This window comes from Pinus tabuliformis, chromosome Q (genome assembly GCF_031772625.1).
Source record: "Pinus tabuliformis cultivar Carrire ecotype Pingquan chromosome Q, CPIR1, whole genome shotgun sequence".
Classification (NCBI taxonomy): Eukaryota; Viridiplantae; Streptophyta; class Pinopsida; order Pinales; family Pinaceae; genus Pinus; species Pinus tabuliformis.
In genome coordinates, this window is record NC_142296.1 from 720,424,559 (window position 1) to 720,496,647 (window position 72,089).

The 72,089-nt window shown below is 36.4% G+C and overlaps 3 protein-coding genes across 3 annotated transcripts; 2 read left to right on the forward strand and 1 right to left on the reverse strand.

Moving 5' to 3' along the window:
- The first annotated feature begins 8,935 nt into the window (after nucleotides 1-8,935).
- On the forward strand, nucleotides 8,936-10,162 carry LOC149221564 (uncharacterized). The gene has a single exon (XM_089387414.1). The coding sequence runs from the start codon at nucleotides 8,936-8,938 to the stop codon at nucleotides 10,160-10,162; it is 1,227 nt and encodes a 408-aa protein (XP_089243540.1).
- A 787-nt stretch (nucleotides 10,163-10,949) lies between these two features.
- Nucleotides 10,950-12,291, forward strand: LOC149221565 (galactan beta-1,4-galactosyltransferase GALS1-like). Its single transcript, XM_089382996.1, has 2 exons — nucleotides 10,950-11,366; nucleotides 11,458-12,291. Exons 1-2 carry the CDS (start codon nucleotides 10,957-10,959, stop codon nucleotides 11,813-11,815), a joined length of 768 nt encoding a protein of 255 aa, XP_089239122.1. The 5' UTR covers nucleotides 10,950-10,956; the 3' UTR covers nucleotides 11,816-12,291.
- A 12,740-nt stretch (nucleotides 12,292-25,031) lies between these two features.
- On the reverse strand, nucleotides 25,032-25,525 carry LOC149221566 (uncharacterized). The gene is made up of 2 exons (XM_089382995.1): nucleotides 25,328-25,525; nucleotides 25,032-25,217 (listed from the first exon to the last, which is right to left on the reverse strand). The coding sequence occupies exons 1-2, from the start codon at nucleotides 25,439-25,441 to the stop codon at nucleotides 25,095-25,097; spliced, it is 237 nt and encodes a 78-aa protein (XP_089239121.1). The 5' UTR covers nucleotides 25,442-25,525; the 3' UTR covers nucleotides 25,032-25,094.
- Between the last annotated feature and the right edge of the window lie 46,564 nt (nucleotides 25,526-72,089).

The window sequence follows — 72,089 nt, forward strand, 5'->3', positions numbered from 1 at the left end:
AAAGAGGTAAATTTCTTTAATTGTATATTGTGGATGCCAATTTGGTTTTTGCAATGTTCCAAGCAGTTTAAAATGGCCATTCATAAGAGGGTTTCTTTCAATGCCAAGAGATTAGGATTCTTATAGCATACCATTTTTGAAAATTGGTAGAGGTTGGTAAACTTGAGTCTCAATTTATTTTAGCCATTATTTTACTTTTTTGTTGGAGGTTTCAAACAAAAGATTACTGTTTGAAATAGGTTATCTATTTTACAATTGATGAATGTGATAAAGGTTGGCTTGAACCTTGAACCTTTAAACTGTATTTCCTTTATCTTGGTTTTTGGTTGCAACCCATACATTCAAGAAAGAAGCATATGTAGAAGAGTCCAGAAGAATCCGTGTTGTTGGTTAGAAACATCTAAAAACCTAAGCGCTTCTTTTCAATCAACCCAACATATAGAGCGTTTTGGGGTGCTGTGAAGAATGAGGTTAGCAGTAATTGCGATAGGTTTTAGTGACACCATTTGTAATAATTTTTGTGGGCTGAAGTTGAAGCCTGGGGAGCTAATGGACACCATTCCTTTTTGTCACTACTGTGTTGTTGATACGCAATCTTTTAATATATACCAACACACGGAAACAACTGGTCCCCTCTTGTCCATCTGTCATAACCATGCCCTGTTAGATTATATGTTAGACGATTGGAATATGTTTAGCCTTTGGATCCTGCAAAGGTAGTTTGGAAAGGAGTTGTTAAACCCTAACCATCACTCCTGAACGATTTCGACTTCGCGTCTTCGATCGCAGGCAACCGAGGCTCACAGGGGATCTTCCATTTCTCCCGAATAATTTCAACTTCGCGTCATCAGGAACAGTTTCGATTTCGCCTCGTTGATTGCAAGCAGCAGGGGGCGAGGTAAACCCTTTCCACAACAAAGAGCTCAACAATGCTACCAAAGGATTCAACACGGATAGAGTTGTAGGTCATTGTGCATTTGGGACAATTTATAAAGGGATTCTGCTTAATGATGGAGCTTTGGTGGTAGTGAAGAGATCTACCTGCAACAATAAAGGGAAATATGAATTTCTTGCAGAGCTCTCAGTTATAAGATGCCTTAGTCATCGAAACCTATTCCATCTGCAAGGATGGTGTCATGAGAAAGGAGAGATTCTTTTGGTCTATGATTACATGTCGAATAGTAGTTTGGATAAGATCATTTTTCAAGAAGATGGAGGACCGGTGTTGTCACTGGAAAATAGATGCAAGATAGTGATGGGGTTGCATCTGCATTGACATATTTACATGGCATATGGGAGAAATAGGTGGTTCATAGAGATGTTAAGTTTAGTAATATAATGTTAGATGGAACTTTCAATGCTAGGATATTTTGGGCTTGCTCGGCTTATAGAGAACAATAAGAGCCCTGATGCAACTTTAACAGTAGGAACAATGGGGTACCTTGCTCCTAAGTATTTATTCTCGGGAAAGGACTTAGACAAAACATACGTCTTCAGCTTTAGGGCAGTTGTTTTGGAAGTTTCTTGTGGAAGAAGAGCTATTGAGGCAGACACGCGACCTGGACAGAGTAATTTGGTTGATTGGGTTTGGGGTTTGCATAGAGATGGGAAGCTTCTTGAGGCCTCAGACTTAAGATTGAAAGGAAATTTTGATGAGAACGAAATGAGAAGAATGTTGTTTGTTGGAATTCTATGTTCACATCCGGTTCCTGGAGCTAGACCGACAATGATGCATGTATTGTAGATTTTGATTGGAGAAGCTCCAGTTCCTCATGTTCCTCGACGCAAGCCTAGCATGCCATTTCATTCTAACCTTCTTCTGAGTCTTCAGGAGTTTGTCTTTGATTGTGATCAGAGCTAGGTTTCCAATTCCTCTACGAGCATCAAGGACTATTCTTGAATGTGATTGATAATCTTTCAGAGTTTAGTTAGTTCATTTTCCATTCCCCTAATTTGTCATCTCTTCTTGCTTTCTTTGGAATACAAAAGTGCATGTATTACAAGAAACTGGGTCATCAATTGCATTAAGAAGCTAGTTTCTCAAAGCTTGATGATATTACTGCATGGATATTCTCCATTCAATACAGTCTCACTTGTTGACTTATTAAGGGTAGCTAATTCCATCTTCATTTGATGATTCCAAAGAGAGATGTAAAGTCTCCATAATCATTGACTCTCAGATATGTGTGCTATGCAAATTTTTTTAACAGATCCGTTTCCCATTTTGACAAATAAAATTTGATTTTATGTATGAAAAAAATGGTTGAATTTCTGAAAAAAGGTTTGTAATGACATTCAGTTGCATTTCTAACAGGACAACATAACAAAAATAAAAACAAAACTTATCTGCATGCATGCATATTTTGAGTATGTACCACACCAACAACAATGGACGCCTTTAACTTCTTAGGAATTAGCTACGCAATTTCATGCACAAATTATTGAACTTAGAATTTTATTGGAGGATTTGAATGCCACCTACAAGCAAAGCACATTAGATTTTAATACGTCTGATCCTGAAAATATTATTCACATGTGCTTCGGAAGATGATGTCAAAAACTACAGAGACTTTGCCTACTGGATTGTGCTTCTTCCCATTACAACTTGAGTGAAACTGAAAATTATTCATAGCTAAGACCATATTTGCATTTTTTTCGCAGCAAATTATTACTTGAAAAATTTCCATGATGCGCAAAATTTCTGAGGTCTGTGAAAGGATTGTTCCAGCTTGGAGGAAAAGGATTCGACTGGAACAAAATATTCTTCCTATAAGTAAAATTTGTTCAGGATTAACTGCCCTTCCAATTTCACATGTAAATAATGGTATACATTCCATTTTGTGGGTATAAATCCTGTACACAATGGAAATTATGCTGGTGAGGAAATGTTGTCCCATTTGTTTTTCGATCACTAGTCTTTAGAGGAATTTTAAAGATTGCAGGAACAATAATCACAAAAATATTTCCCAGGTTCATGTATGTGATCAGAAATTTACAATATTATTGGCAAGTTGGTTCCATCTGTTACTAAGAATGTAATGCAAGGCTAGGAGATTTTGGGCTTGCTCGGCTTATAGAGCACAATAAGAGCCACAATAAAATCCGTGATCCAACTTTAACAATAGGAACAATGGGGTACCTTGCTTGTGAGTATTTATTCACGGGAAAGGCCTCAGACAAAACGAATGTCTTTAGCTTTGGGGCAGTTTTTTTGGAAGTTTCTTATAGAAGAAGAGTTATTGAGGTGGATACGCGACCTGGACAGAGCAATTTGGTTGATTGGGTTTGGGGTTTGCATAGAGATGGGAAGCTTCTTGAGGCTCAGACTTAAGATTGAGAGGAAACTTTGATGAGAACGAAATGAGAAGAATGTTATTAGACTGACAATGATGTAGGTGTTGCAAATTTTGAGTGGAGAAGCTCCAGTTCCTCATGTTCCTTGGGGCAAGCCTAACAAGTCATATCATTCTAACCTTCTTCTGAGTCTTCAAGAGGTTGTCTATGATTGTGATTAGAGCCAGGTTTCCATTTTGTCCATGAGCATCAAGGAATATACTTGAATGTGATTGATAATCTTTTAGAGTTCAATCAATTCATTTTGATGAGAACGAAATGAGAAGAATGCCGTTGGTTGGACTTCTCTATTCACATCTCGATCCTAGAGCTAGATCGACAATGATGTAGGTACTACATATTTTGAGTGGAGAATCTCCATTTCCTCATGTTCCTCAGCACAAGCCTAGCATGTCATTTCATTCTAACCATATTCTAAGTTTACAAGTTCTGTCTATTTCTTGAATGACTTGAGCTCTACGCTATGGCAGGTTGAAGTAAGGTTGCATTGTTTATTAGTATGATTCATTTTTCTACATTGTTCTGTTGCTTTGTGGATTATACATGCCCATAACAGGGAATGCATAATGCAACTTCCTCATGAAAAAATATAAAAAAATTTAGCTGATAATCTTTTGAAAGAGGTAAATTTCTTTAATTGTATATTGTGGATGCCAATTTGGTTTTTGCAATGTTCCAGGCAGTTCAAAATGGCCATTCATAAGAGGGTTTCTTTCAATGCCAAGAGATTAGGATTCTTATAGCATACCATTTTTGAAAATTGGTAGAGGTTGGTAAGCTTGAGTCTCAATTTATTTCAGCCATTATTTTACTTTTTTGTTGGAGGTTTCACACAAAAGATTACTATTTGAAATAGGTTATCTATTTTATCGTTGTATTTCTATGAGTATTAGCCCGGTTTATATGTGGATCATATGGTTATGATTTCGTTGGTATTTCTATTGCTATTATGCTAGTTATATATGTTTTTATGATGGTCATGATTTTGTTGGTATTTCTATTGCTATTATGCTAGTTATATATGTTTTTTATGACAATAGCTATGTATGGATCTCATCATGTTTTTGCTTGTAAATGAATGAACAATGTATCGATAACCTAATAGATGAATTGGAAGTCCATGTGTTGAGGCATCAATGTCCCTTAGTGATTCTCAACTAAGTATGAGACCCCTATGCTCAGATCTGTTATTTACACCTACAGATTACATATTCGTGATATGTTTGACAAAATGCTTGTCATGGCTGGTAGGGGTCTAGTCAAGGTATTATTCAAGTAATTTCTTTTGCACTATCATTTCCTTGTCATCTTATTGTTTTGAATATGTCATTCCATTCTGGGTAGTGACTTGAGCTATGGGCTTGAAAAAGTGGCTCAAATCCTGGGGACGTTGGCACATCACTCTATGAAAAGTCTCTAGATGCTAGCTTGCAGGCCTGTAAGAGCGTCTAGAGGTCCCTAGACACTGACATGCCCATAGCATGAGAGCGTCTAGAGTTCAAGTGGTTCAAAAGCTCAGTGGGACCTAGGGGTTGGTTGGCAGAAAGGCTGGATTGGCTCTTGAGGGTCCTAGTGTTGATGTTGAATGTTTTTATGGTGTGTTCCTTTCAGTTCATCTTCTTTAATGTGACTTAGGGGATCGAATCACATCACAGTGGCCTCTCATCGCATGTTTACCCTGGCTTGCAGGTTGCTTGGGTAGATGTGGGAGGAGGGTGCTACATTAAATGGTGACTAGAGTTTTAGAAAACATATTCTCAGACTGGAATTATAGGACATTGAATGAAAATCTTCTTTGAAAGAAGGTAAGGAAATTTTTTTGAGATTATTCAATTTCTTGTTCTAAACCTAAATTTTGTGAACATATTTTTCATAAGTTACATGAAAAATGTAATGCCATCTCCAAATTTTTCATTTCTTCTTTTGTTTTAAAGTTAAATTTATAATTTTGGTTTCTCCCTTTTTTAGCTTGGGTGTGGGGAAAATATCAAAAGCAGTAGCTTGGGTATTAGGTAATTTTATTAGATATACATTCATAGCCTTAAGGGGCATTAAGAAAAGGGATCTCATTTCTCCTTTCTTATTCATTTTATTGGCTGAAGTTATAGGAAGATAAATCAACTTTTCTCTTAGAAATAGACAAATCAAAGGCCTCAAACTTCATAACTAAGCTACAATGTCTTATCATTAATAGTTTGTCGATAACATTCTTTTAATAAGACATCTCTCAAAAAAATCTCTTTCCATTAAAAAGTATCCTGATGACTACCGAGAGAAATTTGGAATGGAAATCAATCTTGTTAAATCTCAAATACTTTCATTCAATATTCGTTAGGCCATTCAAGCCAACATCACAAAACTTCTTGGTTTTCAAAAGAGCTCCCTTCGGTCCAAATACTAGGAGCCCACCCTCATGGAAAATGTTCTTTGTCTTTCATGTTGGGAAGATCTCCTCATTTGATTTGAGAAAAAATTAGCTTGTTGGAATTTCAACACTGGATTTGTCTTTGATTTTTTCTCCCTACCATCCTCATTTCTAAAAATAGAACCATTCAAAACCTTCTCTTAGAGGATTCACAAAACTTAATTTTCATGGGGCATCTAGAAAAACCCTAGTCGTTCCAATTTTATTAGAGCATTCAAGTACTATGCATTGGAAAAATTCTTAGAGTCTATGCATGCCATTTAGGTATTAATAACAATAATGATGTAAAGTGCTTCAGTCCAAAATTTATCTTATAGACAACCATTAAATATCACTTCGGTAATATTATTATCGAAAGAGATTCATGATTAACAATAAGGATCATCAAAATATTTTAATATGGCTTCTCTGAGGCCTTCAAAACTTTCACCCTGTTGGTGGCTAGAAGAAGGCTTGGAGAGAATTCAGAACCTTTTAAAAGGTATTCATGCTTCAAGAATTGAACATGTGAGATGGAATGGAAGCAAGCTTGCTAACAAATTGGTGAATTAAGGAAACAAGCATGTCAATTCTCCCCTATATACACAATGGGATAAAAGCATCAGTGAACCACTCAAATTACAATGTCTGTACATGCTAATGGAGAATCACCCTACCCACGTTGGGTGGCAATCATGACTGAGCAGAGAAATTTTATGAGACATGACAGAAGGAGGCATAGGATAATTAGATGGTAAACCACCTAGAAAATGTCACTAATTATGGTTTTCGTGCACTAGAAACTTCACCAAAGCATAATACCCACTACAATGCAACTCAATATGGTGCTTGGCTCCTCTAAGAAACAACACGTTACAAATAAATTACATGTTGAGGATATGTTCATGACAAGATTTGGAATGGAAGAACTGAGACAAAGAGTTGTGTGGATGAATTTGGTTAGACACCCTCCCAGATTCTAGGAAATTGATGTTAATTGCGTTTTATCTAACTGCTTATGGAGGATTGGTTGTTTCTTGGCTACCTGGAGTGTTGTTTAGTTGTCTCTACAGTTATCTATGAGAGTGTATGGTATATTCCATAAAAAATTGTTCCCCTTTAAGTGTAATGTTTACATCATAATAAAGCTTATTAGTAGGGGACGAACTCCCAAACCTTATCTAAGATTTAAACTTCATTCCCCAGGTGGGCACTTCATGGGTAGGGTTTGTGAGAGGCTGAAGAGAAAATTTAGAGTTAGGTGTCAAATACTTGAAATATTGGAAATAGACCAACAAGGCATATGTAGATTATGAAGATCTATAATTAGTTGAAAACAATCATGGGAAAATCTTAGTAAAAAAATCTAAAACTCGACAAAAAATTCACCTATGATAAGTATACTAGGAAGCTAATAGATAGAGGTTTTGATCCTTGCCAAGAAGATAGCTGACCTTGAGTTCACCACCTCTAAGAAGAGGGTGTTATACCTAAAACCCTTTAGGACAACACTCCTTTGATATAGAATAATTCTTTTCACTTTTTGTCTAAAGGTGATAGTAGTAGTCTAGTTGACTTCATAGATATTGCTTGTATCATTATATCTTGTAAACTATTTAAGTATTTTGAGTTTTATTAGCTCTTTACATTTGTTACTTAGTATAAATAGGATAAATAGACAAATAGTAGTGGTATTGTTTCCATATTTATAGAACAATAAAAAAAATATGAGATACGCTTTATTTTGCTAAGTAATATGATCTTGACCTGATTTACATACCTAGAAAAACTATGGTAAACATTTGATCAATTTTCATAAATTTTGAACTAATTTTATATATTTAAAAAGTTATTTGATTTCCTCATCTTTTATATTAAGATATTTATTTAAATTTAAATACATTTTATTTTAAATAATATTTTTAATTAAATTTAAGATATTTATTTAAATTTAAATACATTTTATTTTAAATAATATTTTTAATTAAATTTATTTTAAGTGATTAAGAAAAACACTTGTTATCCTTTCCGGTTAATCAAATCTAAAATTAATCAACTCTAAGAAATAATATGATGAACTCGTATTCAACCACTAATATTTATAACGCCTATAAGTATTTTAAATTTTTAAACAAATTTAAATAAAATTAATAAGAGGAAAAATATTAAATTATAAATAAAATGTTTAAAGTGATGGATAAAATAATATAAGAGGAGATTTAAGTTACCCTCACTAATAAATCTGTTTTATAATAAACATATATTTTCTATAACAATTCAATGGAAACAAGCTAAAAACCAAAGGAATTTGTATAAAGAATTATATTTCTATAGTTAACAGCAAATATAGATTTTCTATAACCATGAATGACCAGATATCCCATATCAATTCATATAAAATTTGAAAAGATTTTCCTCGGCCTTATGTTGCCGTATTGTCAACAGATTTAATGCAAGCCGCCACCGGCGCTAATCCTCTATCTTCCTTTTGCATAGGGAAGAAGGAAAACGGCTGCGTTACCGGCAAAAAGAAAAAGGCAGTGAAATAATGTTTGTGGCGTTTCTCATATTTATTTAGGTTTAAACTAAGGCACCGCCGCTTCACTCGTAAATGTGAGAGGTGGAGAAAATGGAATCTGTGCTTCGTTGCGCGCGCTCAGCCCCAATTATCCAGCCTAGCCTGGCAGGGGCTTTATATGCCTATCATTGGATAATTCATTGCTTAATGCAATCAATATATATAGAGCTATGGAGATATAGTTTCATTACATTAATGACCCATGTTGCCATTTTGCCATTTGCTGGGGTTATATGCCATTTGTCAGATTTAACCAAATGCATTCCATTAATAGAGCTAGAGTTCCATATATATTGAATCCAGATATTGGCATATACAGCGAGTAAACATTCATTGCAGCGCAGAAGGCTAGATAATTCTTGCGCCCATTTCATATGTAATCATGATAGATTTTGGGGGGAGTTCGAAGCAGATTGACAATCTGATCCATTGATTTGATTCATAGACAAATGCCCTTCTCATAAGCCTCACTTGACCCGCTGCATATATTATCTGTAACACCTGATGTGATCTTGTTGTCATCCTCTATCTATATTATATTTCTGCATTCGGTGGATGCTTGCAGAATATCCAAAGGGGTACACATCAGCTCAAGCCTCATGGAGTTCAGGCGGTCATCGATAACAACCAAGGCCTCGGCCTCGGCCTCATCCACGTTTTACAGAGAATTCCGAATGCCTAGCATCGCACCTGGACCTTTTATGGGGCAGAAGGGAAGGATCATCGAGAGATTACAAAACACTCCAGGGATCTCTTCCATCAAATTGTCTTCGGGAAGAGCTGAGATACGCGGCGAATCAGTAAAAGCTGTACAAGGCGTTGTGAAGGCTATTGAACGCCTTTTATGCAATGAATCGGTAAGAGACATAAGGATGCCCATTGTTTCCACAAGTAAGGAATACCATCCTCACTTTTTCATCATCTGTTTTTGTAAGTCTCTTGCAGATCCACTCTTGGCTGTGAGCAAAATTTTTCTTGAGAAGTTTACGGGTGAAATCTGTTCGAGTCATAGAGTAGGCGATAGATCGTACTTCTGTGTCAAGACCGGAGCGATATGCGATAAGGTGTCGGGATTGGGGTCATCGATCGCTAAATTGTTGAACATGGATAGTCTGTCTGCTCAGTTTTGCAGAAAGAGGGGTATTTCGGAATCTATCTTCTTTTCTTACTGGGACTTTTCGGCCTATAAAACCACCCTGCTTTCCTGCCTCAAGTTTCTGCGATTAGAGAACAAGTACAAGACGATTAAATTGGTGATACGATTTGGAAAGCTGCTTTTCGACATTGAGCCTAATTTATCTAAATCATTAGAGAATGGAGATTTCATTTCCCTGTCCCGCCTGCTGCAGCTCTACATTCAAAGGAAGCTGAATTCTTTCTTCTCTATGGCATGTTCTGATACAGCCGTAAGAGATGTAAAGCTTCACTTAGAACGGCTACAGTACGTGAAAATCTCCAGTGGAAAGAAAATTAGTATTAGTGTGGCAGATCTGGTAGAAGGGCAGCTGCAGCGATATAATGTCTCCGTGCATTGTGAGACTAGTATGGAAGGTCACAACGTCTCATCCTCTGACAAATCCGAATCGCCGACAGGTGCTGTGATTACAAGAGTTCGAAGGCTGCCGGCGAGACATGGTTTTATAACCTTCTCCAGAGAAGGGCACACAACTAGTGATTTCAGGCTGGAAGTAGTTACTCAAGAAATGGATCATTTGAATAATATTGATATTCCCCCAGAGATAGTCGAATGGCAAGTGCTATTTCATGGACCATGGACTATAGCATTATTAATGCTCCCTTACATCACTGTCATTCCGTGGGCATAGACGGTAGTACAATCACGCTGACACCCCGGATTATTTCTGGACAAGCGCTTTCCGGTAAATCATACCACGCATGACCATACCATGCTATGCTATGCATCTGGACGGGGCATCTGAGATGTGACGCGCTGATACCATGCTATGCTATGCATCTGGACGGGGCATCTGAATGTTAACCGAACCATTCAAATTCAAATTCGAAATTTGAACTGGTGAATCCGCCCCGCCAAATTCGAAGTTTGAACTGGTGAACCCGCCCGGCCCAAATTCAAAATTTGAACATCGATAATTGCTATATCTCGCATTTCAAGTCGTCTGGCATCATGGTTCAGGGCGGGCACGAGACATATATCCGGAATTCCTTCCTGGGGCAGCGCATTACCGCCGGTGGAAGCCCGGACGAGAAGAAATTCAGCGGCGTGGGCATAAGCCTCATGGGCAACCACAACGCTGTAACGGACGTTGTCATCTTTTCGGCTGCTGTGGGGATTACAGTGACAGGTCAAGCCAATATCCTCACAGGAGTTCACTGTTATAACAAGGCCACAGGCTTCGGAGGAGTTGGAATCAAACTAATGCTCGGTGGATTGACTCAGATCTGAGGAACATCGGTTCTTATTTGGATTATACCGCCCATTCTTCATGCACTCCATGGCAACAAATTTGGGAAAGCTGAGAGAATCGTTGCTCTCACAGAACAAAAAGGTACCTACAATGCCTCTGTTTACAGTCAGGCTCCCCCATATGATTACCTCTACTGTGGTTCCTCGCTGTACGGTGACCTGAATCCTCAGAGAATGAGAGAGTGGATGACTTATCATGCCAAATTCTTTGGCCCTAGATCGCACTTTGTTTTTCACGATGCTGGTGGAGTCCATTCCCAAGTTAGAAAGGTGTTGGAGCCATGGATTCGAGCAGGTCGTGTGACGTTGCAGGATGTAACAGAGCAGGAACAATATGACGGGTATTACCATAATCAGTTCCTCATTGTGAACGTTTGTTTGCACAGGTACAAATTCATGGCGAATTGGACTTTTTTCTTCGATGTAGATGAGTATCTCTATATTCCTCGGCGGAAAACACTGCAATATGTGTTGAATGAGCTCTCTGGCTATACCCAATTCACCATTGAGCAATATTCCATGTCTAACAAGCTCTGCTTGCAGAATAAACTGCACAGCATCTCGGCTAACAGTACTTATTCCAGGTAATAGTCATTATGGTTTCTATTAATCCGAAGAAAAAATTCGAATATGTTTTTGGGGTTTGAAATTCAATGTGATAATTCTGTTGCGCAGGGAATGGGGATTTGAAAAGTTATTATTCAGGGATGTGAAGAGAGGCATAAGGAGAGATCGCAAGTATGCAGTGCAGGCAAGAAATGTGTACGCAACTGGCGTTCACATGTCTGAGAATGTGATGGGGAAAACACAGCACAAGACAGAGGGTTTGATGAGATTCTATCATTATCATGACACCATCACCAGTAGAGGAGAGCCGTGCAGGGAATTTGTGAAATCATCGATGAGAAAGAACGTGAGTTGGGTGGGAGGCATTCCGTATGTATATGATGGCACCATGAAAGCTGTTGCTCAATCCATTAAAAAATTCGAGAGAGACATGATGGGATCCCAGCTCGCATCCATTCAGCAGTGAGCGATTATGTTGGGAAAATTCTGCAAATTGATAAAAGCAAGTACCATTTATGAAAGACCAAATCATTGCAAGAGCTTTGATTTGATCAGGCCGAAATCCAGAGCTCATCAGACTTAGTGTTTAGTGATCGTACCATTCTTTCTAACTCTTGAGCCTGCATCTATCTCTTGTAAATTTCCATGCTTGTTTACCGCGGGGGCGGAATTCTGCCTTGCCCTGCCCGGCCCCGGCATGGTCGATGCATGTAGGTTTATGGTACTGTATTCTTTTGTAAAGTATGAAATTTCAATTTGAGTGGACTTTGCTGCTCCCCGCCATCATTTGTTCACAGATCACTCTCACCTCACCTCACTTTGTACTGTCTTTCACACCACGAGATCCTCGCTTTCAATACCATGCGTTTGGTGGATGACTGGAATCGGTTCATTTCCTTTTCTGTTCTACTATCAATAATAGTATTGCCAGAAATTTGACATTATATGTTACAAAAGTGGATTTCATTTCATTTTCTGTTCTACTATTAGTAGTATTTCCAGAATTGTTTTATAAATTGTTATGACATTATAGGTTACAAAAGCGGAATTTAAAGTTAAACGGAAAAACTAATTTCCTTCGTACTTATTTGTATAATATTCTTTAACATATATGAAAACTCTCTCTTTTATATATATATATATTATTTTATAAAAATTAAAAAATATATAATTATCCACTAGTCACCGTAACACATTTTTTCACCTAATCGTCTACAACTCTGAAATTCAATTGCGTCATACAGCACGGGCATGTCTATGCATAAAATAGATTAATCATTCAGCCATGGTTAAAAACTGTTATCTTACAATCCTACCTCCATCCATTGCTTTAAAACGTCAACCCTTTGGATTTCAGTAAATAAAATTCACCTTTGGGACACCACCGAGGATATTAAACTTAGATTTGAGATACTATTGTACTGAATTTTACATTTACAATTTTATTGGTCAATGGTTTAAACGTTACAGTTTTATTTAAGTCTAATCTGTGTTATCATCATTTAACACATTTTAATTTATGATTCGAGAGGGTTTTAAAAATGTTTTGTTTGGTAAGGAAATAATTTAACAATTTAAAATCTAGAGGTATTTTATAAGAATAAAAAGTTATCTTTTTAAATAATGTTGATGAGTCACTCAGCATTTGTCAATAACAATGATTTTTAAATAATGTTGTTGAGTCATTTTACATTTGCTAATAACAATAAGTGCATAACAACCAATAACGGTTGTCTCAGTATTGGTTTGACAACTGAATTATGATAGGTTTGCCTACTTTTCAAAAAAAAAAAAAATATAAGCATACACCAGTACATTTGAGGATAACAACCTGTGATCGTTGTCCCACTGCTGCTTTCACAACTGAGTTATTATAAGTTTTCCTACTATTAAAAAGATAATTAAAAAAAATCAATTTATGAATAAGTGTACTTGGAAGAAGGTTTTAAAATATTTAATGCATTTGAGGATAACAACCTGTGATGTGATCGTTGTCCCACTGCTTCTTTCACAACTGAGTTATTATAGGTTTTCCTACTATTAAAAAGATAATTAAAAAAAATCAATTTATGAATGAGTGTACTTGGAAGAAGGTTTTAAAATATTTAATGAGAACCGCTCATTAATAACCATTTTAGATCCATCTTAACTCCGAAACTACCAAGAATCTAGAGGGATCGAATTTCTTTGCACCTTAAGTAAATCTATGGGGTTCAAAGGTTTACTACCTCTCCTCCTTTCTGTAACTGGAACCTTGGATCTCTCATTTTCCACAGATTTCACATTATTTCCATCACCAATTGAGCTGCTCCCAAAACAAATAGATATATAACTTAGAAAAAAAAATATTAAATATATAATTTTTATATGCTTATTAATTAAATTTAAATCTAAAATTATGAAATATAATAATTATGAATTTGAATCATTATTTTAATTTATATGACCAAATAAAATTTAATAAATAACCATATATAATTAACATTTCAAAAAAATTAAACTAAAGCTATTTAAAAAAAAACTTATATTAATATGTAATTCTTTTAATGGGAAAAAATCAATAATCACATGAAATTAAATAATTATAAATTTAAGCTTTCTTATTAAAATTTAACACAGTTATAAATTAATTATTTATAATACTACATTCATATTTATTTTCAATTTCAAAAAAATATTTTAATAATTAAATCTCCATTTATAGATTCATGAAGTAGGGTCACAATTATTTTTTTTATTTGGACAACTTCTTAAATTTGATACCAAGATTATTTTGTAGTGTTTTTTATATTTGATAAATTATAGTCTACTATTAAAGATGATTACTAATCGTGTTAAGAGGTGTTTTCGAGTTTTATATGACAGATATTTGCAACAAAATTTTATTTAGACAATTTCTTAAATTTGATAATAAAATTATCTTGTAGTACTTTTTGTATTTGGTAAATTTTATTATTATATTATTAGAGTTGATTACTAATGGCTTTGAGAGGTTTTAAATTTGATAATAAAATTGTCTTGCAGTGCTTTTTATATTTGATAAATTATATTATATTATTAATATTTGATAAATTATATTATATTATTAAAATTGATTATTATTTATGTTGAGAAGTGTTTTCAAGTTTTATATGAAATACATATTTGTAATGTTATGTGATTTAAATATTAAGATCAGGTAAAATAAAAATTAAAAAGTAATTTTTGGGTTTAGGTTTTGAGAAGTCATGATTTTTCTTATAGTATTTGTTATGATGAAACAAAAGTTTGAAGAAATTTATTATGAAATGCAAGCATATTACTTTAGATCCATCTTAACTTTTAAATTGATATGTCAATACTTAATAAATTTAAATTTAAAATCAATTAAACTGGTTTTAAAGCTATAATAAAAACAACGATATTACCCATCGATAAATGTGGGTGATATCAAAGATTCCATCAAAAATTGTTTTTTTTGGTACATTGTCATAAAAAGGCATTAATAAATGATTAAATTGTACATCGGTAGAGTCAATAAATTAACTTGGTTCAGTGAAGCTGATTTAGCCCCTTACGGTATTTTTCATCCTGGGCACGCACTTCCCTTTCATCCAATGCATTGCGGGGGAGGAACATACATACGAGGTCTGCTAGTCTGCTCTTTCGAAAAGTTAGTCTGCTCCTCCGTCGATTTATATGATCCAATCCAGCTTATTTTTATCCCCTTCCCCCAGTATTGGTTTGGTCTAACCTGGGGAGATGGGGCTAATGAATCACTATAAATAAAGTACCTAATACGCCTATCCCAACACGCCTATTGCAATAAGTTGTGGTTAGCTCAACAATTTCCCTCTCACTCATTACTGAAAGTTGACGGAATGTGATTAAACGAATCTTTGGTTTAAGCACCTTTCCCCGTTCATTATTGAGAAGGGCTGGTTAATTAACTGATTTAAAGTGAACTGCTTCTTTCTAAAAGTTCCTCTCCTCATGGTGAGACCCCAATGGGTCTTGAACTGATGGACAAATAAAGCTAGGAGGTGTATTTGACTAGCAATTGTCTCAAAATGTGCAAACATAGGTCGATAGGTTTTTTAAATTGGAAAAATGATATGAGGAACGCATTTGCATAATATGTATTGGAAAATTTAAATTTTATATAGATATTGTAAAAGATAATATTTTAGTTTTATGGATCCTGGAGTTCGAAAGCATACCAGTGAAGTTCTTAGACTATCTTGTTCTTGAAGGGCAACACGGACACCAGATTCGACCTCTAGAAACTCAGATCAATGTCATAGCTCAAACCTGAGAGAATAACAAGGATACTTTTAAATTCAAGTGAGTTAGAAACTACCTCCTCAATTTTGGGAAGAAAAGAGTTATAAATTAAATGTAGTCTTCAACAAATGTGAAACTTATAATACTTAAAAAACAAATAAAAAATAAAGAAACTTATGCAAATAGTTACATGCATCCATTGCAAAGTACATCCATCACACAAAAAAAAATCCATCATACACCACTAAATAACAAAAAACCAAATTTATAAAAAATATTAATAATATTCAAATTATAAAGTGAATTGACTTTAGAAAATTGCTAGATTCAACTCTCTTGCTCGTGAATTTGGCGTGTTCATATAATGATAACGGAACAATAAATGTAAGTCAAAATGTGACAAAATTATAAAATAAAATAAATTTTATTTTACCAAAATCACAACGGTCAAATTCAATATTCAAGCTTCCATACATGAGAATTGTAGATTTTTCCTTGGCCAACACACAAATTATGAAGGGCAGATTGTCTACAACTAAATTTCCTATATCGGCTTGTAGCTGGAAAGTTCCAAGAAAACTAAAAATCTTCTGAACCACAAGACTAAATTCATTGCATGCTCAAGTATATCATGCTCCATGAATAATAACTAGGCATACCATATACAAATCTACAACTCTTTTCTAGTGTCCTGAATAAGTATGAAAGGATTTACAGTTACCTGTGCTAGTTCTAACATTGTAAATTCCCCAGGATTCCCAAGATTGAAAGGACCAACATGCCTCCATAAGTCACATAAGGCATTCAACCTTCGGGGTTTCCAAGGAAGTGTTTGTAGTTAATTTTTATTTGAGAAGTGAAAGAAAACAGTACCATATTACTTCCAACAACACGGAGCGATAAACAATGGACCAATATTTCTGCTGCAATTGTCAACTTACCAGATCATAAACGAACTAGAATCTCTGTGTATGTTTCCCATCTCCATAGAATGTCAAAGGCTCCTTGCACAAAGGCTATACATAATAATAAGGAATTTATCAAAATTATCTTAGACAAGAAAAAGGAATAAATCCCAAATTAACTCACTATAGAAAGAAAAGATTAAGCACAAAGGAACTAGAAAATAATTAAGGCACATAATCAAAAGGTTATACAAAGGTCCTAAGTGAATAGAAAAGCATAATTCAAAAAGATAAATGATTATAATCATTTGGGGAAATCATCAAAGCAGTGGAAAAAAATTTGTCTTAAGCAAAAGCACCATTAAGTGCAATAATACAATATTACAAACATAAGAAATCCAAATACTTCCCAAAGTTCCATAATACCTGCCAAAGTTCCTTAAATACATGCTTCTTCTTACTGAACCATATAAGATGTTTTCTAATTACCCTGTGAATGACTTATTACTTCATATAATTTTCGGGTAAATATAATTTTCAAAGATTTCTATTAGAATAATTAGGTTTCTATTCGGTATTTTGTGGTACCTATCAAACTACTAAAGGATTGCTAACCTTTATTGGACTATGTCTTGCAATAAAAAATCTCTAGGCCTTTTGAAAAACACACCAAATAGTACGACACTTTTGAATAGGAACCAAGCTAAAAAGAAAAATCAAAGTACCAGTAAACAGATAATGTAGCTCTAGATTTTTCTTCAAGGAGAATCATCGTATGGTCTACAACTACACAACCTATGTAACACCAACATTCAATGCATAATACAACTACAAAGTTATGAGATCATAGCCTTGAGAGTCTGGGAAGAAAATCAATAACTTACCTGAGCAACAAAATTACTTACAATCTGACCAACATCAAGGCACATTCGCAGACTGTATGTATTGAAAATTTGAGAAATATGAACTTGAAAGCACGATATCAAATAAGTATCTTGGCAAGTGTGATGTGAAATAAGGTTTAATATATTTAAATAAGTATCTTGGCAAGTGTGATGTGAAATAAGGTTTAATATATTTAGATTTAATACAGATAGTAAGACAAACTCAGATTCACAATACACCTCAACATTTGCTCCCCTGTGATAATCCATTGTTAGAGTTTCGGTTGTTTTCTACCCTCATCATAGCAACTGCGGACTCTTGAATATCACCATGAAAACGATAATTCTTTTAGTTTTCAATACAAGGAAAACATCGAACAATAATTGAAAATAAAACATGGTGACTGCCTTCATCCAAGGTAAGTCCGATAAGAAACTAATCGATGGGATTAACATTGCTCCAATATGCTTCAGTTTGAGGATGTTCAAGGGGATCTCCATAAAACTCACTTGTACTTGTAAGCAAAAAGCATGCCCCAACATGCTTGGAAAGTCCGAGCATGTTCAAGGTTCCCAGAACATTAGTTTTGTAAAGCTTGAGTTAAGGATTCAGAGCAAAACATAACAATTTTATAAAAAAAAAATACTGAATAGAAACCTCCATTGTGAAAAATAGCAAGATCTACATAAATTTACTTAAAAAACATACATTCATTTCATATTTCGATGAGTAAAGGATATGATAGTATTCACATGATTATGTTTCCCTTAGTAAATGGTTTCCATCTGAGTGGGGAACCCAGGATGTAGGCCCTTATGGTTATATAAGGTTTTGAGAAAACATACCCAGTCACCTTTGAATAGTAGGCAAGGCATAGAGCTAAGTTGGTAATGTTGGTATTTTGATCTCTTGCCTTTTTCTAATAGTAATATATGTTTCTACCACAACAAATAATAACCATCTTGTTTATAACCCACCAAGAAGATAAGGTAACAACCCGGTCTAAAAGGTGGTCTTACATGAGCATAAGTGTTGGATAACCTGACCTGAGCTCTGCTCCCCAACTCTAGAGGTCTGGAGCACCCGTTAGGTGGAGGTAAGGAATAGGGTGTTATAAGGAGAAAAAGAGATTCGCATCTGGGTCAGCAGAATATTTATTCCCCTCAAACTGAAATATTTGCAGAGCTCTTTGAGGGGAGGGAATAAATAAAGGGTGAGGTATGTTAAGTGGATCGACCAACAAACAATTATTTTTGAAATTATGAAATTGCGTAATTACGTAGATAAAGAGAATGACATCGGGAAGAACTCTCAACATCTCTTAGTTAGTGAAAACACCGCCCAAATCACTCATTATTTGAGTTGGTCACCAATGCAAGTAGAAAATGAAGATGTAGAGCTTGAAACCCGAGACTCGCACCTTTTATGGTTTTATTACTTCTATTTTGAATGGAAGAAATGGAGCCCTGTACTTTGATTGTTAGGATATTCCGACACATAGGAAATAGTTAAGTATAACTTGGTATAGTGTAGAGTTAGGTAAAGCGTGTTTCTTTACTATGTACTTTTGTAACTTACAATTTGATGGTCACGATATGTTCTAGACATGAAGTGATCCGACGGTTCATTCTCTCCTCGGTATTAATGACACTTGACCCGTGGCTTGACACCCGATTGGTCCATGATCTCTGTTTAAAGAGCATGGAGGGTCATTTGTGTTGGGTTGTGTTATATTCTTTCCACGAATAGCCCACATAGTTAACCGGGGGGTTAGAGGGGGGGTAGAGCCCCCCCATCGTTGTGCCTATTGCGTAGTGGGGGGGTCACGGGGGGTTTGAGGGGTGAAGGTAACCCCCCTCTATGGGGTCCAGGGCAACGCCTCGGAAAAGTTTGGTTTTGGACCCTATATTAGGTTGGGCGGAACTACCTATGTTTTTGTGCATGATTTTCGCACATGGTTTTGGATGCGATGGTTTTCGGTCCATGGTTTTGGACGCGATGGTTTTCGGTCCATGGTATTGGATGCTTCGACATGTATAAATATGTATTTAACATTGAAAGGAACATAATGAAAAATCAAGCTGGTATTCTCGGTTTTGGGATCCAGGGGAAAATCTCTGTGTATATGTGTTTTATGTGTTATGCTCTCGCATTGTTTATTTTCTGTGTTTTAGAATTCGTATGCAGAATTCGTATGCAGGTAATTTCTATACGGGGTTAAAACCTACATTTGGTATTAGAGTTGTTTTGGCTTCAAGGGGACGCCTTTGTTGCTGAGGGATTTCGCTCGGGCTTGTGGTAGACCCTGTTCAGTGGGAGATCTGTGGGATTGATTCTAGTGGTGAAAGAAGATGGCGAGCAGTGGAAAGATAGAGATCGAGAAATTTAATGGTCAAAGTTTTGAGTTATGGAAACTCAAGATGGAGGATTTGTTGGTGGATAAAGATTAGTGGATCGCGGTAGATCCAGATACTAAACCAACGAGGGTGTCCGATGAATAATGGAAGAAGTTGGATCGGAAGGAAAAGAGCACAATACGATTGTGTGTCTCAGATTTAGTATTGCTGAATGTATCAGGGGAAGCTATGACGAAGGCTTTGTGGGACAAGTTAGGGACTTTGTACCAATCTAAGTCTCTGGTGAATAAACTGTTCCTACGGAAAAAGCTGTATAACCTGAGGATGAAAGATGGATACTCGGTGACAGAGCACCTGAACGCATTTAATACTGTGGTAAGTTAGTTATTATCTGTTGATATTAAAATTTCAGATGAAGATAAGTGCATTAGTTTGTTGTGTTCTCTACCAGATTCGTGGGATAGTCTGGTTATTGCAATAGGTAGCAATGCAACTGCCTTGCAGTTTGATGAAATAGTCTCCGTATATGCGCACATCTTCCGTATATGCACAGTTTCTGTATATGCGCACATCTTTCGTATATGCCCAGTTTCCGTATATGCACACATCTTCCGTATATGCCCAGTTCCGTATATGCCCAGTTTCCGTATATGCGCACATCTTCCGTATATGCCCAGTTTTCGTATATGCGCACATCTTCCGTATATGCCCAGTTTCCGTATATGTGCACATCTTCCGTATATGCCCAGTTTCCATATATGCACACATCTTTCGTATATGCGCACATCTTCCGTATATGCCCAGTTTCCCAGTTTCCGTATATGCACACATCTTCCGTATATGCCCAGTTTTCGTATATGCGCACATCTTCCGTATATGCCCAGTTTCCGTATACGCCCAGTTTCCGTATATGCACACAAAGAGGTCTTATTCCTAACACAAAGAGGGAGCATGACCACAAGGGGAGTATACTCAAGTCAATATTTGAGTATGAGATTATGCATTGAGAATTGGTATCATTAACTAGTATAAGTTATGCTTTGCATGATAGAGGCTAATGGTGTTTGTTGCATATGAATCAATTGACTATTATGATATCATTCTAATTGGTAATTAGTATCATACATCGGATTTATGGTGAAAGGAACATGGTGCATATACGGAAGATGTGCGCATATACGGAACCTGGGCATATACGAAAGATGTGTGCATATACGGAAGATGTGCGCATATACGGAAACTGGGCATATACGGAAGATGTGCGCATATACGGAAACTGGGCATATACGGAAGATGTGGGCATATACGGAAACTGGGCATATACGGAAACTGGGCATATACGGAAGATGTGGGCATATACAGAAGATGTGTGCATATACGGAAACTGGGCATATACGGAAGATGTGTGTGCATATACGGAAACTGGGCATATACGGAAGATGTGTGCATATACGGAAACTGGTCATATACGGAAACTGGGCATATACGGAAGATGTGCGCATATACGGAAACTGGGCATATACGGAAGATGTGTGCATATACGGAAACTGGGCATATACGGAAGATGTGCGCATATACGGAAACTGGGCATATACGGAAGATGTGTGCATATACGGAAACTGGGCATATACGGAAGGTGTGTGCATATAAGGAAACTGGGCATATACGGAAGATGTGCGCATATACGGAAACTGGGCAAACTGGGCATATACGGAAGATGTGCGCATATACAGAAACTGGGCATATACGGAAGATGTGTGCATATACGGAAATTGGGCATATACGGAAGGTGTGTGCATATAAGGAAACTGGGCATATACGGAAGATGTGCGCATATATGGAAACTGGGCATATACGGAAGATGTGTGCATATACGGAAACTGGGCATATACAGAAGATGTGCGCATATACGGAAACTGGGCATATACGGAAGATGGCATATACAGAAGATGTGTGCATATACGGAAACTGGGCATATACGGAAGATGTGCGCATATACGGAAACTGGGCATATACGGAAGATGTGCGCATATACGGAAGATGTGTGCATATACGGAAGATGTGCGCATATAGGAAAATTGGGCATATACGGAAGATGTGCGCATATACGGAAACTGGGCATATACGGAAGATGTGCGCATATACGGAAACTGGGCATATACAGAAAATGTGTGCATATACGGAAACTGGGCATATACAGAAGATGTGCGCATATACAGAAACTGGGCATATACGGAAGATGTGTGCATATACGGAAACTGGGCATATACGGAAGATGTGTGCATATACGGAAACTGGGCATATACGGAAGATGTGCGCATATACGGAAGATGTGGGCATATACGGAAACTGGGCATATACGGAAGATGTGCGCATATACGGAAACTGGGCATATACGGAAACTGGGCGTATACGGAAGATGTGTGCATATACGGAAACTGGGCGTATATGGAAGATGTGCGCATATACGGAAACTGGGCATATACGGAAGATGTGTGCATATACAGAAACTGGGCATATACGGAAGATGTGAGCATATACGGAGACTGGGCATATACGGAAGATGTGCACATATACGGAAACTGGGCATATACGGAAGATGTGCGCATATACGGAAACTGGGCATATACGGAAGATGTGGGCATATACGGAAGATGTGCGCATATATGGAAACTGGGCATATACAGAAGATGTGTGCATATACGGAAACTGGGCATATACGGAAGATGTGTGCATATACGGAAACTGGGCATATACGGAAGATGTGGGCATATACGGAAACTGGGCATATACGGAAGATGTGTGCATATACGGAAACTGGGAATATACGGAAGATGTGCACATATACGGAAGATGTGTGCATATACGGAAACTGGGCGTATACGGAAGATGTGTGCATATACGGAAACTGAGCGTATACGGAAACTGGGCATATACGGAAGATGTGCGCATATACGGAAACTGGGCATATACGGAAGATGTGTGCATATACGGAAACTGGGCATATACGGAAGATGTGAGCATATACGGAGACTGGGCATATACAGAAGATGTGCGCATACACGGAAACTGGGCATATACGGAAGATGTGCGCATATACGGAAACTGGGCATATACGGAAACTGGGCATATACGGAAGATGTGCGCATATACGGAAACTGGGCATATACGGAAGATGTGTGCATATACGGAAACTGGGCATATACGGAAGATGTGCGCATATACGGAAACTGGGCATATACGGAAGATGTGCGCATATACGGAAGATGTGCGCATATACGGAAACTGGGCATATACGGAAGATGTGCGCATGCTTGGAAGAGACTTGAATTTGCTTGGAGGTGTCTCTTTTGGCATAAGTATACCTATAGTAACATGCCCTTAAGGTCTTCAACATAATTCTTTTTACTCTTTGACTCACCTATAGCAGTGTAACATGTGCTAGACCTATTTCAATGAGCAATAAATTCATTGACATATATTATAGAAATAATATTTATTTTATTGAATAAATACAAATATCAAAATCATAATTATGAAGACCAAACCTAGTTACATTTCCTTCAACACTCCCTCGTAACTAGGGAGGTATTCATATAACATTACAAGGTGTTTGGCTATTTTCCAATCTTGAAGAATTCACATAAGAGAAACTAGATTGGCAATCCATCTGTTATAGAATCATAGTAACCAACATTTTTTTCCACAACAAGGCCTCGATTGACATCTCTATCTCTCAATAGATCATAGCACAATGTTGGTGATACCAATGACTTATAGACACCTTAGTCATTGTCTCTCAACGTACATACCCACCTGGGTGTTCACTAAGTATGACCTTCTAGGAATATTCTTTTAATAATTTAAAGTCATAATATCTACATACCAAGACATTACAAGACCTCACCTCAATTGTATTTTAATTATTAATAACTTTTTTTTCTTTTTTCTTTTTTCTTTTATTTATGTAATTTGATAAGGAATGATAAGACCAAACAAGTTTTTTCCATTATAAATAAGTTGGAAAATCACAATAAATTTAGATTATTTAATATAGATTATTGTTTAATATAGATGATTTAAAAATTTAATTTACATTGGTAACTGGAAGACAAATATAATTTAATAAATTATGAAAACAAATTTAATGAATTCATTTAAATAATTATATTATTTTTTCATAGTTATTAAAAAAGATTCATGAAGGAATTGTCCATGAGAAGGAATCGAGAATTTTTTAATTTTTATTTTAACTTTATTGTTACTGTTTTTCTAGTCATACAAAAAAACAAAATCATATTTTTTATTTTTAGTTTAATTTTATTGTTACGGTTTTTCTGGTTATAGAAAAATAGAATCATGGAGGTGTTGAGAATGAGATTTTAATTTTAATTTTATTGTTAATTTGGTTTAGCTATAAGAATTTAGAGTAAATTGTAGAATGTAGTTAATTGGTAGAGGATTTGTTTAGAGTAAATTGTTAATTTTAATTTTATTGTTAATTTGGTTTAGCTATAAGAATTTAGAGTAAATTGTAGAATGTAGTTAATTGGTAGAGGATTTGTTTAGAGTAAATTGTAGAATGTAGTTAATTGGTAGAGGATTTGTTTGGTGGTATAATTTTTATTAAAAATTTAATTATGGAACAGTTAATTGTAAATTTTTATTAAAAATTATAATTATTAAAATGTATAAATGAATTCAATTTTTTTAAAAATTTCAATAACTCCTTAAAACACTTCCATTCTCCAACTCCAAATTATTCTAGATATTATAAAGTTGGGAAAATATCCTATCAAAACACTTCAATTATCCAAATTATATACAGAATTCTGCATATTATACCGCTGGGAAAATATCATCCCATCAAATGTGGGACACAATTGAGAAAAAAAAAATGATAAAAAAACCAAAAACATTGAACATTTCAATTCTGCAAATTATATACCGAATTCTGCATATTATACCGCTGGGGAAAAATTGTGAAAAAAATGCACAAAAAATAAAAAGCATTTTAAAATACAAACTGCCAGCATTGCGACTCCATGATACAGATTCTGTGCTGTAAAGGTTTTTAATGGCCCTCTGAATTTGTGTCATTAGAATCCACGATTTTGGGCGATTTTAGCAGAATTCGAATGCCCAAATTTTGGCAAGCTAAAACTGTGGGATAATCATTAAAAAATAATCGGAAGAATTAAATTAAAAAAATTGTTCAGGAAATACAAAGAAGGGAAATTCGTCCAAAAATATAATTTAAATGAATATATTTTACATAATTTATCACATCAGTGAAATTCAATTTGCTGGCTGGTTAAGTTCATCCTCACAGCAATCAGAACCTAACCAACGTCTCATAGCAGTGGAGACCGTCAAATTCAGGGGCAAACTTTACTGTCGTTCGTTCCTCCTTTGCTTTTCTATTTAATTCACCGCCCTGCCGACTGTAACTCTGATCCTGTGAACCCAAAAACCACCATAATTAGAAACCCTAACCCCAAGAAACAGTAACCCCTCCCCTCTTTGCAGAACCCAAAATGATGAAGAAGCAATTTTTCATATACTTACATGATGGCCATCCGTATCTGATGTTGATGGAAGGCGATGAGATTCGAACCTGCCGAAAGCCCCAATTGCGGCAACCGCAGCTGCTATTGTGAACATAGGCGTATTCACTGCCATTTTTTTGACTTCTTTATCTGCTGATTTGCCACAAATTTGTATGAATCGCCGAAACAGAGATTGATACTCCCTTCAGTTGACACCGAATTCTGAGTACAGTGTGAAAATTGCAGAGATTTAGACAAAAATTCCCGATTTAAAAAGCATTCAGACGATATTGACTGATAAAGCAGGGAGGAAGTGGAGGGCAGTAAATAGGAGAGAAAGGCGCGAGTCAGTATTTAGGCGGGTTTCCAAATTCAAAATGAGTGATGTATGGATGGTATGCGGGCGATGGTATGACATGGGACGGCGGGTTTCCAAATTCAAAATGAGTGATGTATGGATGGTATGCGGGTGGATGAATGCGAATGCGAATACATACGGAATCGGAATTCGTTCGCCGGAGAAATGATGCACACCGCTGACCGCCAAAGCCGATGTCAGAACCCGCTTCCCAACACTGTACTTAAGGTCTCTTAAGAGTGCATTTATAATGCTATAGTCCATGAAATAGCACTTGCCGAATTATGACAAGTTTCACACATATATATATATATATATATATATATATATATATATATATATATATATATATATATATATATATATATATATAAAAACTGATTTGCCACCTTACGTGGGAAAACTTCAGTGTCCTTTATTGTTCACTAAATTATTTAATGTAGCAGACTCAATAAATCAATTAGTATCAAGATTCACCTATATTGGAAACTTGCTAATTGGCTGCATTATGTAATTTGCAATGAAGGCTGCCTGTAGAGGACAACTACTCAATGCTCTATTTGCTAAATAAATTGAATGCTTTTGTGGCATGTCGCATAACAGATTAAGCCTTGCTCGGAACCCTTTTTTCATTAAAGCACAGTTGTAATCGTTAAATCCTAATTCGTAACTGACAGTGAGTCGTGACACCTGAATACCTAACTGCACCTATTATTGAACACAACCTGATTTCTTCAAATTCTTGGTTTTTTGCATTTTGTACTTTTGTAAGCTCCATGAGAACTTCCAAGGATTCGTCCTCAAAACCAAACTCGAGTGATAATCTAGTTAATACTATGTTGGTAAAATAATGTATGTAATCTAGTGACTACATTATCTCATTGACAAAAATCTCTATTAGCCTTCCTCAAGTTGTTCTACATTTGAAGAGTGTAGGATAGGGAAGCATTGACCGTGTGTTGTATTGGGTAAACATATACTCAAATAGACTTGAAGAGAATATGATAATGGGCATAATCTAATTTAATGTCACAGCCTAGCTAGGCCAACCTCAAATTGATGTTTGATCTACTAGACTCATTGAGATGGATTTATGTGTAAGACCTCTTTATGTGTGAGACATGAGAGCCTTCTCTAGAGCTATTAGACTATTTAGTTTTAGGAGGCGTACACATCTTTCCTTATTTAGTTGTACCAAATTTACAAAAACTTGAAATAAGTTGTGGTGAAACACAAATTTACTTGCTTGTTTTTCTAAATTTGATGTTTTCTTTATTGGGTTCTATAAACCTATATTAGCAATTGATTTCTTTACCAGGGTATATAAATTTATAATTTTTATTCACAAGAGAATTGGTTTATGGTGGATTTCAAAAGTTGGATTTTGCCTATTTGCAAATTTTCACCTTTTTCATTGTATTGACTTTACATGCTTGCACCTATAGTTGTGCTTGAATAGCATACTTTTGCATTGGATTTTGGAATTTAGGTTTATGTTTGGTAGTTATAGAGGTATAGGAAGATTCTAGGTTTGCGAAATTTGCAATTTCATTTATTACATTAAAAGTGCATATTAGTTATGCCACATTCCCAAAATTATGCATTTTGGGTCTTTTGAATTTTACCGAAATACATTGTTTTTTTTAGAATCGAAGTTTTATGTATTCTATTATGGTGATTTCGAATGATATTATATGGATTTCTTTATTGGGCCACAGTGAATTTATGTATCACTCTTAAGTTAACTTAATTGAGTTGTATTTAATTTAATTTGTGGACTTTGGGTGAAAAATCACAAATAATATAATCAAAGTAAGAGGTTTAATCATGTTGACACATGGAGCGTTTGTGCTGCATTATTTAATTCCTCAACTAGGAAAGCTAATTTTGAAGCCTGCACTTTTCAATTTTGGAGATTCCAATTTTAAAATAATAATATATATTTATAAATAATATATCAAATATTAATATTTATTTAAAATTATTTACCTATATGTTAAATATATAGTTTATGTTGTTAATGTTTTTGTTAAATTAAAAATTTCATAAATAACTATTCAACTTAATATTGTTTTGGCTAATAAATATAGTTTGGATTTTACTACTAACAAATTTGTTTATTATTTAGTCATTATCATTTAAATGTATTGATTCTATACCGGTGAAATAATGATAAGAAAATAATGTTTTCATAAGATGATGAGTAGGTGGGTTTCCCGATTTTCTTCATCCAGGTATTATTAACCTCTTATATGATTTATTTAAAATTTTATTTGATTTTTTATTTTAATTTCAATTATTTGATCCTATAATATTGTAATTACTATACATTTCTCTATATTTTATATATAAAGCTCAATATTCACCTTAATGAGTTGTAAAACTTAATAGTCACTATAATGAGTTCTAAAGGACACCTTTAAATTTCCATATTTTGAAGTCTCTTATAATTTATAATTTAATAGTGTGAATTTGGTCTTTGACATGGATGGTATTACCAAATTGTTACAATCCGGGTTAAAGCTTGGATTATTAAAAGCCTTGATTTTTATAAGATCTTTTCATTTTGTTTAACTTATTTTTTATTTTTATTTATTTTTTAAATGAAACTTATATTTTAACCATGAGATTTTAAAAAACATGAGATTGATACCTTTGTTTGAAGATGATTTTTTTTGGTAATTTATTAAGTTCGTGCCAGATTAATGTTTAAATATGTTTTTAATTGATGAATTGAAATTCATGTATATCTAATTAATTTGTTTTTATTATATAGGTATTATATATCAAAAATATCTTAAAAAAAAGGAATCAACTTTCTATTGAAAGGATTTTTGGATGGTCTACTACATCTCAAGTTCCGTGGCCTACACAAATTATCCAAAATTTAGTCCATTTACATGATGATAATGAATGTACTATTTGAACATTTACATAGTTCACGCACATTATGTTTTTTTGTTTGAAACTCATTTCACAAATAGTGTTATTTTAATGAGATTGACATTAAAGTGACTTAAATGAAAAACATGATATGTGTATTTCAATTTCTATTTTGTTAAATTTTATTGTTTAATTTAGTTGCAACAATATCTCCATTTACTATTTTCATGAGAGTAATTATGAATATAATTTGTAGAAGTTAGATAAACCCAGTAAAAATTAATATTAAAAGTCATATGAAGGACAGTTTAAAAATAAAAACGTCATAGTTTTTTTTTTTTATGGGAAGGGGACAGGTCAAATTTAATCTCTCACTCCACATGAAGTGTTTATCCCTTGTATTTGCGTTATTTCCATTTTAAAGGAAAAAGAGCACAACATTTTCGCTTTTTAATTGTGTTTTTTTGGAATGTATTATACTCATAATAACGATAATGATATGTGATTGTATTTTTTTTCTATATTTTATCAATTTCACATATTTAAAAAAACTTTAATTAATAAATTTAATATTTAAATTTAAAAATCAATATATTTATGGCAACATATATAAATGTGTCTCTATAAACTAAATTTTAAACAAATTAATAAAATTACATCATTTTTCATATTTTGTCAATTTCGTATATTTAAAAAAACTTTAATTAATAAATTTAATATTTAAATTTAAAAATCAATATATTTATAGTAACATATACAAATGTATTTCTATAAACTAAATTTTAAACAAATTAATAAATTTACATCATTTTTTCTTAACCTGAGAAGAGAGTGCTAAAATCATGTCATTTATTAAATAAAATATGAATATAATTATTTTGGAGTGAAATGTTGAAATAAAGTTAATATGTATTACTAGAATTTTTTCGAAACAACCCCAAAGGGAAAAATAAAATTAGAATCCTCTGATGCTTTATACATATTTAAACGAAAAAAAAAAAAAATAGGTTAAATATTTGACTTTTGAGAAAGTAGTTCTGCAACAAACTCTGTGCTGTTAAAGAATTTGCTAAATATACTAACAAACGAGAGAAGTATTATTATTTCTTGCTGGACACGTTATTGTTACAAAAGAATTCCCTAAATATACAATAACAGGAAGTATTAAACCAATACTTCAAACTCTACATTGTTTCTGGCTTTATTATTACAAAAGAATTCCCTAAATATACAATAACAGGAAGTATTAAACCAATACTTCAAACTCTACATTGTTTCTGGCTTTATTATTACAAAAGAATTCCCTAAATATACAATAACATGAAGTATTAAACCAATACTTCAAACTATGACATTGTTTCTTGCCAAGCACATAATTATTAGACAAGGATTCGTTAGATATGCAAGAAAAAAACTGTGACAAATCAAATCCGTTCATACAAAATTAATTCATTTCGATATGCATTTATATTGTTGCAGAGCATGTGTGGCGTATCAGAGCTATATTATGTATTAAAAAACAAAAGTAATTGATTGAATTAAAAAAGGAGATCATTCTTTACCAGATGCGCAACACACCTATGCAAATTGGAGACAGAAAATTAACCGGATTTAATATAGTGTAGGTAACCCCTGCATCGAATATTGAATAGTTCCAGCTGGTCTGTACTTGAATATTGATGCTAGCGAAATTGTTCAATATTTGACTGCATCAGGTCTCTAAGCTTCCGCCTGCACTTGATAATGGTCTCTAACTTTAGCTTCCATTGTCTGCATGCGCTCAATCTCAACTGTGCAGTCCTCCAAATTTAGCTTCGGCAAGACACATTCCACTAGAGCCGAAACATCTTCCAGATGGTCTTCCGTTTTCATTTCTGGCGGCAGGGGAAGAATGATATCTCCAAATATGGAGAGTATTTTGGCGCCGGAGGTTTCATGGCGGAATTGGCTTTGAATGCAGAGGCCATGTCTGTCCCAGAGAGCACGGAATGAAGCATTCGCCACTGACAGAAGAAAATAGAGATGCCCCAAATAAGAGCGACCGCTTTGGTGCTGCCTGCGTTGTGAAAGGCGGGGATGAGTTCTGTACTGACATGGCTGAGCGCATCCTGAATATCATAGCAGATTATTTACGGAGAGCGCCAAATAGATTTCAAATTTCAAATTTGCTGGAGTGCATTCCATGGATGGCTATGTGATGGTCATCCCGCAGAGGCAAGTGCTATGACATGGGACGGCGAATGCGAATACATACGGAATCGGAATTCGTTCGCCGGAGAAATGATGCACACCGCTGACCGCCAAAGCCGATGTCAGAACCCGCTTCCCAACACTGTACTTAAGGTCTCTTAAGAGTGCATTTATAATACTATAGCAAGCCTGGAGGGATCGAACCCTTGACCAGTTACTTGTTTTCCCGCCGCCAGGAAGATTTCTGATTATGAGTATCCGTTATAAAAACACTGAAACGTACTGTACGGAGGATTTCAAATTTCGTATTTCCGAGGTGACAGGAGGAAACGAGATTAATATGATGGCGAGTAAAAAATGGGAATGCAAGTTGAGCAGCAGATGGTTCGAGTCGAGCTACGCAGTGCCCGGTACGCACACAGCCGATAGTAGCTGCGAGGATATAGATTCCGCCGTCGAGACTGATGTGGGCAGTAGCAGGGAGGATGTGATATCCGCCACTGGGACTGATGCGGACAGTAAGTGGGAGAATGTGGAATCCGCCGTTGAGACAGGCATGCTTGCCCTCATCAATGAAGCCGTTAAGTTTAGTGAAGTCATACGACCATCCACATGACTGCAACTATTTTGACTAGGGTTTTTTTCACGGATTCTTCAAACTCTTTTTGGTTTCTTTGATCTTTCTGATTTTGTGTTTTGTTACGTCATTGTTTCAACTACGAAGTTGGACGATTCTGCCCGGTAGTTGGATGACCTTTGGATGATAATGCAACATCATTTAAAAAACTGGGCAGAATCCGTTCGTGTTGTTTGTCAGCGTTCTGTAATCCTTTTTACTGTTCATATAATCTCTAGTGTCGTTTAAAACACAATGGATTTGATAGGGCAGGATCCATTCATGTTGTTCGCCAGCGTTCTGTAATCCTTTTACTGTTAATATATTCTTTCTTGTGGTTTAAAGACAACGAATGAAATCAAATGGTTCGGTGTTTTGTATGTGATGACATATACATAATCTTCTTTATGTGTTCAGTTTTTTGATGAAATCTATGGAACCGGAGACCCAGAATGAAAGGAGTGTTGTCTATTAAACGTCATACTGTTTATTCATTACGAACATGAGGCGGATTAAAGTTGGCTTAGGTAATTTTATTCTACTTCAATAATTTTATTCATTTTCAAATAAGAGGGAGCTGCAAAGCAGCAAGTCCCTACCTTCTGTTGAGATTCAGAGTCGGTTGAAGTGGGTTAGTTTATTTAAGTTAAAGGAAATACCAATTAAAGTGTATAGAAATTTAGAATTCATACTTCAACTTGCAAGGGAGAGATTTATGTTTCAAGCATGTTTTCGCAATTATTATACACACAAATATGTGCAACCCTAGCTTAACAAAACAAATGAGCTTATGCACAGGAAGATATCCCCATCGTATTATCGATACACTTACAAATGAGGGATGGACGATGAACCGAACGAACCAACCAGACAAACCAAGGAGAGCGGGACAACTCATCCTAAGGAGAGCAGGACAACTCATCCTAGCTCATTGTGACTATATAGAATAACTCATCATATTCTCAAAAGCAAAATCATGAAAAATATGAATCTTTTTCTCACATTCATGTGAACCAAACATCTTCCCTCTAAGAAGAAAGGAAAATTTTGGCATATGGAATGAAGTTGGGAAGTTTTAGCATATGGAATGTAGTGTGGAGCTTTCTTGTTTTTACTCAGCAAAGCTGTTGCAGGAACACTAGTTTATCTAACAGTTGAAGCTCTTGCTTGCATAACTGCACCTGAAAACGAAACCTACATTACTAATTATAATTATGGCTCCCCATAAGCCCCAAAATTTAAAATAACCTCTGTAACTGCAGCCAGGGAGCAGCCAAATACAATGGGAATAATAGAAAGCCAGACAAGTATGGTATGGGTCACCTATGGGATAGGTTTCCGCAAGGAAGGAAGAAAAAATAACAGAAAACAATGGTTCTCCAGATTTAATAACATGTGTGAAAGACACGGCCACCTTTGAGGAGGCACTGGCAGAAATGTGCCCAATAGCGTGGAACAACGCAGGCCCAAGAAGACCAATTAAAAACTCCTTCGTTATAGGAGTAAAGGGCTATAATTTAAAACCCCATAAGCCGAACATCCATATTGCACCACAAAACAGCTGAACGGATGGCATAAGCCAGGGATAAGGAAAAACATTCAGCGCCTTTTGTTATAGATATTATTAAAAATCACATCCTGTGTTCGGGATTTTTCTGGTAAAATCCCAAAAACAAACAATTCAAGCACACAGAGGCAATGCTCTGTTTCCTTTACTCAAGGATCTTTTTGCACAGGGAGGCTTTAAATTTTTTTACTGAGAACCGAGTATTACACACCCAGAAAATGATTTCTATTCATTAAAACAAAATGCCTGATACATATTCATTTCATCCTCTTTGCTGAGAGGGATTCACCAAAAAAATATTCACCCAGCAAAAATAAACTCTGTCTCCTCCTGAGAATTTACTGTGCTAGGTAAAATTCTCATTTACATTCACTGCTGTGAAAACATTTTACTTACTGGTGACTTACTGGTGTAAAAACCTTCTTTTACACACTGTTGTAAAAAAAATTTACACATGCTTACCAAAAAAAATGCGCTTCTCTGCTTTTCTTTTATGCACTGCTGTGCAAAAACTTCAGTTTCGTTTCATTACTTCAAAGAAAAATTACCCATGGCCCCTGTTTTTCTTTTTCTACACACTGCTGTGTGTTTCATTGCAAATATAATGAACAACTGCTCGAGCATATGTGTTTTGGCTCGTTATAAAAAAAACTTAATACAAAACAAAAACATATGTATCAAAGCATACAATAAACATAAAAATAAATGCTTTACGTGCGGTAAAAAAAAGCTTTAAAAACTTCTACGGAAGAGTTTCACTTAATTTCTTTGCATACAAGAGTGGCGGTCAAACTCAAAAATTTTAATCCACGCAAGTATTAAATGCTGGCTCGTATGGAGGTTTGAATAAATCAACGGACGAGAATGATGGAGCGGATCGGACGATGGACGGAGATATCGGGAGCCATCACTTGACTGAACTTTACATCCCGAAATATTACGTATGCTGACGTATGGGGTGGGACGCGTGCCCAAATTTTATTGCATCGGGCTCAAATATACGGATACAGCCTTCACGCAAAAGCGGTCCGATATCCCTCAAGGTGGTTTGTGGTTTTGCTGCGCGGTTTGGGCGTTGGTACGGCTGCGTTGAAATTACATATTCAACACTCCCCTTTAATTTCAACTGCTGGGCATTCGGTCATACCCAGACACTTCCTCAAAAATTCAAAGCTTTTCTGATCCAATGGCTTTGTCAAAATGTCTGCTACCTGTTCTTGAGTCCTGCAATGTTCTAGGACAATTTCTCCATTGTTCACCAATTCTCTGATGTAGTGAAACCTTGTATCAATGTGTTTCGTTCTCTTATGAAACACTGAATTCTTTGACAATGCAATAGTTGAGCTATTGTCACAAAAAATCACTGTCGCTTTTGTCTGCTCTTGGCCTAAGCTCCTCAACATTCTTCTCATCCACACTGCTTGACATGCTGCTGCTATAGCTGCCACATATTCAGCCTCTGCTGTAGACAATGCTACAATGGATTGCTTCTTAGAAGCCCATGAAATGGCTCCTGAACGCATATGAATAACATAACCGGAAGTGCTTTTCCGATCATCTACACTTCCAACCCAATCACTATCAGTGTATCTAATTAAATCTGAATGTTCTGAGACAGTATATAAAATGCCAAACATTTTGATACCTTTGACATACCTCAAAATTCTTTTTGCTGCCTGCCAATGTGCCTCCTTTGGCCTCTCCATAAATTTGGAAATTAAACTAACAGCATACATAATGTCAGGCCTAGTAGCTGTTAAATACATAAGGCTGCCAACAATACTCTTGTACAAACTAGGATCAAAATCCTTGCTGCTGTCCTCTCTGCTGAGTTTTAATCCCATTACTGTGGGAGTGATCGCTGCCTTGCACTCTTGCATGTTAAATCTGCTCAATACTTGATTTACATATCTTGCTTGTGAGATAAAAATTCCTTTTTCATTTTGATCTACTTCTATGCCTAAGAAGTATCTCAAGAAACCCATGTCAGTCATTTCAAATTCCTCTTTCATGACTGATTTAAAATTCTCAATGAGTTGATCATCATTACCTGTGAAAATCACATCATCAACATATAAGACAACAATCAAAATTTTACCATCTTTTTCTTTGATGTAGACGGTGGGTTCTCCTTCACACTTGTTGAATTCATTATCCAATAGATATGAATCTATCCTGTTGTACCATGCTCTTGGCGCTTGCTTCAGCCCATAAAGAGCCTTCTTCAATTTGCACACTTTGTGCTCTTCACCTTTCTTCTCATAGCCTAGAGGCTGTTCAACATAAACCTCTTCCTTTAACACTCCATTTAGGAATGCTGACTTCACGTCCATTTGGTAGACTTTCCATTTGTTTTGAGCTGCTATGGACAGCACTACTCTCATGGTTTCCATTCTTGCAACCGGTGCGAAAGTTTCCTCATAATCTCTTCCATACTGCTGCTTGTACCCTTTGACAACCAGCCTTGCCTTGTGCCTTTCTATCTTACCTTCAGCATTGCTCTTAGTCTTGTAAACCCATTTAACTCCAATAACTTCTTTGCCTTTTGGTAGCTCAACCAAATCCCATGTTTTGTTTCTCTCTATGGCATTCATCTCCTCATCCATAACTTCTATCCATTCCCTATCTTTAATTGCATCTTCGAAATGAATAGGGTCATCAACATGACAATACAAGGCAAATAAGGAATTCATTCCTTCTTCATAAATATCACTTAGATTTCTAAACTTCTTACCTCTTTCATTTGGTGTGCAAGTGCTTGAAGACGCACTTGAATTTCCTCCTTGTGTTGTGCTTGGAGAAGCACTCTCATTTATCCTCAATGGTGTCCCTTGCTATCCTTGTGTTGGCGCTGTTGTTTGGGGATGCATTTCAGCCACCTCCTCATCATCTTCATCATGAGACAAACAGTTTTTAACATTAACTGTCTTCTCTATGCTTCCATCCCAAGCTTCCTCTTCAATGAACTGAACGTCTCTGCTGACAAAAAACTTCTTGGTAGATGGGATATACAACCTATAGGCTTTGGATTCCTCACTGTATCCAATGAAGATGCATTTCTCCCCTTTGCTGTCCAACTTCTTCCTTAGCTGATCTGGTATGTGTGCATAGGCCACACATCCAAAAACTCTCATGTGGGTGACTCCTTGCTTTCTCCCACTCCATGCTTCTGCCGGCACTTTGTTCAACACTGCTTTTGTAGGACACCTGTTCAAAATATACACTACACAATTTACAGCTTCAGCCTAATAATCATTTGGCAAATGCTTTGCCTTCAGCATGCTCCTTGCCATATCCATGATGATCCTATTCTTCCTTTCAGCAACTCCATTTTGCTGTGGTGTGTACCTAGCTGTAAATTGTTTATGAATTCCATTTTCTCTGCAAAATCTTAGGAATTCCTTGGAGATATACTCACCTCCTCTATCAGTTCTCAAAACTTTTATATGCAGTCCGCTTTGGTTTTCCACAAATGCCTTGAAATTTTGGAATTTCTCAAACACTTCACTTTTGTTTTTAAGGAAATATACCCAAGTTTTTCTTGTAAAATCATCAATGAATGTTAGGAAATATTGGCTGCCTGCTAATGATGGAGCTTGCATCGGTCCACATAAATCTGAGTGGATGATCTCTAAGGGTGCCTTTGCCCTTATTCTTTTACCTGATGGAAAACTTTCTCTATGTTGTTTCCCCAAAATGCAACCTTCACAAAGGCTGTCCGGTTTCTTTATCAATGGTAATCCTCTTACCATTCCTTTCCTACTCAACAAATTTAGACCTCCAAAATTGAGATGTCCAAATCTCAAGTGCCACAACCAATTTTCATCCTTTGGCACGCTTTGGAAAGCCTCTTGGGTGACTGCTGCAATTACATTCTTGTTTTTCAAATCTGCCCTGATCCTGAGAGGGAACATCCTGTTCCTTGTCATTTTTACTTCAGCAATGCATCGTTTGATGGGTGCTATATCCATGATGGTGCATACATCATTTTTAAAGAAAACATTGTACCCCTTTTGAACAAGCTGTCCAATACTCAAGAGGTTATATCTCATTCCAGGGACATATTAGACATCTGCTATGGTTTTCCTTTCTCCTTGCTTTGTAAATATTTTTACCTCTCCTTTTCCCATAACAGAAATTTTGCTATCAGTTCCTAGTGTGACTTCTGATTTCATATTCTGATCTAGAGCAGAAAAGAGGGCTATGTTTCCTGTCATATGGTTGCTGCAACCTGAGTCTAAAAACCATATGTCTTCACTGTTTGTTTCAGCCATGTTACAAGCTAACAACACATTATTTTGACCGCTGTTTTCTCTAGTGACATTTGCATTTGATCTATTGTTCATATCATGCTGCTTCTTCCTACATTCACTGGCATAATGCCCATATTTTTTACAATAATAGCATTGGACATTGGATTTTTCATACCTTTGTCCTTGAGCATGATGTTGTCCTCTTTGTTGGCTACTGCCTTGGCCTTGGTTCTGATTTGGATTGCTGCCTCTTCCTTGAGTATTTGCTGGGCTGTTCCTTTCACCTCTATTTTGGCTTCTACCTCTTCCTCTCTTGTTTCCTCTGCCTTGACCTCTTCCTCTTCCAAAGGACATCTGGGTCTTGAAGGCTTGCTCTAGAGATGAGTTTTCATTTCTACTCAACCTCTGCTCATGTGTTATCAGTGATGCATGAAGCTCATCAACTGAAAAGTTTGAGAGATCCTTTGTCTCTTCAATGGCGGTGATAATCGCATCAAACTTTGAGGGTAAGACCCTCAATATTTTCTCCACAATCCTCCTTTCTTCAATGGTTTCTCCATGAGTCCTCATCTGTGTGACCAAACCAATTACATGTGTGAAGAATGAGTCAATGTTGTCTGACTCCTTCATGTTCAGATTTTCAAAATCTTTTCTCAGCAATTGTAGTTTTGCTGTCTTTACTCTCTCCATGCCTTGATAGGCTGTCTTGAGGGTTTGCCATGCTTCATTGGATGTCTTAGCTGCTGCTAACCTTGGAAACACACTCTGGTCTACTGCTAGATACAACAACACACGGGCTTTTGAATTCTTCTTCCTATTGCTCTTCAGCAGATCCTTCTCTGCTGGAGTTAATCTATTAAACTCATTTTCATCTGCTGGTTCTTCAAAACCATCTTCAACTATTTCCCATAAATCTTGAGAGGCAAACAGGGTTGTCATGGTTATTGCCCAATAGTCATAGTTTTTCCCATTAAACTGTGGGAGCTGGGTGTTAAACATACCCATACCAGTGCTTGTGCTGGCCATTCCTTGCATCCTTAGTTATGCTTCAAATTCTTGACTGTGTATTTTAAAACAACTGACTGCTTCTTCAGCAACACATAAAAAAAACTTTGTGAAATACCTGAGTATTTTCTTGACTGAGCCTTCACTCTGCTGGAGAAGATCTACTGCTGCAACAAAAGACTCCTCCCTTCAGCTTCTTGAACACCTTCAAAGAGCCTAAGCCTGCTCTGATACCACTGTTGGGGATTTTTCTGGTAAAATCCCAAAAACAAACAATTCAAGCACACAGAGGCAATGCTCTGTTTCCTTTACTCCAGGATCTTTTTGCACATGGAGGCTTTAATTTTTTTTACTGAGAACAGAGTATTACACACCCAGAAAAGGATTTCTATTCATTAAAACAAAATGCCTGATACATATTCATCGTCTTTGCTGAGAGGGATTCACCAAAAAAAATATTCACCCAGCAAAAATAAACTCTGTCTCCTCCTGAGAATTTACTGTGCTAGGTAAAATTCTCATTTACATTCACTGCTGTGAAAACATTTTACTTACTGGTGTAAAAACCTTCTTTTACACACTGTTGTAAAAAAAATTTACACATGCTTACCAAAAAAAATGCCCTCCTCTGCTTTTTTTTTTATGCACTGCTGTGCAAAAACTTCAGTTTCGTTTCATTACTTCAAAGAAAAATTACCCACGGCCCCTGTTCTTCTTTTTCTACACACTGCTGTGTGTTTCATTGCAAATACAATGAAGAACTGCTCGAGCATATGTGTTTTGGCTCTTTATAAAAAAAACTTAATACAAAACAAAAACATATGTATCAAAACATACAATAAACATAAATAAATGCTTTACGTGCCGTAAAAAAAGGCTTTAAAAACTTCTACCTACTTTCTAAGATTGGGAAGAGTTTCACTTAATTTCTTTGCAGACAAGAGTGGCGGTCAAACTCAAAAATTTTAATCCACGCAAGTATTAAATGCTGGATCGTATGCAGGTTTGAATAAATCAACGGACGAGAATGATGGAGCGGATCGGACGATGGACGGAGATATCGGGAGCCATCACTTGATTGAACTTTACATTCCGAAATATTACGTATGCTGACGTATGGGGTGGGACGCGTGCCCAAATTTGATTGCATCGGGCTCAAATATACGGATACAGCCTTCACGCAAAAGCGGTCCGATATCCCTCAAGGTGGTTTGTGGTTTTGCTGCGCGGTTTGGGCGTTGGTACCGCTGCGTTCAAATTACATATTTAACATCCTGAAAATACCATACCCCGAAGTATGTACCCAATTTTAACGTTGCAAGCTTTTTGTCCGTCTCCTTTTCAGACTCTTTGGCTCTGGCTTCGGTGAATCTGCACTGGCTCCATTATTAGCGGCCGCCCTTGAAACTGTAAAGCTAGATGAGCCATGCCCATATTGGAGTGCAGAGGATTGGAATCCATGAAGTTTTGAATAAATCAACGAGGAATTGCGGGAATAAGAACGCACAAGGTGTTTGATGGTATTTATGGTGCAATTGGAATGGACAGTGAAGATACTTAAAATCAACGCTGGAGATGGAACATTAACCTATATCTAAGGTGTAGTTGGAAGTAAAATTCTGAAGTGTTGATAAAAGCTTTGTCATTTTTAACTCACATGGCCGAAATGACAAAGCAAAGAAAAATCTTGGAATCAAGAAGTATTGATTTTGATTTCAAATTAGAATCTCCCCAATTAAAAGATTTACAGAGAAAAAATGTCATATAACGAAGTCAATCTTTGATTCTACCTTCTTTACAACACGGCGTAGAATATATACCCCTGATTAATGCACCGTTCAATTCGTGTTATATTAAATAAAAAAACACTCTATCCACACAAGGACGTGAGAGAAGCTCATATGACCCATCACAATCCCAGTATCATACACATTATCATTCTACTGAAAGAAATAAGTAAAATGTATAATACCCACACATAACTAAAAAATGCAAAACGAAACTAGATGGGAGTTGGAATTACAGAAAAGTGGCGCATAGGGTATCGTTGTGATGAACTAGTATAAAACAGTCCATAAATACCACATTATGATGTCTAGTGTTGTGGGCTAATAATAGTGAATCTGTTATTAAATATTTCACTGAAGGCATTTCTATATCGACCCTAAGTGGATGAGCCGACCTTGACTTTTTAACCCAGGGCCGAGATTTGATATTCTGCTAATATGCTTCGTCTGAAGCCTTATCTACGGTTAGGCGATGGGTTACGTGGTGAGGGCAATCTCCTTGGTTTGAATTCCATCACGCTTCATCAACTAACGCAACGGATTTCAGAGCGGTTTCATTTAAGGAATTGAAACGCCACCATTGCTAGCTGGCGAAATTCGTGCCTTAGGCGTGACCGGCCAAAGCCATTTGGTGTATCCGTTCGTTTGCTCGATCTTCACCCCAGTATTCCAGAAGAGAGGCGCTCGACTCTTGCAAGCCATAGCTTCTATTTTAATCTCATTAAGAGGGAAACCGCAATCTCCATTTTTGTCGGCAACAAATCGATGGCTCCATTCATCCGTCCAAATCTTCGGCGCGGGGACATCATGTGGGTAAATGTTAGGCCTCTGGCTTAATGTGGCGTGGTAAGGGTTTGATTCGCCCGCCTTGTTTTGTATTAAATTTTTTACTTTCGGCCCCGCAGGGTTTTGTCTGTCGACCACAATTGAATTTGCAGTTAGAGGGTTGCAATTATAATGATATTAATATCTAGATTGATAAATGATGATTTATATAGTTTAGTTGGCGTTTTCTGTGTATTGGATAGTTGGCATTTGGAATCAGCGCTATCGTGTTAGGGAGACCAGGGAGGCCCTGCCTGCCCTGATGGACTAGGATGAGGCAGTCGTGGAACAGTCGGTAAGCTTGAAGTTTTATCATTTCTAATGTTTGTTTCATCATTTTTAATGTTTTAGGTAGTTTTGCTTTGTTTGTTCATATTTGTTCATATCTTATTTATGTTGTAGAAGTTTTTGGTAAGATGTTATTTCCAATACACAAGAGAATGAGTATCTGGCATGGTTAGAAGTTTTACTTAAATTTAGAGGAAATATTAAATTGGGAGTCTCAATAATATAATATATTAAAATTTAATATATATTAAAAATAAAAGTAAAATAATTTATTTATTTCTTTTTAAAATTTGTTTATCAAATTTTATTTGGCAAAGAAATATGAAAGATTAAATTTTGAAATGCTGCAAAAAAAAAAAAAAAAAAAACAAAATATTAATCCATCAACAATTTGTCAATCAAATGATTTTATACAACCCTATGTGTTAATTCATTGATTCAATTCTTCGCCTTGATGTAATCTCACCAATATATATATATATATATATATATAGCTAAGAAAAAATAAAATATATATTAATAATAATTAAAAAAAATTAAAACAATACACTTTAAAACCAATGTTATTTTAAAGAAAGTTTGTATAATAAAATTATAAATTTTCAAATAAATATGAAAATTAAATTAAAAAATGTTTTTTTAATAATATTTATTTTCATAATTTCAACTATTTTTTTCTTTAGTATTCCACTTTTTGTCCATTTAGTTCGGCAATAATGATGGTTTTTCCAGTGGCCAGCGATCTTCCTAAGTGGTTTTATATCCATCCACCATCCATGTATATGAGGAGGATGAATAGTTTTCCAATGACAAAGCTCAGGATTGGCTAGGCGCTTCATCTTCATTTGGATAGAAGGGCTTTCCATAAACATGTTGTTTCTCTTAGTTCGAGACCCATATCCAGATATAAACACAATGGCAAACCCTTCCCTTCACACAGTTCCATCGGTTTAAGAAGCACCCAAGCTCGCAATGTCAAATACACCTATATTTGCACTTATTCATTGTAGTGAAGCTCCCAAAACGTCAAAAATCGGTTGCATTGAAACTCATGAAAAGCTCCAAAGTACTCGTTGAAGCTCCTGATAGTTTTGGAGTGTTTCTGACTAGATCCCAAGCTCCTAGGAGTGAGGGAGTTGCGGGTACGTGCTCTCCAATGCCTAGGAGCGGTACTCGTGTAACTATGTATCTCATTTATATGATCAATAATCAAATAATGAAATATTATTCATTCACTAAGCATCGTAGAGTGCTCACCATTTTACCTAATTTCCTTGAAATAATATAACCTCTGAAAAATAAATTTGGATAGAATCGACACAGTCATACAAGAAATTATGTCTTGATCAGTTCTAGGCAGTGGCGGAAAAAGTTGTGGTATTTCAGTACAATTTAACATTGTCTTCAAGTTAATGGTTTGAGATAGTAACATCACATTTTATGTTTATTTTGTATATAAATTGCACATGAAGAGAACGCTGCTCATTTGACAAACCCGATTAAAAAAAAAGTGGCTTAATAATGGGATAAAGAGAATTATACATTGGAAAATTTGCAGAGTTTCTATAAAAAAATATGTATTATTGTTTAATCAAATAATGTTACAAATAAATATATGAAGTGTTGTCTTAAGATAGGGAAACTATCTTGGATACACAATCACTTGGTTGAAAGAATATGGCAACTACACACCAATCTAAGAAACAACTTCTTACTAATAGCAACATATCCTTTACATAGCAAAAATCACAATTGAGACAACTAAAAATTACATTTTTCAACAAAATTCTTTCTATTTTGCCTTTATTACACTATTGACATTCAATACTTAGGCTTTGTACATATTATTAATTTTTGTTTTTAGTTGAAACGGTAAAGGAAATTATGTTTAGATTTTTGGATAAATAGTATAAATAATAAAAACATTAAATCAATAACTTATTATTTACCCCACAAAAATTTAGCTATAACAAAACCAAATAAATTAATTTAAGAAACAACGTTGCAAGGAGAGGAGGGATCGCGTTGTACGCATTTGAATAAAAAGATTTCATTAATTGATTTGGGTGTTAGAAACTTCCAAAAGTGTTTTCAATTTGGGCTTCCATTTACATTTTTATTGTAAACCATATATTAATTATTTTTGTGTTTCGATTTCCTATTTTTAATGTAAAAATCATATAAATTGACGGCCATATAATTAATGTGAAGCTCATTATGTTTTGCATGATTCAACTCACAGAGTGATCAAAGGAAAATGGCTTCGATGAATAAGAACAAGGAAAGCCATACAATTCAATTTGGTAGAAAATGATGTTCTTAACCTAGAATCCCTTTTGTTTATAGTGGATTGATATTTAATATAGTTTTATCTTGAGAAACAAGTACTGAAACGATCTCTTCTATGGTTGAATATTTAATATAGTTTAATATTTACTTAGGGTTAGAGGCAGGGTTTATCATGGCCTTAGAGTTTAATTATTTCTTAGATTTTGGACCCTCTAAAACATTTTGAAAAGCGATACTTGACAAGCCCTTTATTTACAACTACATCACTCAATGTGACTGTGTCGGTAAGGTATCTTAATTTATTGGGGCATAATTTTTTTTCTTATAAACTTTCTCAAATTAATTTTGAAAAATGTTGAACCTTAAATTAACAAATTGAGGCATGCTCTAAAATAAACCTTACAACCTAAATCTTTCAATATTTTCATTTAAAAATAAATAAATAAATGAAATTCAATGCTTGTTTTAGATTTCATATAAAAAAAATAAAAATAAAAAATCGAAAAATTTATAAGACTAACACAACAACATTAGTAAATGTGGTTGATTATTATGATTATTATTATTAATTAATATTATTACTATTATTAATTAATATTATTATTTTTAATGTTAATTATATATAATAGAATTATTAATTAATAAACATTAATAATAATTCATTCATTCATTATTAATAATTAATATTATAAATGTCCACATGGGGTAGCTCAAGCGGCAAGGGCCGTGGAAATGAAGTCTCACCGAACCAGAAGTCTTGGGTTCAAATCTTGGGCTACCCTTCCCCCGTAGAAAGGTACATAATGGACATGTAAATCGGAGAGTCCCACCCCAGCTTACAAAAAAAAAAAAAATTAATATTATAAATATGGTGAATTAAATTAATATTTATTAATATAAATATAGTTACTCATTTTAATAATTCATTTTTATTTCATTCATTATTAATTAATTTGTTAAATAATTAAATAATTTTTTAATTTTTTAAATAATTAATTAATTAATTAATTCATTCATTATTAATACTCATTTATTTGTATTTTATTCCTTAAATAATTAATTTGTTAACTAAATAATTCATTTTTATTTCATTCATTATTAATTAATTCATTAAATGATTAATCAATTCATTATTAATAATTCATTCATTTTTTTTTTTTTTTTCTGAATAAGACTAATTCTATTAAGAAAAGAAATATGGTACAATCAGAGCTTTCAGAGAAGCGAAGCTAAAGAGCAAGGGAGCCGGAAATGATATGATATCAACCTCGGTCCCAAAGAGCAACCACGGCATAAGCAAAAGATGACAGAGAGGACAGAAGGAACGAGCTGGTCTAGGGAGTCTACCCAGCATGGGCAGAATCTTCCAATCTACCTTTTTTACCTTTCTTTTTACTGACTTTGACCCAACCATTTTGATCTGGCTGGACCAAAACTACTTGCAGATTGTTCTGTGCTAAAGGAGGAGACTCCTTGTCTGAATCAGAAGGCGAAGACTCATGTGAACGTTTCTGCGATAACAGAGGCGCAGAATGATCCTCGGCGCGGGCTGAGGGCGCGTCCTTCGGTTGCTCCAAATTCTCCTCTTCCACTTCAATGTCCTCCTCATCAGAGCTAGAGGACTCTATGTCATCCATAGGGGGTATATCACAAGGTTTCCAACTCTTGGATTTGGATTTGCGAGTGATATTCTTCTTTTTGTCGAAGAACGATGCACATGAGTTCTGGAGATGCCCCGTCTGATGGCAATGGCGACACCTGAAGGCTGTGTTCTCATAGTCCAAAGTTTGCGTCCAATGGAAGTCCCCGACTTTGAGGATGATCTGATCTGGCAACCCTTTACTAATGTCTATTTCTGCACAAATTCTGCCAAAGGTATATATTCCTTTCTCCGCCCTTGAGGTATCTGTAGCCAGGTGGCGCCCTAGGGTGTCCCCGATTCCTTGAAAGACAGCAAAATGCCATAGATGCGCAGGGAGATTTGGAAGCCTGACCCAGATAGGAAGCTTGGTGATGACTGCAGTGGAGGGGTCAAAGTCTGGAAACCAGGGGGAGAGGAAGAGTCCAGCTGATCCCCAGAACCAGGGGCCTCCCGTTAAGGCTTTCTGGTAATCTTCGTTGAAGGCGAAGGCTACAATAAAGAAGCCTTTCGAGCAGAGGAAGACTTTGCAGTTGTTGGTCCAATTGGAATGGATCCACTGGTATAGATCAGCCGAGCGGGGCCATAGGCCATTAAATCTGCAAATGAGGGCTGTTTCTGCAAATGTCTGGTATTGATCATCCAGAGATGGATGAGAGATTTCAATGGCAGGGGTTTCCTCCATTTTGTCCACCAGGAAAGGTTTGGGAGCCTCGGCAGATTGGGCAGACTTCTTGGCAGGTTGTGCATGTACTGCATCTTTGTAGGAAAAATCTTTGGAGGTAGAGGATTGCCCAACTGCACCTCCTCTTAGTCGAAGTGATAGGATCACTGTGGCATTTCTTTCAATATTATAAAAAGAAAGAGGCAGATTGTTATCAAGCTGCTTACCTGCAAAGAGGAGCCGCAGAAGGGAGGAAGGGATCCCCAACCTCTGTTCGAGTATCTTTAAGAGATGGCGCACTGTGAAAGACGGTTGGACCCCAAGGAGCAGGGTTTTGCCTGTCAGAAGAGTTATTTGAATCTGAAAATTCGCTTGCTGGAGATGAATAGGATCTCGGCTGCCTGAATGAGGAGTCGAGGTTGAAACAGTGAAATTGGGGGACTGCAGAGCCAGCTCCAGATCCTGGCAATACTGCTGCTGCATGTGGAAGAGTGCGGAAGTTGCCAGGGGTATTTCGTCAAACACTTGCCGCGCATAGGGAGGGGATTTCTCCTCTGCAAGCAAATCCTGCCTTTCAAATCCCGGACAGAACGCACGCTTTTTGCACAGCGATGAGGAGGTAAAGCGTTCAAGTCTCGCCCACACCCTCTTCCTGTCGTCGTTCCACTTCAACCTGGCCTGCCGATGCACCCCATCGTCCACCCAGATCTTCAAGTGGAGGTGCGGCAGATTCCTATAGCGCCCATGATTAAAGATCATGCTCCCCGGTTGCAACCCTTCGCTTCTCAGAGCCCTCGCGCCCACCCTCCACAGGCAGTACAGCTCCTCGTCTTCCAAAGCCTCCATTGTCTCCACATGCCGGACCGGCGTCACTATGAAGCCCGCTCTCGCTTTGGCGTCCATGGAGCACTGAACATACGGCTGGTCTTCGCTGAATTCGGCCAGCACACATTCCCCCACGAGAACCGAACCCTCGACGCCAGGGAACTGAAGGGCATCGCCATGGCAGGAAATGCAGGAGCCCGGCTCTATTTTCTCGGGACCCTCCCTGTCTTCGCCGTAGAAAACGTGTATAACGAAGCCGGCCCTGGGTTTCGAGCCCTTGACCTTGAGGTGATAGTCGCGGATCCCTCTTGCCTGCTCGATGTGGTTGATGACTTCCCTGAAGAAGCCGATGACCGTCTCCTTCGGCGTGGTTTCCATGAAGTCACAGAAGGTGCGCCCTGAGTTTACAGCGGGTAATAATTCATTCATTATTAATAATTAGTTAATTCATAATTAATAAATAGTAATAATAATAATTAACTATTTATTATTATTACTTATTAATATTGTTTTTATTTATAATTTATATTAATTTATTAAACTCAAAGATTTATATTTAACCCAAGAAATAATATTAAAAACTCTATGAATAACATTATACCCTTTGAATATGAACCCTTACCTTAATAAACCCAAGGGATTGATATTATAAACCCAAGGAAATAATAAACCCAAGAGATTTATACTAAAAACCCAAGGGATTATAAACCCAAGGAAATAATATTAAACCCAAGGGATCAATGTTATAAAGGCAAGGTATATAAACCCTAAGATAAATATTTTAAACAGTAAAACAATCATGGTTAGCCATGGTTGGTTTTTATATTGAGACAATCTTTGTCCCAATGAGATGTTAGACCATGGTTGACATGATTGATTTTTATATGGAGACAGTCATTGTAACAATGCAATGTTGGACCATGGTTGATTTTCATATTGAGAAAATATTTGTCACAATGTGAAGTTGGACCATGGTTGACCATGATTATAAACTCAAGGAAATCAGTATTATAAACCCAAGGGATTAATATTATAAACCCAAGGTATATAAACCCTAAATCCTTGGGTTTATAAATGGTCAACCATGGTCCAATGTCACATTGTGACAGATCTTCTCACTATGAAAATCAACCATGGTCGAATGTCACAATGTTACAAAGGTTGTCTCGATATGAAAATCAATCACATTGAACCATGATCAACCATGGTCCAATGCCACTTTGTGACAAACACTGTCTCAATACGAAAATGAACCCTTGTTAACCATGAACAACCATGTTTTTTTAAGGGTTTATAATATTTATCTTAGGGATTATATACTTGGTGTTTATAATATTAATCCTTTGGGTTTAATATTATTCTTTTCGGTTTATAATACCTTGGGGCTTTAGAATTAATCCCTTGTGTATATTATTCCTTTGGGTATCAATCCCTTGGGTTTATTAATCTAAGGTTTCATATTCCTAGGGTATAATATTATTCATAGGGTTTATAATATTAATCCTAGAGTTTAGTATAAATCTCTTGCATTTACAATCATGGTCAACCATGGCCAATGATGGTCCTATGTCACATTGTGCCAAAGATTGTCTCAGTATGAAAATCAACGATGGTAAACCATGGTCAATCATGTTTATTTTAGGGTTTATAATATTTATCATAGGGTTTTTATAACTTAGGTTTATAATATTTATCCCTTGGGTTTATTAATCTAAGGGTTCATATTCCTAAGGTATAATATTATTCATAGGGTTTAAAATATTGATCTCTGGGTTTAATATAAATCCATTGGTTTATAATCATGGTCAACCATGGTCGAATGTCACATTGTGACAAAGATTTTCTCAATATAAAAACCAACCAATGTCGCATTGTGACATGGATTGTCTCAATATGAAAATCAACCATTGTCGACCATGTTCCAACATTGCATTGTGTTAAAGATTGTCTCAATATGTAAACTAGCCATGGTCAATCATAATAAATCATGGTCACATTGTGACAAAAATTGTATCTTGGTCCAACATCACATTGTGAAAACCATGGTTAACCATGGTAAACCATGGTCCAATGTCGCATTGTGACAAAGATTGTCACAATATGAAAATAAATGATCGTAAATCATGGTCAACCATGTTTATTTTAGGATTTATAATATTTATCTTAGGGTTTTTATACCTTGTGTTTATAATATCTTTCCCTTGGGTTTAATATTATTCCCTTTGGTTTAATATTATTCCCTTTGGTTTATAATCCCTTTGGTTTTAAGTATTAATGCCTTTGGTTTATTAATCTAAGGGTTTAGAATATTGATATTTGGGTTTAATATAAATCCAATGGGTTTATAATCATGGTCAACCATGGTCAAATGTCACATTGGGACAAAGATTCTCTCAATATGAAAAATAACCAATGTCACATTGTGACAAGGATTGTCTCAATATGAAAATCAACCATGGTCAACCATGGTTAATAACCATGGTCACATTGTGACAAAGATTGTCTCAATATGAAAATCAACCATGGTCAACCACAACCAACCATTGTCCAACGTTGCATTGTGTGAAAGGTTGTCTCAATATGAATAGAAATCATGGTCAACCATAGTCCAATGTCACATTGTGACAAAGATTGTGTCAATATGAAAATCAATCACGGTCAACTATGGTCAACCATATTTATTTTAGGGTTTATAATATTTATCTTAGGGTTTATATACCTTGGGTTTATAATATTTATCCCTTGGGTTAGTCTATTCCTAGTGTATAATATTATTCAAAGGGTTTATAATATTAATCTTTGGGTTTAATATAAATCCATTGGGTTTATAATCATGGTCAACCATGGTCCAACATCACATTGTGACAAAGATTTTCTCAATATGAAAAGCAACCAATGTCAAAAGTTGACAAGGATTGTCTCAAATTCAAAATCTAACATGGTCAACAATGTTCCAACGTTGCACTGTGTGAAATATTGTCTCAATATATGAATCAACCGTGGTCAACCATTTTTATTAACCATGGTCACATTGTGAAAAACATTGAATCTTGGTCCAACATCACATTGTGATAATCATGGTCAACCATGGTCAACAATGGTCCTATGTCACATTGCGCCAAATATTGTCTCAGTATGAAAATAAAATATGGTAAACCATGGTTAATCATGTCTATTTTAGGGTAAAAAGGGCTAAGAACCAAAATATGGCCAAAAATGTCATTTTCTAGGCCTTTCTTTGTTTTGGTGTACCATGCTCAAAGAATGAGACACATATTTGAACAAGAGATCAATGATATAACACAGCCAAGGCAATCTTCCTCTAGATGAATTCACCTTGTTCATAGAGGAAACCATGATGCAATCTACATAATTTCATGTATGACCATTAGAGACAAGTGTAAAACATGCAACTTACATCCAATGTTTGTCGTTAAAGATGAGTGTAACACATGCACCTTATATCGAATGGTGCATGGCCTAGTCGTAATTTTAAAAAAAATAAAGAAATTAACATATGTTATATTACCTTAGTGTCATTAAATATCAGTTACAATGTGTACAACCAAACATGCAACCAGTTAGATGCGTGGTCACACCTACATATAAGACATGATTGTGTTGTTGAAGGATTTGGATGGTACGGAGAGATCTATTATTTTCCTTTGGTTTTGGTCATTCTCCTGGTAAGGATGTGTCATTGGTAGTGTCGTAGCCCATGCTTACTTGGGCATTGAATTAATTGAATTAATGTCTTGAAATAGCTTGTATGTTTCAGGTGTTGGTTGACCTAGTTAAGGATCAGATGTGAAGGCTCTTGCTACAGTAGTGTTGCTAACGAGTCTAGTGGAATATGTTTCAAGATGATGGAGGATTCCTATTAATTCGAGAAGAACTAGTTTGAGTTGTAAATAGGGTGGGTTTTCTCCTCCTTTTTCTACCCCCTCTTATTGTACAATACCAATTTTTTCTTCTTAGGTCAGTTCCCTAGGCCACCAAACCTACTTATACTCCACCTTACACCATTCCTCTTTCAACTATTGACTAATATGAATAGCAAACTCAAAACTTGCAACAACTGGTGCAATAGTTTCAACATCGGTTACTTGCATAGGATAAACAATACAAATTCGCTGCTAAGTTGGGTATATAGACAATATACAAGGGCTTTCTTACAAGGATTAAGGAACCAAATATGCTCATTATATTGGTGAGTAAGGAATTTGTTCAAATTCACACGAAGCAACACCCTAGTCTACATAGTTTATGGGATAAAAATTGACCCCAACCCCAACAAGGGAACCCATGACACCATCGCTCTGAGCTACATTGCATTCAGGGTCAGTGCCAGCAAAGTAAGGTTAGTATTATTTAATATTTTTTTATAAGTATTTTATATCAAAATTTGAAATAAAAACATTAAAAAAAATAATAACTAATAAATCATGACAAATTTAGGAAATGTTTTTGTCTTATAGGCCCCCAAGACTTGCATTCAAGCCACATGCCCCCTCCCCAGACTTAAATGTTTCTCTTTTTTTAGTAGTTTTGCTAATTTTTTAATGTGAGAGATCATTTACTCCCATGTTTTGATCCAAGCTTGATCCTTGGTGTATCAATTAACATTGTTCCTACTTTTTGTACATGCCTAGAGGAGAGTTTCAACCTATAGAGTGCTTTATATGATTTGTTCAAAGAACATTTTTGCCTTTGTTCAGAGAACACGTCTGCTTAGAAAGAGCCTAGAGGCTAAATATAGATCAAGATCAATAGCCCATATCCTCGCCGAGTTAGCGAGATGAAGTAGGGAGTTTCACTCACAATGAAATCGTCTTAGGCATAAGTCTAGTGAGAGATATCTCTCGATGGTTCTTTTTCCTCAATATGTAGTCTTAATGTTTTCTTTCTTAGATTGAAGAGAGTATGAATGGATGGATAGATAAATCGATTCCAAAAATCAACCATAAATAATATGTTTGATATGGATAAAAAAGTTAAAGGACAACTTTAGGATATTCAAAGGAAACCATAAGATCATCAACCTCCTTTGCCATGCCCGAATAATAATAATAGGGTCATTAACTCCTTGCAGAGGCCGACGTATTAACCCTCTACTCCAATATTCATAGACTTCCCTTTGTTCATAAATTTTCTTGGTGTTGGGGTCCTCACATTTCAATATTGTTGATAATGCATCAGGGAAGTAGAAGTGTTGGGCCTGGTTCGACACACAACAAAAAGAGACAATCATGCTCAAGGGGGGTGACACATAGGAAGGAACCAACCAAGCATAAGTAAGTAAATACATCTTTACAAAATTGAATTTACTTACCGATTCCGGTTAGAAATATGCTTTGAAATATGTTCATAGGTTCTGGTGCACTTGAAATCCCATGCAACTCAACTTTGAAGAAATAAGTCTCCATTTCAATGGAACTTTATCATGTAATTTCAGACACCTCTAGTGACTTATATATTATAATGGTGTAGAGATACATCGTTCCTCTCTTATTTAGTCTTTCTAATAAGCTTCAGTCTGCTATCATGTATCAATTTCTCTTTCATGTTTTTTTTCTATAGAAAATAATTGTAATCGATGGATGACTGCAAAATTTTGTATGCACAGGTCTAATAACGTAATTTAGTTGTTTTGCAAGTTTAGTGATAGGTGGTGAAGTGGTGGAAAAGGTGGAAATAGATGTATGAATCTAGTGACGCAACACAACATCAAAAACAAGCGAGATGAATATTATAGGCTATGCATTTAACATTGAATGTTTATGAATTAATGCTACTTCAGAGATGGAATTAATTTAGTTGATGATAATGCAATATAATATATGGTTGGTTTTACCAAGTTTATTCTAAGTGTGTACTTGATATGTGGCCAAGTAAGATGTCTAAATCATTCATTGGATAGGAAAGAAATAGAAAAAAAATTGGTTAAAAACAAAAAAATTGCATTGGTTTCTATTTCCAAATAATATCACATACACAAATGATTACTATAGTCCCTACAACCTCAAAGGGGGAGGCACTAATAAGAATGGACTTGTCTTTTTCTAGTTCATTACGTGTTTTAAGATGAAAGGATTGTAAGCCATGACATGTACTTATGAAAGGTTAAAATGTAGACCTCCCTGTTTGCAGTCCTTTAGGTGTTTTAAGATGGAAGGATTGTTGGTGAAATCCTAAGTTTTGTAGCTTCCACACATGAACTATAGAACCAAAACAAATGACACAAAGCATACAACCCTAGCCATTTGGTTTTGGATACTATATTAAATTAATTCAAATGACTATATCACAAAGAATAAAAAAGAGTAATATTAAGCCTACTTATGAGAACTCAAAATAGACTTCAAATATTTTTATTCATTCAGAAATCATAGTTACATACAAGAATTAAAATCTAAGAGTGGAATCCTTAGAGTTCTTGTACTTCATATTCTATTTTACATTGATACCATGTAGCAACCAAGACAACCTCGCTAAATTGTGCAACAACCAATCACACCATCTGCCCAAATCATGCAACAACCAAAAGCCCCTTTTATCCTTGTTCTCATAATTTATTCCTCACACTGCCAACCTCTTCGCACTCCATAAATGAAACAATTTGATGTCCCACGCCACTGACCTCTTCGCATTACAAAACCAAATCAATTTGATTCCTCATTGTACATGGACAAATAAAAAAATTATGACTTGCATTCAATTCTCGTAGCACATCTAGTAGTAGTTATCCGCAGTAGCAGTTGTTGATTTGGGTGTGTTAGCAACTCTATGCAACAAGAGCATCAACAACGATGTCCTCGGAGTGTCAACAACTCAAAAGTAATCATTGGTTTGATAAAATGTAGCTACAGGAGTAGAAACATCTATCAATCGCTATCAACTGAGTGTATAAGAAACTAACATAATAGGAGTGTTAACAACTCAAAATACATGGGAGTAGAAACACTTATTTTCCTACATGATGAACTCATACATAAAATTATGTTTGGTTATTGAATATTTCCCGAGGCCAAGGATGCCTCTACATCAATTGTGATCCATGACATATACATGTGAAAGGCTTAAATGTGCATCTTTTGATGAAACCTGCAAAATTAAATCCCCCACTCACCCCACCAAAAATAGAGATGTACCATAAGGGATCTCATTATTTATGATTTTTTAACATAGGTCGGATGCAAATCTCTCTCATCTTGAGTCCATTTCTAGTTTTAGCTAGCTACTTCAAATAATAAAAATTCAAATGTGTTTATTTTTCATGGCATGGTTTGCCTTATTTTCAATAGCCATGGCTAAATTTTGTGGATGGTTCTTATGGAACTCATGTTATTTCCAACTCTCTTTCTTATGTCAAAGGGTGTGCAAATTTAGCTATAAGCTCTTATAAATACTTGTTGTGCTAACACAACTAGAAGTTCGATTGGCAATTGCTTGAGAATAGAAAATAATTAAGAATAAAAGAATATATAGATACAAAATTTTATGGACATATTCTTTGAAGATATCTTAAAACATTAATAATATTCAAACACATTATAGTTTTATAAATATTTTAAAATGCAAAATTACATGACAATTCAAAGTAATTAAAAAACACATTCAGATACTTTCCTTTAATTATGAGCACTACTTCATAATGATGTAACTTGTTTTTAGCTTTATGTTGAATAAATTTTCCATCCTTTTACTCTAAAGTCATATTCTTCTTCTACATTTTCTCATATTCATTGTCATTTTCATCTACTTCTTTTTCTAGGATTACTTGTACTTTAGTTATTGTTGATTGAGCTTTTCTATAAACCTTTATAAGATAAAAAGTATCTTCGTTATCTTCCATCTCATCTTTCATTGTCACAACAATTTCAACAACTCTCATGGTTTCCTTGATTTTTTTTTGTTTCTTCTTTTGAAATATTTTTCCTACTCACTTTAATATCAATATATTCACTTTCATCTCTGTAATCCCTAGGTTTTCCAAGTCACTCCTTAAGAAATTATAATTCAAATTCATAGCCAAATTTAACATTTACAATTGTCTTCAATAACTTCTAGGTAGATTGTAGTTACATTTTGTTGTTTCTATAAAGGCAATTTCATTTTCATATTCAATTTCAATTTCATCGTTTACATGTGTATCTACAAAGCAACTTTCATTTTTTTCACCCTGCTCACTTACACATCTAGTATAAAATCATCTTTTCTTCTATAATTTCTTGAACATAATTCCCTGTAGTGTTTAGGAAAATTACATTATGGATCTCTTGTTTATCTTCTTATGATTTGGCAAGGTCTCCCAATTATTTCTGCAATATCAAAATCTTCTAGTTCTTTTATCACAATAATCACTTCATCAACAACTGTAAAATTCTATTTGTTGGTGTTTATCTCCCTTTCATTATGCACCATTTTCAAAATATCCCAAGCTTATTTGAACGTGGTTGTTGCAATTTAGAAAGAAGATTGTAGTTCAAGCCTTGTTGAATGAGAAATAATGTTGCTACATCATCCTTCATGTTACCTCTAAATAATGTTGCCAGATCATCCTTCATGTTACCTCTAAATAATGTTGCTACATCATCCTTCATGTTACTTCTAACCTTATCCATCTAATCTTCAATCATGGCATCATAAGCCACTTGTCTTAAGGGTTCATCAAACCCATTTAACACAATATCCCATAAACCTTCCACATATACTCTGATTCTCATCTTAATAACCCAAAAATCATAAATTTTACCAATAAAATTTGAAAATGATGACAAAAACCACAAAATAAATCCATAATAATAATAAAAATAACTTCACAATTTTCCAAAATCACAATTATTGTGTCTTTATGTTATCTTCTCCTTATTTATATGCAACCTTATTCATCATTTAAACTTTCATTCATACCCTCTCCTTGAATGCTTTGCCTTTGCAACACAAATATCAACATTTTATTTTCCTTCATCTTGCATTCTTAACATTTCTACTTGTTTTGTTAGATTGCTAAGAATTTATGTTTTAAAATCATGAAACAAATTTCTATGTTTAGTTTGACTTACCGATATTGATGCTAATTGACTTACTCTTTCCTTTCATCTTTACATGTGTTTTCATGTTTCACAAATTTCTTCAAATGATAATTGATATACATCACCTCTACTCATGAGATCAAGAATATCAATCCACTCATCCCTAATTCTTCTAAGTAAGAGGATTTTAGTGTGTTGGATCCTAAATGATGTAGTTTTTCCCTCTTAACATTGTACATGAACCTCTCTATTAGATCATCAAGGTTGTCATCTTCTCTTTGATGTAGAAATTTCTGTTTTCCCACCCCGGTTTCCAGTTTCTCCTTATTTCTCCCATATAGTTAAATTCCCTTTCCCATAACCATACATTTAACAAGCTGAAAAAAATAAATTTGCTGAAAACACAAATTCTGGAAATTTTACAGAATGCTGGAAATTGCAGAAATAAAAATCAGCAGTAATAACCAGCCATTAAAACACATTTAAACACTGAGATTTTTGGTCAATGTGACCCTGGAAAAACCCCCTACAACTCTTGGGGAAAACCAGTTTGAGAGCTCTTCTTTATTTTTGAAAATTGCCTTTTACAGTGAGAAATTTTCAGCAAAAAATCAGCAAGCAAATTTACAACTTATCTCTTTTCCCATGCTTCACAGCAAACTGGAAATTACAGCAAACAGGACAACAATAAATGCTGTACGATCTCCTCGATTTTCGTGCCCACTTTCAGCTTTAAATGCTGTTGTATGGCCCTCATTTTGCGTGCAGAAAAACCAACAAACTGCTCCTCGATTTTTGTGCAAACCTCTCCTTGAAAATCGTGCCAAAATCTGCCTTTCACTGTATGCTGAATCAGCTGTACAAATTTGCTCAACTGCTGCCTTGAAATGTGTGCCAATCTGCTGTCTCCTTCTCCTCCCTGCTCAGAAATCTCTCTTGCTCTCTTGCTCTCCTTCTCCCAATCTTCTCATGAAAGAATTGAATCGAATGTGATCTTTTCCTCCTTTTCCTCCCTTAATATAACTCCAAATGACTTTTGGGTGATCCAAGTGACTTTTGGGTGATCTCTAAATCCAATGGCTGAAATAGATTTAGATCAATGGCTGAGATTAAATGCTCATTTAAATCTCACTTTTTATGTTTTAATTCACCCCACTTTAATAAAGACCCACTTAGTCATTTATTTCCAAAGTGACTTTTCCTTTCTAATTTTTCATTGACTTTATAAAAGTCACTTTAAAATTAGACTTAGTAACTTTATCACTTAAAGTCACTTTTAAATTAGATTTAACTTTATAAAATTATAAAGTCACTTTAGGAGAAAAATTAAATTCTTTTGGACACTTTTCCCTAGGCCAAAGATCAAAGCCTAAGGGAACCACCTGTCCTCCGGTACCAAATTTCAACACTCCCTCTTATCGAGGAAGGTGTTCCTCACCACACCCATCTTGTCTCTGAAGTAGACATGCTTGCCCCGTGGTAAGGCTTTGGTAAGGATATCTGCAACCTGCTCATCAGTGGAAATATACTCAAGCTTCACAACACCCTTCTGAACATAGTCTCTGATGAAATGATATCTGATCCCGATATGCTTTGACCTGTCATGAAATACTGGATTCTCCGTGAGTTTAATGCAACTCTGATTATCACAGTAAATCACTGAAGGTCTCAAAGGCTGACCAAATAAGCCAAACAACATCTTGCGAAGCCAGATAGCCTCACAACTAGCTAGACTGGCTGCCATATACTCTGCTTCCGCTGAACTCAGTGCTACTGACTGCTGCTTCCGGCTGAACCATGACACTACTGCTGAACCCAACCCAAAACAGCACCCTGAAGTGCTCTTCCTATCAGAAGCACAACTTGCCCAATCAGAATCAGTGTATCCTGCCAATCTCACTCCATCTCCCTGCCTGTAGTCCAGACCATAATCCACTGTCCCCTGCAAGTACCGCAAAATGTGTTTTGCAGCCACCCAGTGAACCTTCCTAGGCTCACACATAAACTGACTCATTGTGTTGACTGCAAAACAGATATCTGGTCTAGTGTTGACCAAATACATCAAGGAACCAATCAGCTGCCTGTACAATGTGGGATCCACCAACTCGGAATCCGAAGCATGAAGCTTCTTCCAGTTGGTGATCATCAGTGTCGACATGGGTCTACAATCCTCCATGTGGAATCTGCTAAGGATGTCCACAATATACTTCCCCTGCCCCAGGAAGAAATGCCCCTCCTCCTGCCACACCTCCAAACCCAAAAAGTAATGCATCAAGCCGATGTCCTTCATCTCAAACTCCGTCGCAAGATCTCTCTTGCAGTGCTCTATGAGTCTCTCTGCACCTGTAATGATCAAGTCATCCACATACAACACCAGAATGAGAGGCTCCTCACCAATTACAATAAAGTAAAGGTTCGGATCTGCCTCACTCTTTTTGAAACCCATCCCCTGCAAATATGTATCTATCCTGGAGTACCAAGCTCTGGGAGCTTGCTTCAGGCCATAAAGGGCCTTCTTCAGTATGCACACATGGGACTTCTTCCCATGCACCTCAAAGCCCTGTGGCTGCTCAATGTACACCTCCTCCTGTATAAAGCCATTGAGAAATGCGGTCTTCACATCCATCTGGTGGATCTTCCAACCCATCTCTACTGCTATCGATATAATGGAGCGGATCGAAGTATATCGAGCCACGGGAGCGAAGGTCTCCTCGTAATCAACTCCCTCTACCTGGGAGAACCCTCTAGCCACAAACCTCGCTTTGAATTTCTCAATGCTGCCATCTGCAGCATGCTTTACCTTGTAAAGCCATCTGGAAGTAACCACGGATTTGCCCTCAGGCCTCGGCACCACCTCCCAAACATCATTCTTCATGATAGAAGAATACTCCTCCTGCATGGCCTCTCTCCAGACCTGCTGGCTAGCTGCCTCCTCATAGCTAGAAGGCTCAGAGTCAAGGATGCTGGTAACCATCGCCATATAGCTACAAAACCTCTCAGGTGGTCTACTCTCTCTGACCAGCCTCTTCGGCTCAGCAACAGATGTGGCATCTCTCAAGGTGTCCTGAAGCCACTTGGGCTTTCTCTTCCCTGAGCATGCTTCTCCCACCGGAGAATGAAACTCCTCCTCCTCATCATCATTAGGAGCCTGAAATCCTGACTGTCTGTCTGTTGTCCTCCTACCTGCACCTGAACCTGTAGAAGCTGAGGTACCGTGTGAACTGTCCATCAATGGACTCCCTAGTGAACTGCTCTGCATGCTGCCCGGAGCACCACCCCTCTGGCTCGGTGAGCCACTGCTCACTGACGGACCTGACATCCTCATAGATGTACCTCCGGATCCTCCTGATCCCTGCCCACTGGATCCCTGCGACTAACTCAACTGTTGTTGAGGGTCTGGTTGATCCAGATACTCTAACTCCCGTCACCTCCTAAAGGCCTTGTCCTCCTCGAACTTCACATCCCGTCTGACAACAACTCTCCTCTGTGCAGGAATGTAAATTCGAAAGGCCTTTGAGGTCTCACTGTAGTCCACAAAGATACCCTTCTCTGCGGTGGGCTCTAGTTTGGTCCTCTTCTCCTTGGGTATATAGGAGTATGTAATGCATCCGAAGATATGAAGATGACCAATATCAGGCTTCTTCCAAGAGAAAGCCTCCTCTGGAGTCATGTGCCCCAAGGCATGATGCGGACTCCTGTTCTGCAAGTAAACAGCTGTGTTGCAGGCCTCTGCCCACAAGAACAATGGCAACCCATGATCATGTAACATGGCTTTGGCAGCCCCTATGATGGATATGTTCTTCCTCTTCGCAACCCCGTTCTGCTGGGGGTTGTAAGGAACAGTGAACTCCCTCCTAATGCCTGCCTCCGCACAATAGTCAACAAACTCTCCAAGGGTGTACTCTCCTCCATTGTCAGACCTCAAAGACTTGATCTTTCAACCTGTCTGAGTCTCCACAAGAGCTCTGAACTCCTGAAACCGCTTGAAGACCTCACTCTTGGTCTTCAAAAAATAAATCCAGGTCCTCCTGGAGTGATCATCAATGAATAAAACATAGTACTCATATCCACTCAAGGAAACATGAGACATCCGACCGCTCACATCGGAATGAATCAAATCAAGTATCCCTGTCGCTCTGCTATCACTGCTGGGAAAAGGGGATTTGGCAAATTTGCCCATCGCACAACCTCTGCAAGTATCAAAGTGATTAGTACTGAAATCTGGCACACCTGTAGTGATCTCCCGCAATGTCCTCAAGGCTCCATGATACATATGTCCCATCTTGTGGTGCCAAATCTCACACAGCTCAGAACTGCTAGCTCTGCTGTCGGTACTACTGCTCAATGCCAAAAGGGGCTGGAATGCAAACTTGTACACCTTTGCATGGCGTACACCTATCACTCTAGCTGAATCAGCTGGAGTGCCCCTGGGATACATCAACACTTGTCCTCCCCTGAACAGTACCTCATATCCTCTGTCCTCCAAAGTTGAGACGGATATGAGGTTCTTCCTCATCCCTGGCACATAAAGAACCTCTGACACCTTCAATGGAGGTTTGGACTCCCTCTGAAATGTCATTGTCCCCACCCCGACTGCTCTAACAACTCTGTCATCACCGAGTACTACCTCAATATCAGTGCCACTCTCTGAAAGCTATGAGAAGTACTCATGGACTCCTGTCATATGACGTGAAGCCCCACTTTCCACATACCAGATACCTGAAGATGCTCCGCTAATCGAGGGAAAAGCATGCTCCCTCTGAACCTGTGTGGCAGGTGATCCTGCACTAGAGGACTCACACGTAGTGAACGCAAACTCTCGGTCAAAACGACCAACAAATTCCTCAATCTCTGCTGAAGCTGCCACGTCCTGGTTCTTCCCCTTCTTCTTCTTCTTCTCCGGACACACAACTGCATAGTGTCCCATCTTTTGACAATTCCAACTCTTCACCTTGGAATAGTCCTTCTGTGTGTTCCCCTGTTTACCTTTACCTTTGCCTTTGCCCCCACCACTGCTTGTGGAAGCCTGCTTCTTCCCTTTGCCTTTCTTGCCTCCTGCCACCAGTGCTACATCCTCATCCTGCTCAACTGGCTTGGCTGCCCCAGCTGACCTTTCCTAATCTCTGTCTGAATGCAATCATCCCAAAACCTCTCCCATGTGGGAAGGGTCTCACGTGCACAAACTCCATCAGCAAAGTTCAACCATGAACGGGCGAGGCCATTCATTGCAATCCGCACTAACTCAGTGGGTGGAATGGCCTCTCCAATCGCTGCCAACTCATCTCTCACATTGGTAATCTTTGTGAGATATCCAGCTGCACTATCATTACCCATCTTAATGTTCTTCAGCTTCTCCTTCAAGACCATCTTCCGGTTCTCATTGGTACTCTGGTAGAGATTGGACAATGTTGTCCACATCTCATGGGCATTGCTCTTTCCTCTCACATGAGGAATGCAATGGTCTTTGATTCCGTCTAAAATCAGCCTCTTACACTTGTTGTTCATTTTATTATAAGCTGTCAACTGAGTAGCATCAGTAGGCACAACAACAGGGTTCTGTGTGGTATGCACCATGATATCCCAGACTTCTGCCTCCTCAAAGATACTCTGCATTCTCTCCTTCCAAACGCTGTAATTTATATGCCCATCCAGTCTATCCTCCACCCTCAATCCCAATGACATCCTGCTGTCCTAAAACCGAAAAATAGCACTGCTGTAGTAAAGATAAAACTGCTGTTTATGAAAAAATCAGCTTGCTGGAATTTTTTGAGTGAAAAATCAGCAACTGTAATTTTTTCCTTTTGTTGTCCCAAACTGCCCTTCACCACTCAAGCTCTGATACCATGTAGAAATTTCTGTTTTCCCACCCCGGTTTTCAGTTTCTCCTTATTTCTCCCATATAGTTAAATGCCCTTTCCCATAACCATACATTTAACAAGCTGAAAAAAATAAATTTGCTGAAAACACAAATTCTGGAAATTTTACAGAATGCTGGAAATTGCAAAAATAAAAATCAGCAGTAATAACCAGCCATTAAAACACATTTAAACACTGAGATTTTTGGTCAATGTGACCCTGGAAAAACCCCCTACAACTCTTGGGGAAAACCAGTTTGAGAGCTCTTCTTTATTTCTGAAAATTGCCTTTTACAGTGAGAAATTTTTAGCAAAAAATCAGCAAGCAAATTTACAACTTATCTCTTTTCCCATGCTTCACAGCAAACTGGAAATTACAGCAAACAGGACAGCAATAAATGATGTACGGTCTCCTCGATTTTCGTGCCCACTTTCAACATTAAATGCTGCTGTATGGCCCTCGTTTTGCATGCAGAAAAACCAGCAAACTGCTCCTTGATTTTTGTGCAAACCTCTCCTCGAAAATCATGCCAAAATCTGCCTTTCACTGTATGCTGAATCAGCTGTACAAATCTGCTCAACTACTGCCTTGGAATGTGTGCTAAGCTGCTGTCTCCTTTTCCTCCCTGCTCAGAAATCTCTCTTGCTCTCTTGCTCTCCTTCTCCCAATCTGCTCATGAAAGAATTGAATCGAATGTGATCTTTTCCTCCTTTTCCTCCCTTAATATAACTCCAAATGACTTTTGGGTGATACAAGTGACCTTTGGGTGATCTCTAAATCCAATGGCTGAAATAGATTTAGATCAATGGCTGAGATTAAATTCTCATTTAAATCTCACTTTTTATTTTTTAATTCACCCCACTTTAATAAAGGCCCACTTAGTCATTTATTTCCAAAGTCACTTTTCCTTTCTAATTTTTCATTGACTTTATAAAAGTCACTTTAAAATTAGACTTAGTAACTTTATCACTTAAAGTCACTTTTAAATTAGATTTAACTTTATAAAATTATAAAGTCACTTTAGGAGAAAAATTAAATTCTTTTGGACACTTTTCCCTAGGCCAAAGATCAAAGCCTAAGGGAACCACCTGTCCTTCGGTATCAAATTTCAACATTTGATTCATTCTAGTATTTCTTCTTTAAGAGCATGATCTTTATATTTCTCTAGAAATATCTTTTGCATCTCACTCTCTGATCTTATTGAATTAGTCCCTAAACTCATGAACCATTTAAGAGCTCTATCCTTCAATATTGCCGAAAACAATCTCAGTTTTTGAGTTTTTAATAAGTAACCATAAGATCTACAAACAATTTGAAATTCAAAGAGAGCTTTCTAGATCCTTTGACCTTAGACTATGAAATTTTGGACGAAAAGATGGAGGGATGCTCTTCATGTGTGCACTACCATTAGTATCTTGAATGGGAAATTTGAGAGGATCTTTCTCATTGTCATCATCTCCATCCATTTCTTCTACATTATTTTCAATTTCTTCTTCTTCTTCTACTTGCAAAAGTGGATGGTGATATGGCTCTTACTGCGCCATGTGATCAAATGGGGGAGTGGGTTGGTGTTGGAGAATTTTTGTTTTTGTTTTTGTTTTTATGATTGAATGAAAACTATAATGCAATGCAATTTTATACTTTTGGAATTAAATATGCCTAATGCAATTTTATTTTATTTTATTTTTTATTTTTTATTTTTTTGTTTTTTATTATTATTTATTATTATTATTTTTTTCTTTCGTAAAAAGTAAAAAGAAATGAATCAACTAGGGAAAAAAACAATGCATACTTTGATACCTCCCCAGCAACAATGCCAAAAAGTGATGAGCCTCGGTATTGCAACAACAATGCTTCAACTCCAAAGACTACCAACTTTAATTATCAACCCAGGGTGCATACAAACTTAAGAGGTATCAACATTATATGTGCGGCATACAATGTGTCCTTCCTTTGTTGTCATGATGTAATGGAGTGCATGTACTAAAGTCAAATCCTAAACTAATTGCAGAAAATGAAATGTTCGAAATGGAACCTTAACCTATTGAAAGAAAGAAAGTACAAGGAAAGAGACTGAAATCAAATGCTAAAACACACCATTTACTAACTAACTGCTAAGAGGCTTTGCTTCAAAAGAATGCAAAGTTAATATGTATGCAATCCTACTATCCTAAGCATGTTGATTCAAACCTTCAAACCTTATACTCTTGTGCATGTAAATGAATAAAATAAATTTGTTTTTATTTTTGTCTTTTTTTCATGTGAGAGTGTGAAAGCTAATCTCTTTTGGTGATGTGGCAGGTGGCTTGGAGATGATTGTGGATGGTTGGAAGGCTTGGAACACCCTTAGGTGACATTATGTGGCTTCCTAGAGGTTTTCCATCAATTCGGCCTCAAAACAGGCCACTACAGGAAAACCTACAGGATGTACTAAAAACCTACAAGATTCCTTGAAAACCTACAGGATATAGCCGAGAGAAAAACAATGGATGTTGAAGGTGATGGAAATATTAGGTAAGGTGGTTGGTGGATGGAATGAGGCAAGAGAGTTCCTAGGACCACTTCAGAACTCAAAACCAAAGTTGGGAGATGGATGGATTTGCTCAAAAGCTTGGAGAAATTTCCTTATGAAATGATGAAATTGGTGAGGGTTTAATGACCAAGAAAATCAAATCCAAATTGTATGGGACAAATTTTGTTATTAACTAGGATGTATTAGGTCTCCATTCAAAGTGGAATCACTCAAAAAGACCTCTTTTAACCCATGCAAAAGAAATTAAAAAACATTACTAGTCGAAAATCTAGAAATTCGAGAATTAGTGAGCTAGTAAATCTAAAAAAATGCCTAACCAAATCAAGTGCAAATGTAATGGGGTAATTTTTGTTATGAATTAGAATTTTCTATGATCTAATGCAAGTGGAACCAACTCGATTGAAGCTTGTTATAATTCTCTAAAAAATAACATAAATTTATTGTTTTTTGCTAGAAAAGAGGTCCAACAATCTAGATTTGGGAATAAGAAGACTAATCCAAGCAGTTCAATGATTATTATGGACTTCCAAAGCTTTTCCAAGGGTGAAATAATGTTTTTGATCCTGAAAAAGAAATTACGTCAACCATTTAACTCAATCCTACAACAAAAAATCATTAATACTAAATGCAGAAATAGAAAGAAATAAAAATAAGAGATGCATGTGAATAAGAAGTGAAAAGAAGGAAAGAGAATGATAGAAAAGGGCTCTGAGGATCCTAGATGGCCAAGCCCAAGGAAACCCAGAGACATATGGAGGAGAAAAAGATTTAGAAGCTGAACATGACACCAATATTCATTATTTTCATCAATAGAATTACATCCCTGCAAGAAAATACAATGGAGCTGCAAAAATACGAGTTCTCTCCACAAGAACACTAATGAAAATCTATCCCTAGAGGAAAACTCGACTTGGTACTTATATAAAATGATTAGGAATCATTCCCCATGAATGGAGGAAGCTTTCCCCACAAAAATCGTTTGATTGGTGGATCTGGTCCCTTGATTAGTGGATCTGGTCCCTTAATTAGTGGAACACATTCGTAGATTTTCTCGATCATTGGAGTTCCACAATCTATGCCATAATTCCGTAATATCTTGTTGATTTATTATTTATTGTTGATCCTCCTATAGTAGGGAACAAGTCCCTAAATTATCTGCTCCTCCAAATCTTCATAATATGTCCAATATTCTCATAATATTCCAAAAAAATAAATAATATTAGGCACAAATATCCAATTATTCATAAACCTTCCTAATGAATATATTAAAGTTAAAAATAAATTATCTAATGTAAAAAGAGATGTTTAATGTGCTGAAGGATGGTGATACGCCTTAATTTATGTTTTAAGTTAGAGGCATGGGCCTTAATTTATGTCTAATTTGGAGGCCCATGAGTTGCCACCCCTCAGGGAAGTAGACTCTTCTATTGAGTTGGTGCAAGGGACAACTTTGGCATCAAAAGCACCTTGTAGGATCACTACACCTGAGTTGGTAGAGTTGAAGCTGTAGTTGAAGGAAATGCTTGAAAAAGGACCATTTATGCCAATTGTATCACCATGGGGCGCACCGGTACTATTTGTGAAGAAGAAAGATAGTACTCTCAGGCTATGCATTGACTATAGGCAGTTGAACAAAGTGACCACCAAGAATAGGTATCTGTTGTAACTGAGGATTGATAATCTTTTCAATCAGTTGAAGGGAGAAGTATTGTTCTCAAAGATTGATCTAAGATTTGGATATCATCAGGTACGCATTAAAGAAAATGACATTTACAAGACAACTTTCTAAACACAATATGGGCATTATGAGTTTGTTGTAGTTCCATTTGGTTTAACTAATGATCCATCTACCTTTATGTGCTTGATGAATAGTGTGTTGCATTCGTATTTGGACAATTTTGTTATTGTGCTCATTGAGGATATATTGGTATATTCAAAAAATGAATAAGTGCATGTCGAGCATTTAGTAGCAGGGTTGAGATTGCTGGGAGAGCATAAGTTGCATGCTAATATTAGAAAATGTAGTTTCTTTCATACTGAAGTACACTACTTGGGATATGTGGTTTCCAAGGATGGCATAGCAATAGACCCAGAAAAGGTAAGAGCTATCAAGTAGTGGGTAGCTCCCAGGAATGTGGGTGAGATGAGATCCCTCATGGGGTTAGTAGGCTATTATAGGAGGTTCATAAAAAATGTCTCGCAGATTACTTATCTTATCACATCACTATAGAGGAAAGGTAAGAAGTTTGAATGGACAGAGGATTTTGCAGCCAGTTTTGAGCAGCTCAAGCATTGTTGACACATCCACCAATGTTAAAGATTGTAGATCTGGACAAATATTTTTCAGTATGTACATATGCTTGTAAGAGACGACTTGGTGGATTCCTTATGTAGGATGGATAGGTGGTATGACATGAGTTAGGGAAACTGAATGAGCACAAGCAGAACTACCTAACACATGATCTTGAGTTGGCAGATACCATACATGCATTGAAGATGTGGAGGCACTATATTCTTGGCAAGAGGTTTGTATTAGTGAGCGATCACAGTGGTTTGCAGTATCTATTTGACCAACCAAATCTGAACGGAAAGAAGGCTCAGTGGTTGGCCACAATTAGTGAGTTCAATTTTGAGATCAGATATATCAAAGGCAAAGAGAACAAGGTGGAAGATGCTCTTAACAGGCGAATACAGGTAAATCACATAGCAACTATGGCTCCTATGGGACAAATTTACAAGATAGGACCTTGCAGGAAGGTCAACAGGATGACAGGTACAGAGATTGTGCATGACTTGCAGTAGAGTATAGGTATAGGTCAGGGAGTGGTACAAGTACATGTATAGGTAATGGTGCAGACACAGGTACAGGTGGTGGTACAGGTACAGGTGGTGGTAGTGGTATAGGTACAGGTACATATGCAGGTGCACAGGATGTGGACTATCATCTCATGACAATGGATTAGTTAGATTTAGAGACATGATATATGTGCCAGATAAAAGTGGGCTCAAGAAGGTGATTTTGAGGGAGTTTCATGTGAAACCATATTCAATTCACCCAGGTTATCAGGAGATGCTGACAGCAGTGAAGAAATTATATTATTGGTCAAATTTGAAGAGAGACTTAGCATAGTGTGTGGCTAGGTTCTTGTATTTTCAGCAGTTGAAGGCAGAGTGTAAGCATCTAGGTGGGATGCTACAACTGATTATGATTCTAGAGTGGAAATGGGAGGTAATTTCCATGTAGCTTATCACAATTTTTCCAAGGATAGTGAGACAGTGTGATTCCATCATGGTAGTGGTGGACAAGTTGACAAAGGTAGTGCACTTCATTCCAGTGAAGTCTACATTTTCAACGACTGATGTAGCACAAGTCTTCATCAGGGACATGGTTAGGTTGCATGGAGTCCTGAAGAAGATTGCGTTCGATAGGGATCCGAAGTTCACTTCCAAGTTTTGGAGGGAGTTGTTCGCAGTTTTAGGCATAAAGTCGGCCTTTAGTATAGTGTATCATCCACATACAGATGGACAGACAGAGAGGGTCAACATGATATTGGAGGACATGTTGAGGATGTATGTGATGCATCGGCAATGGAAGTGGGAAGAGTACCTTCCACTGGTAGAGTTTGCTGAAAACATGGGTACCAAGAGTCATTGAGGATGAGTCTGTTTGAGGCATTGTATGGGCAGAGTTGCAATACTCCCATCAGTTGGATTGATCAAGTTAATAGAGTATTGATTGGACCGGACATGTTGGTGGAAATGGAACAGGAAATGTAGGTAATCAAGAATAATTTGAAAGCAACACATGATGGGAAGAAGAGCTATGCAGATTGGCATAGGTTGTTCAAGGAGTTCTAGGTTGGGGAACACGTGTACTTGCACATAAAATTGAAGAAGATCCCCTTGTAGATTGGATCATGTGCCAGGCTGGCACCCCAGTTTTTTGGACCTTCTAGGATTATTGAGAGGATTGGGCCAGTAACCTATCGACTTCAACTACCTCTGACAGTGAAAGTCCATGATTTTTTACATGTGTCATTGATTAAGAAGTATTTTAAAGATGTTTATCATGTGATTGACTAGTTTGTATTGCAGGTGCAGCCAGAAGGAGAGTTATAGCTGGATCATTTTGCAGAGAAACATGATCATGCTCTAGAACCGAGCAATCAAGAAGGTTAAAGTGTAATGGAAGCACTTTGGGCCCGATGAAGCTCCATGGGAGATGGTCGATCAGATGTGGGCTATGTATCCTTCCTTATTCATCGGTTGAGCGTATTTTTTGGTATATGTCTTTGGTATATGTATTTGGTATATGTTTTTGGTACATGTTTTGGTGATGTTTGGTATATGTACATATGTATATGTATATGTATATAAATACCACCATGAGCTATGTTATAAAGTTCCAATAAGTTTTATGGGTGTCATTTCATTATGATGTTATACTTGTTATGTTGTCATGTTGGTTTGCTTCTCTGTAGGATGATCATTATAAATACTGCAGCGAGCTAAGTTATAAAGCTCCATGGGAAGTATGTTTTGCTTACAACAGTCTTGTGGTTGTAGGTGTTGTTGAACACCAAGGATGGTGTTCCCCCAAGAGGGCGGGGGAGAGGATTTTGTAACAACCCTAGTGAAAATTCCATGTAGTAAAAGTTAATAAAGGCAAAATAATAACCATTGTTTATGGGACGCGTATTCCAAGCTAAATGTCGGGAAAAAGCATAATGATGGGATCACTAGTGATTGATTAATGGCTAAGGAAATTGGCAAAGGCTTTGGAAAGGAAAAGTGGCATTTTGGCACATTTATTAATTAAAATAATTGAAATTAGGAGAAAAGGGAGGTGAAAGGTCACAAGTTGCATGTGAAGATAAAAATGAAATAAAATAATGGAAAATGAAGAAAATAGAGGCATAATTAATAAAAAGGCTTCTAAGGATCAGTTCATAGACTTTTGTCAGTTCAATTTTGGAGCTCTCTCAATATTCTCTCTCTCTCATACTCTTAGAAACTTAGAATTTCTTGGAGAACTCTTGGAGAGTGCAGCATACTTGGAATTTTGGAGCAAGAAGGCAAAGGAAGAGCAGGAAAGCGCAAGAGGACATCAGGATTAGCAGCCATAGTGGGTTTTTCTTGTAGGTACCGAGTTGCATGTATGTTTTCCTCACTAGTTTTGGCATGCATGGCATATGCATGTGGTTTATTGGTCATGATCTGTCATTGGCATGGAGGATTGTTTGGATTGGCATTCAATTTGCCTAGCCTTTCCATTTACTGGATATCGATGGTGTTGTGGGTTCATTTCTTTTCTTTTCTAGTTGGTTTTCATGTTTCCTTTAGCTTAGGTTGAGTTACTAGTTTTTGGAAGCCCTAGTTGGAAAAACGCTCTGGAAGCCCTGTAACAACTTGGGTTAAGTTACTAGTCTTGGAATCCTTGGTTGGACAAATGCTATGGAAGCCCTTGGTGGGTTGAGTTACTAGTCCTTGACGCCCTGGTTGGAAAAACGATCTAGAAGCATGACGACAGCTGTGGGTTGAGTTACTAGTCTTGGAAGCCTTGGTTGTAACAAACACTCTGAAGCCCTAGAAGGCCTCGGTAGAGAGTAATCTGATGATGGTTTTTTGATGTCCGATCATGAGGTGGAATCCCTGTTTGATGGGTTGAGGTGGTTTGGCCTCTGAAATCCCTAGATAGTTTTGACTGATGTGTCTTATGAGATCCCACATTCATGCTTGGAATATGACATGGGGGTGACTGAATGAAGAGATATTTGGCTAAGCCATGTCTACCGTCAGGTGGTTCATGGAAGTCCCACAACTGGTTGGCCTTTGCATCATTAATATGAGGTTATTTCTTCTTGTTATTTCATGATTATTGTACTGGTTTATATGTGGATTATATGGTTGTTGTTTCCTTGGTATTTTTGTTGTTATTATGTTGGTTATGAGAATGTATTATGGCAATGGCTATGTATGGCTCTCATCATGTTTTCACTTGTAAATGAATGAACAATGTATCTATGGCATAATGTATCAAATTGCAGCTAATGTGATGAGGTATCAATGCTTCTTAGCGATTCTCAGATGAGTACGAGACCCCTATTCTCAAATATGTTATTTAAACCTGTAGATTACATATTTGTGACATGTTTGAAGAAATGCATGTCATGGATAGTAGGGGTCCAGTCAAGTCCTTGTTCAATTAATTACATTTGTATCATTATTCCATTGTTATCTTTTAGTTCTAAAAGTATCATTGAGATCTCGGCAGTGACCTAGGCTTTGAGCCTAAAACGTGGCTCAACATTAGGGGAATTTTGAGGTCTAAAATGGGCCTCCTAAGAAAAATGTAAAACCAAAATAAAATTTATAAGAACCAATAGGATTCAAGATGATGATATCAACCATGGGGGATGATTCACCATTTTTAGAGTAAAAAGGTAAAAAATTAGAAAATAATAAAATAATAAAACTACTTTTGCAACTCATATTTTCAACTTATCTCCATGATGTTTTACTCAAATTTAGAGCACGAGTACTCGTTGGATGCAAAATTTTAATTCCTCATCCAAGGAGCACCCATGTTGCATACTTTTGATGGACCCTGCTATATGCAAACTGAGAAATACATGAAAAAATGTGATTGCAGTCATGTGTTTCATGTATTTCTCATTTTTCGTGTAGTAGGGTCCATCAAAAGTATGCAACATGGGTACTCCTTGGGTGAGGAATCAAATTTTGCATCCAACGAGTGTTTCCACTTGAAATTTGAGTAAACCCATAGGGAGATAAGTTGAAAATACGAGTTGAAAAAATAGTTTTTTTCTTTTTCCCTCTAAAGTTTGATGATGTAATCTAATCTTATTTTATTATTTCCACTATTATTTTATAATTTATTTAGGAGGCCCATTTTAGACCTTAAAATTCCCCTAATGGTCCCAGAGATGCATGCACAACACTAGGTATAAAAGTCCCTGGACACATGCATACCCATGTTGTAGGAGCGTCTGGAGCCTCCTGGATGTATGCTTGTCCATATCAAGGGAGTGTCCGGGGGTTTAATGGTCTAAAAACTCAGTGGGGCCCAGGGGCTAGTTACCTTAGTGGTTGGGATGCTCTTGGGAGTTTTGTTGCCGATGTGGAAGGTTTGTATGGTGTGTTTTCATTGGTTCCACTTCCTTAATTGACACATAGGGAGCCGAATCATATCATAGTAACTTCTCATCACATGTTTACCCTGGTTGGCTAGTTACTTGGGTAGATGTGGGAGGAGGGTGGTACATCTTTCAACCAAGGTGTATATGACTATGCTTCCAAACTTCAATTATTGGAACCATACCAACATGTTTTTATTATCAAAATATTGATGTTCTAATCCCCACACTAGATACATATTTTCCATGATGTGTCTTATAAATTTGTGAAGGCACTATTGTCATTCCATTCTACATTGAGTTTGTTTCACTGAATACTATTTTTTTTTAAAGCAATCAATAAAAAGTCATAAAAATCCATTGGGATCAATAAACACTTGATAGATTTCGGTTAATGCTATTGACTTGTTTAAATGATTTGGTAGCTGATAGGGGCTACTCAAAAGAGGTTATATTGGAAAGGAATGATATCTTGCCATAAATTTCTCACAATTTTGTTTGTTTCATGAAATATCTCTGCTACTTCTTCAGTTGGTATGGAGTTTCCAAAAGAGTTATCCTTTCTTTTTATTTTTGGTAGTTAAATATCCTTTTGGGAAATATCCTTGTTGGTTGGTAACCCTTGGCTTAGGAGTTGCAAGCATGAGGTTTCTATAATGCCAAAAATTCCCAGGACTTACACCCAGCATAGTCCACCTCCCTAGAACAAATGACTAGGCCATGTTAACTACGAGATGTCACAAGATATCACATCAAGTTGGCCATAGTATTATATGGCAACATGTCCTCTGTGGTATTGAACATGGAAATATGATATAAATGGAGAAAGTTATGTAGGGACTCTTGTATTCATAGTAAAGTAATACACAGAAATAGTCACAAGAAATTGGAAAATGTTAGCTTATTTCGGTGAGTAGAGTTGAAAATAAGCATGTTTAGCAGAAAATAAGTTGTTTATCAAAATATTATATGTATCTAGTAAGAGGACAATCCCCAAGTAAGTTGTTTAAA

Bases quoted from the DNA above. Each gene is read 5' to 3' on its own strand.
- LOC149221564 (XM_089387414.1), top strand. From the start codon at position 8,936: ATGGAGTTCAGGCGGTCATCGATAACAACCAAGGCCTCGGCCTCGGCC.
- LOC149221565 (XM_089382996.1), top strand. From the start codon at position 10,957: ATGAGAGAGTGGATGACTTATCATGCCAAATTCTTTGGCCCTAGATCG. The intron at 11,367-11,457 runs GTAATAGTCATT...TCTGTTGCGCAG, and splicing joins GCTAACAGTACTTATTCCAG to GGAATGGGGATTTGAAAAGT.
- LOC149221566 (XM_089382995.1), bottom strand. From the start codon at position 25,441: ATGGCAGTGAATACGCCTATGTTCACAATAGCAGCTGCGGTTGCCGCA. The intron at 25,218-25,327 runs GTAAGTATATGA...TTGGGTTCACAG, and splicing joins CAGATACGGATGGCCATCAT to GATCAGAGTTACAGTCGGCA.